The 64,840-nt window shown below is 55.1% G+C and overlaps 2 protein-coding genes across 2 annotated transcripts; one reads left to right on the top strand and one right to left on the bottom strand.

Annotated features, from left to right (window-relative positions):
• Positions 1 to 4,251: 4,251 nt before the first annotated feature.
• Positions 4,252 to 31,603, top strand: MAPKAPK2 (MAPK activated protein kinase 2). The gene is made up of 10 exons (XM_074163130.1): positions 4,252 to 4,512; positions 25,422 to 25,561; positions 27,214 to 27,278; positions 28,042 to 28,121; positions 28,227 to 28,353; positions 28,750 to 28,825; positions 29,023 to 29,147; positions 29,448 to 29,533; positions 29,672 to 29,752; positions 30,034 to 31,603. The coding sequence occupies exons 1-10, from the start codon at positions 4,252 to 4,254 to the stop codon at positions 30,175 to 30,177; spliced, it is 1,185 nt and encodes a 394-aa protein (XP_074019231.1). The 3' UTR covers positions 30,178 to 31,603.
• Positions 31,604 to 49,317: 17,714 nt separating this feature from the next.
• Positions 49,318 to 52,555, bottom strand: IL10 (interleukin 10). The gene is made up of 5 exons (XM_074163133.1): positions 52,397 to 52,555; positions 50,931 to 50,993; positions 50,456 to 50,608; positions 49,711 to 49,776; positions 49,318 to 49,410 (listed from the first exon to the last, which is right to left on the bottom strand). The coding sequence occupies exons 1-5, from the start codon at positions 52,553 to 52,555 to the stop codon at positions 49,318 to 49,320; spliced, it is 534 nt and encodes a 177-aa protein (XP_074019234.1).
• Positions 52,556 to 64,840: the final 12,285 nt, after the last annotated feature.

Below are 64,840 nucleotides of genomic sequence, written 5' to 3'. Positions count from 1 at the left end.
GCTTGGGGGACAGCAGGCTGGCCTGTCCCTGTATCCCACCGTGTCTGTCATCTCCCTCACCGACACAGAGAGCTACACTGCGCTCCCTTTGCATGGGGAAAAACTGGCAATGCTGCACTTCCCGTGCTACCTCCTGTCCTCATCCCAATCCCCCCGTTGCTTTATGAATGACATTAGTAGCTGCAATGGGGATTAACAATATCTTTTCAATTCAATTACCCCTATCCTAAAAGCATGTGGGATTATTTAAAGCTATTATAATTTTTTAAGTGGGATAGCTTTTCACCAGCCTCATGCTTGTACAAATCTACCCGGGGAGAACAGGATGCATACAGCCTTAATGATCATTACCCTAATCTTCACGGTCTAGTTTTCCTGGTAACTCTGCTATAATCAAATAACAATCTAGTTTATCGCTTGCCGGGGAAAGCGCGTTAGCAGATCAGCCACTTGTGTCACGTAGATGTAAAGGCTCAGCCTGCTGCCGGCTGTTGCTTTTTTTTCCCCTAATGGAGGTGGGAATGGAAGGAGGGGAAAATTGCTTCCCCTTTGCATCCGGATGGATTTCCTCGTGGCCGAGGAGGAGAGGTCACTGCTGCTGGGTTTGGTGCTCGTAGAGGGTTTTGGGGCTGTATTTTTTTTTTTTTTTTGGAGCCAGCTCTGATGGGCTGTGGAGAAGAGGTTGCTCCTGTGGTGGTTCTTCCTCTGCATGATGGGTGGGGAGTGGGTGGATGGCAGAGGATCTGGCTGTGCACCACGCTCACATCCCTCTGCCTCCGGAAGATCACAAGGGAGATGGGTGTCTCGGTGCTCCTGGGTCAGATTTTAATCGGTTAATAGAGAACCTGGAAATAGGTGTCCAAAGCTGAGGACCAGCCTGGTTCCAGCCTGTCTGCGGGATTAGGAGAGAGAGTTTTGCTGTGGATATGTCGGCCAGAGGCTGGCTGCTGCCATGTCCAGCCCAGACGGTCCCCAAAGCCTTTGGCAGGTCCTGTGCCATAAATCACCGTGTTGGCCTATTTCCTAGTAGGGCCTGGGGACGTGCCGTGGGAAGGGGTGAGCGGGGCTGGGTGACAGCACGTAGAGACCCCCTCTTCTCCTGTGATGTGGGGAGAGCCCCTGGGGGAGAGCAGCCAGCCCCCAGCCCAGCGGGACGGCTCCCCTTTGGTGGTGGGGGGGACACACGGGTCGGGGGCGTATCTGCGTCGCACTCCGGGACGGGGACCCTAAATCTATCCTGAGGACTCTCGGGGCTCCGTCCAACACCCCACGCGTGTCGCACACTGCTTTCCCCACCCCACCATCGTGCGTGGGGGCTGCGGGAGCCGGACCCCCCCGGGGGGAGCGGGGCGGGCGGCGGCGGCTGCGCGGGGGCCGGGGGCCACCTGGTGGCGACTGGACCGCGGCGACACCGGTGAGTCGAGCTCTGCAACGGGCTGGGTGCCCTCGCAGTCCCCCCCCCCCCCCCCCGCCCGGGCACCCTCCCAGGCTGGAATGCAGGAGGGAAAGGGGTCTCCTGGTGCCCGGCGGGGGCTGGGGGTGTCCTCCTCTGCGCCTGTCGGGAGCTCTCTCCCCGGAGGAGTAAGCCAGGAGGTTTCCGTGGGAAATCTGGGACACGGGGCTCCCAAAGGGTGCCCCCTCGGGAGTGCTGTTTGTCTTTGGAATAGCTGAAGGGTCGGGTTACAAAGCAAATATGAATGAAACTAAAGGAAACCGAGTGGCGAAATGGGTCAATCGTTTTCCTTTGACCAGATTCCTCTGCAAAGGAAAAACTTGAGCTTCGAGGCTCCTTTCCCCAGACGCGCGGAGACGAGCCCGAGTGAGGGGAGGCAAATGCTGGGAAAACCCCACCGAGCTGCTGGCAGTTTTAGAGAGTTTCCCCTTGAACCCCGCAGAGCGGCGGGAGGCCTCATCCTCCTCCCGGCACATCGCGGCATAAGCGTTTGCAGCGAGAAAAGTGGAATAATTCCAGAGACGAGCCCGAGTGAGGGGAGGAAAACACTGGGAAAACCCCACCGAGCTGCCGGCAGCTTTAGAGCATCTTTGATTTGTGATCTGTTGTCACAAGGTACATTGGATCTAACTCTGACCCCTCCCAAAACCCCTTGTTAATTGGGGTAAAGGACACAGGATCAGACTCTGGGAGATGCTGCAAGTCCCAGAATTATTCCGCTTTTCTTGCTGCAAACGCTTACGCCGCGATGTGCCGGGAGGAGGACGAGGCCTCCCGCCGCTCTGCGGGGTTCACAGGGAAACTCGGGACCCGCAGCCAGAGGCACCCACAGCTCGACAAGAGTTTTATTTATAAAGCTGCCAGCGCCGGGTGTAGGTTTACTCACTCTCCCATCTGGTGACTATCGCTGCCACCTCCTGACAGACGCTCCGTCTCCTGCTGCTAATGACGTACTTTGATTAGCTGGATCCGCTGCTTCGCCCAGTTATTGATCACTCACCGGTTAAAAACTGGCTTGTAAAAACATGAGCTGCCTTTTTTTAACAGGTGGAGTGGTTTTATTGCCTTGACTTAAAAAAAAAATCCATCAGGATATTATTGATCACAGATCAGATCTGTGGACCAGATGCCTCCTGCTCCGGTGCAGGCAGCTCTGCCTGCGCGCAGGGACCGGCAGAGGTTATGGCTTGCTCTTCTCTGCCCTGCCCCTCTCAGGCTCTGGATTCTGCTTGGTTTTTTTCTGGCAGCGGCTGCTTGTTGAGGACGTAGTGTGGACCTTGAGTACCGTGGGCCTGGCGTTCCCTCTCCCGAACGCTGCAGTCAGTTTCTTTTGCTGCTGCTTTCCTTTAGTTGCCAACAGAAGAGGGAAGTCCCGCTTCCAGGGCTTGTTCTGTCCTTGTGACACCAGTGAAACTGCTGACATCAGTGCAGATGGAGACGGTGGTTTCTGAGCAGGACCCTCCACCGGCGCATCTCAGAGAGGCTTCCAGAACTCTTTGTGGTTCATGGTGAGACTGGATCCCACGTGTGGCTTGGGGCTGCTTGTCCCATCACAGCCCCATGGACGTGGCTGCTGGATCCGCAGGGCCTGGGAGCGTGTCCTGCCCCTCGCCGCCCCGGTGGCGCACAGGGTGGGCTTGTGTGTGTGGCTGGATGGCACCAGCCTGCCAAAAAGCAGGGCCTGGGCCTCAGGAGATTCCTCCGGCCTCTGCCGTTCGCTCTTGGTATGGCTTTGGGCATGATTCTTCATCTCTCTTCCCCAGGGCAAACCCAGTGCTTTTTGTGGGGGTAAGAGAGGGATGAATGTCAAAAACCACCCGTTCTTTACTTAGAAAACAGGGATTATCAGTGACAAGCGGGCTCTGCCTTTTATGTCTGTAAAAGAAAAGTCTTGATTTCCCGTTGCGCTCCAGTTGGTTGGATTTTGCTGGATGCCAGGCAGGTCAATGGCACATGGCACCTCGGCACGGATCCCTTCCCTCTCGGCCTCCTCGGTGTCTGCGTTGGATTCTGGACCGAACATGGAAACGGGTTCATTGGTTACCGCCGGGATGGCCTGTATTCTTTCTCGGACTGGTTTCTCATCCTTTCCCCTGACGCTCCGCGTGCTCGTGGTGGTGTTTACATCCCTCCTCTTCCCGGGAACTGGTTATGGATGGAGCGGTGGGCGAGCGAGGTGTTTGGGTGCCAGCAGCGACCGACTCCTCGGAGCTGTCTTTTGTCACCGGTCGGGTCGGGGGGGGGGGGAACACACCAGACGTTTCAGCTGGGTGTCACTGGAGGGGGGGGACACACACGATGACACCGGGTACACCAACCACCCGTTGGCACCCCGCGGCGGGTTCCGGGTAGGCGGCGAGTCCCGCATCCCTCCGGGACCCCCAGCGCCGATCCCCCCCCCCCCCAGCATCCGCAGCGCAGGAACCAAACACACACACACACACACACACACCCCCCCGCCCCAAATCCCCGGGGGAAAAGGCGGCGGGGCCGAGCCCGCTGCCCGCCCCGCCCCGTCCCTCCCCCGGCCCCGGGGCCGGCGGCGGCGAGGCGCTGACATCAGAGCCGGGCCGCGCCGCGCCGGGAGGAGGAGGAGCCGGAGCCGCACCGGAGCCATCGCTCTTCCCGGGGCCGGGGCGCACCGGCGGGGGGCGGCGGCGGCGGCCGCGCTGCTTTACCCCCCCGTCCCCCCCCCCCCCCCGTCCCCATTCCCCCCGTCCCGTTCCGTTCCCACCGGGCTCCTCCGGCCACCCAGTCCCGGAGCCCGCCCGCCCGGCGCGGCCCGCCCGCCGCCCGCCATGCTCTCCGGGGCGCCGCCGCCGCCGCCCGCCGGCTTCCCCAGCCCGCCGCCCCCCCAGCCGCCGCCGCCCCCGCCGCCCGCCGCTCCCCCCCTCCACGGGCCGCCGCCGCCGCCGTTCCCGGTGAAGGGCGGCCTGCAGATCCGGAAGAATGCCATCACGGACGACTACAAGGTCACCACGCAAGTGCTGGGGCTGGGCATCAACGGGAAAGTTTTGGAGATCTTCAGTAAGAAGAGCGGGGAGAAGTTCGCTCTCAAGGTGGGAAGAAAAAGGGGGGGGGGGGGGGTTCCCCCCGACGGGGCTGCCCGGGGCCGGGGGGGGGTGGGGAGGGACGGACACACACGGGGAACCGGAGGGGCGGGCGGCTCCGGGCTGCCCCCGCCCCGCCGCGGAAGGGGCAGGAGGAGCGGGCAGCGGCCTGACAGTGATGGAAGATGTCTGCTGTGGGGCCCGAGGGGGGGTCCCCGTGTGGGGGGGGGGGAAGCCGCGCACGGGAAAACGGGCAGCGACAGCGGGAACCGGGAGCGGGGCGTGCGGGGACAATGGAGCCCGGCCGGCCCGCCATGCTTTAATGTATGTTTTTCCCCGTGAGGAGCACCGAGACGTGGCTTTCTAATGGGAAACGAAGCAAAATGACATCTCGGTAGCACACCCTGGGGGTAGGGGGGGGTCCGGAGCGGAGAGGACCCTTGGTCTGGCTGGTGTCACCCTGCGGGGTCCCCATCCCAAACCGTGGGGTCCTCATCGCAAATTTCGGGGGTTCCCCCCTCGTACCACTGTGGGAAAACGCAGGTGGTTGCCCGGGGGTCCCTGCGTGATGCTGGGGCTCTCCTGGCCCCCGCTATACCGAACGGTGTGTTATACCGAGCGGTTGTCGTCCCCTGCTTTGGCCAGGGAATATTTCAGCTTTATTGTGTTTACCTCCTGTCCCTAACTTCTGTTTGAAAGCTCCGTAGGTAAATAGTGGCTGCAAAGGTGTATTTTGGCACGTGCCGGGTGATGCGATGCTTTTCCTTGTTTTCAGCGGAGGTTTTTGAGGGAAGGGGGGAAGCGTGTGTCCCTGCCGCAGGGACTTTGGGAAGTTTGAATGGATTCACGACGTGCCGGGTGACGCGGGTACAGGCAGTCTGCTTGGTGGGAGCGCCGTGTTCCCGAGCATCCATGCAATTTGTGCCCACGCATGAGCTGTTCAAACCCTCGGCATTACCCTGAGAACCGTGAAGGCTAAAAAACCTCCACCTCAATCCATAACCCCCCCCCCCCCCACCTCTTTTGTTTTTAAAGCTGCCCATCTGTTGGTATCTGAGATCCCGAACCTGAATGAATGAGCAAGTGGCTTTGGAGGCACGAGTCGTGCCACGGGGATGCTGGGGTCGGCACGGGACGGTGCTAAACCCCTGTGGTTAAGGAGGTTGGGGTTCAGCCGAGTGATAAAAGTTTGACTTTTCCTTTGGAAACGCAGGCGTTTCTCGTGAGTAGCCCCGTGTTGTACTCCAAGATGACATGTATTGTCATCTCGTTCGGTTGGAAATCAGTGAAATCCTCTTCTGTTTTGACAGACGGGCTCCTCCTCGCTGCTGCAGTTGACTCAAGTATTTAAAGCGCGGATTCCAGCACTTCCCTTTTGCAGCCCCGAAAGGGGAAGGATGGCAGAAGAGACCCGGCTCTGTGGTTCCTTCCTGCCCTGGGACGGTTGGGGCCTGGTGCCGTTAATGCTGCCCGTACCCGGTGGTACCCCCGGGGCTGGTGGTGTTATGCTGCCTGTACCCGGTGGTACCCCCGGGGCTGGTACTGGTATCACTGCCCGTACCCAGTGGTACCCCCGGGGCTGGTGCCCTTAATGCTGCCCGTAGCCGGTGGTACCCCTGGGGCTGGTGCTGGTATCGCTGCCTGTACCCGGTGGTACCCCCAGGGCTGGTGGTGTTATGCTGCCTGTACCCCGGTGGTACCCCCGGGGCTGGTGCTGGTATCGCTGCCTGTACCCGGTGGTACCCCCGGGGCTGGTGGTGTTATGCTGCCTGTACCCGGTGGTACCCCCGGGGCTGGTGCTGGTATCGCTGCCTGTACCCCGATGGTACCCCTGGGACTGGTGCCCTTAATGCTGACAGTACCCGGTGGTACCCCCGGGGCTGGTACCGGTATCGCTGCCCGTACCCAGTGGTACCCCCGGGGCTGGTGCCCTTAATGCTGCCTGTACCCCACAGTGCCACATGTGGGGTCAGGATTTACTGCCAGGAGCCACGTCGGTTCCTTGCCCGTGTTGCAAAGCCCCTCGTGGAGCTTGGGGACCCCGCGCTGCAAGGTGGGAGGGGGGTGCATATCCCCTGCGCGGCTCTGGGAGGGCGAAGAGCGTTCGGCGCTGAATCTCTGGTTTGGAAAAGCGTCGGTCGTCCTCCCTGTCCCTTGCCCCGGCCTCTCCGCACGTCGCTGCCGAGAGGGGAGCGCTCAGCTGAGGGCTTGGACCTCTCTCTGGCTCTCCGTCCAGCGGCACAGCTGCTACTGTCAGCGATTCCTTCCAGCCCCCTAAAAACTGCTACGCTGTGAGTTTGGGCTCTTGGAGGAGCCGGTGTGTACCCGGCTTGTCCCGCCGAGGGTGAGCTACAGGCTCGGGATATTCGGGTGTTGTGTTTGGACTGATCTGCCGAGCCCAGGCTCGGCGGGGGTGACTGCCCCAGACGCGATGGGTGCTGACTTCATCCCCTCCTCCGGGACGCAGCCGGGATAACGTCTCTGTTCGAGACCTGCGGAGAGGTATTTGGATCCGAATTACTCATGGGCTGCATCAGTGTGGAAAGATGACCTAAAGCAGGATCCACAGAAGTGATTGCATCGCGTTGTCATGTTTCAGATGATGCTGAAAAGAATCCTGGTGGCCCGTCGCCAGGAGCCGCAGCTGAAATCTCTCTGTGCTGCCTGCTTCGGCTGTGCAGCAAACCTTTCCATTTGGAACGTTGCTCTTTACATCTACTATTCCAAAACCTTGTATAATAACGCAGTCCTCCACCGGAGGGAAACAGTTGTGTCTCTCCCTGATATTAACGGTGTTTTTCTGCTTCTGCTGTGCTTCTTTTTGGATCAGGAGCACCTATAATGTTGTTAAACCTCCTTCTCCCAAGCAGAGGGATGCTTTTAGGTCAGGGTTTCGCTGAGGGTCACTTTGCTTAAGAGAACTTTTCAGTGCTCTGGGAAAGCGTGAGCTTGGAGACACCGTTCCAGCAGCCGTGAAAATGTTACAGCCAGTTTTCTCCTCCTTCCCATGCAACAGGCCGTGGCAGAGACGCGGCATTAAATAAAACGGTGCTTTGTGTGGGTTAAGGGACGGCAGTTTTATTTGCTGTGTAGTACCTAGGTGAAAACAGGAGATATTCCTTTGCTTGTCTCATAGGTCGTTATTCTTTATTTTGCTGGTTTCCCCCCACTAATTTTATTTTATTTTCCCCACACTGAGCAATACCTGAAGCGTGGCATCCCTGAATTACCCGGTGGGAAGAAGGCCACCGACGGTCCCGGTCACCTGTGACTTGACCCTGTTTGACGCGTGGTGATTTACTGCAGGGTGAGAACCTAAAGCCCTGCGGAGGAGTGATGAAAAGGGACTGAAATGCGAGGCCTGGGTGGTTTCTTCTCCCTTTCTTCCTTGGTGTGATTTATTCGGACACAAAATTAGGCTTGTAATTTCGGCAGAGCCTGCTGTATGTAGGTCAGCGCTGGCCTGGCTTGGCGGTGTTCGCTGTGGTCAGGCTGTTGGCATTAGTGACGCAGGCTGCGACGGTGGGGCTGCCTACCATAAATTCCACTTTTAAGACTAATCTTTAGGCAAGATACTGGGCTGATGGCTGGCTCTCTTAATTCGGTGAGGAAATCTCAGGTAAGCCGGACCAGAGAGCGGGGGGCCAGTAATAGCGGGTGGCGAGTTCTCTGTTGTACGCGTCAATTGATGGAGCTCTTCCTGGAGCAGGTTTCCTTTAAAACAAATTAGCAAACCTCACTCCTAACCCCCAGCTTCAAAGCAGGAAGCCCTCACCTGGATTGGTGAGCTTGGAAGAGCTGGAGGAGCTTCGCAGGGCCACGGGCAGACTGCTTGCAAACTTGCCCCCTCCCTGGCAGCCCTGTTTCGGGAGCATCCTTGGTGCTTCGGGGCGCGTTTGCGAAACACTCTCAGCCTCATCAGGTAATAATCTGTGAGCGATGGTTCTCCTGATGGAGAAGGAGGAAGGAGCCCAGTACTTTTGTGGTTTATTATTCCTGTGAGATGCCTGTCGTGGAAATAGGGCAGGCGTCCCATAGCTGATAACCGGGCAGCTCTGTGGATGAGCCCTGGTGTCGCTGGTGGCCTCGTGCTCTCTCTGCCATCATGCCCTGGGTTCTTCACAGAGACCTTTAGAGGAGCAAAGCACCCTGTTTCCTGTGCCTTCCCGCAGCTTCATTTGAGATCAAATGCTTTGTCCCCCAGAAAATCCAGCTGGAAAAATAACGCCCAAGTGATGGAGTAGATGAAGATCCTGGACGTACCCTCATGGGAAGGAACTCGCTGTGTGTCTGCTGTACTTCTCTCTGGGGGGAATTTTTTTTCTTTACTCTCTACCATGTATTTTATATAACCAGAAACATCTTTGCTGTGGCCGTCTGTGCACGGCTGAAAAGCTGTGGAAAGTGTAGTGATATCACTGGGACTTTTCCAAGGCAGTGGTTTATTATCTCATTGACCAAAAGAGTCTACTGACTTGGGGTCTGAGTTTGTTTAAACAATTTGGGATTTGCTTTAATCTCTTTTGAATACGTGACATGTTCTGAGCTATCCAACCTACGGCTGAGATGGACTGATAACGGCCTGGGAGCAGGGGCTTGGTTTTTGCTTTGACACATGCTCAGGAAGTGGCGGGGTTCTTCCTCTTAATAATAATATAATGGCATCAGCTCTAGGTCTTGCAAAACAGGGTGGGTGCTTCCCACGTTTTCCGAGGTGGGGAACTGAGATGCAGTGATTTACTGAAGGTCTCGCAGCCCGTCAGAAGCGGTTCTGGGCTTAGGAGCGGAGCTGCTTGCTCCGGGATGAATCCTTCCCGGGCAGCCATCCTGCAGGACGAAAATACAGCCGGTGTGTGTGATTCAGTAGCCAGATACAGCCAGGTAAAACGATTAATTTCTCATTGACACTGAGCTCCCGCTGGCCTTCGGCGAGGTTTCTGCCATCTGCCAGTGCCCACGTTGGGAAAGCCTGATGTACAGGACGTGACGGTCTGCGGAGACGCTGGCTCTGCCCGTGGGCAGCCGGCAGGAGAGCGGGGCTCTGTCAGCCCCACGCTGCCTATTCTACGGCATTTAAACCAGCGTATAAATAATTTGAAGCTGTGCAGACCGAGAGCCAGGTCTCCTCACGCGTTGGCTGGATGATGGATAGGCTCAGGTGATGAAAACTCCCAGGAAGTTCCGACCTAGGGAGCCTGAAAGAGCGAGGTGGTGGCTTCTCTCGTGCCAGAAACCTCCAGGATGTGCTCTGGGATCCCACGGGGTGGATGAACTCCTGACGGCTGCTGCGGGGTTCGCAGGGCGGGTACGTGGGAGGCATCCGGAGGAGCAGCCGGGTCGGAAGTGGCCGTTTTGCGGTCCCCGCTCATGGCGAGCAGCGTGGCTCCGGGTTTGGCATCTCCTGAGCCTTCCTGGTGGGCTCACATGCCCCACACCGGGGTGGTCCAAGGGCTTTGCCACAGAGATGCTGTTTTAAAACCCATCCCTTCGCTGGGGTTGCACCCTGGGCCGAGAGCCTGGGTGGAAAGAGCCCTCCTTCACGGAGAAACCCTTTCCCCCTGCTAGCTCCCGACGTAACCGGCTTCCCGACCTGCCGACGGCCCTCGCTCGACGGCAGAAGTCAGGCTCCTCTCCAAGCGCAACTGGCCCCGCGCGTCTGGCCTCAAGTTGCAGCATTCAGGCAGCATGACCTCACCTCCTGGTTTCCAAGAATAACACGCTGCCTCCCTCCTTCCCTCCCCTCCGCTGCGCCGGGGCTGTCTGCCGCGGCCGAGGGTGGCTGCCGCAGCCCCGCACCGGGGGCCCCGCTTTTGCCAGGCACCCCCATGTCTGCCCCGTGCCGTTCAGCTCCTCTCTCTGCTTTGGGCAGGGGTGCAGGCAGCAAAGGTGAGGCAGGAACCAGGAGAAGGGTCTTCAAGGACCAGGAGAAGGGTCTTCAGACCAGGCTGGACGGGGCTTTGAGCAACCTGGTCTGGTGGGAGGTGTCCCTGCCCAGGGCAGGGGGGTTGGATCTCAATGATCTTTAAGGTCCCTTCCAACCTGAACCATTCTATGATTCAGGGACCAGGAGAAGGGTCTTCAGGGACCGGGAGAGGGTCTTCATGACCCGGCTGGGTTTGGAGAAGGAAAGGTGGATCCATGAGGACCAAGGTGATCCCTCCACCAGCTCCAGAGGCTGGCACAGGAACACAGCTTTGCTCTGACTGCTCCCCGAGAAACCCGTTTCGAGCCTGGGCGGTCACGTTGAGCCAACGTTTCAGTGTGGTCCAGAGATGTTGAGCGTCATGGTCACCTCTGGTAGTGACATTGGTGTTGGATTTGAAAAGCCCCATGACCTGTACCCCACTGAAGGTGGCCCCCATCCCCTCTGTAGATGCCCCTCGTCTTTCTTGGCTGCAGGATGCTAAAATCTATTTTTCTTTCAGCTCGGGCTGGCACGAGGACTGCAGCGTGAGTGGCGCCTGGAGGCTCGTTTTAGAGGGGGGTCCTTCTCCACGGCGGGTCCACCCCGGAGGAGGACGGGGAGCAGCACGGGGGGGTTAGAGCAGGGCACGCAAGAGCGAGCCTGAATGCGGGGAGCTGCAACAGCCTTTTAAGCTGTTGTTTCTTTATACCTCAAGGCTGAGTCATTTCAAAGATTTCAGCCTTTTAAGATTTTACCAATTTGAGGTAGGGATTATAGCAACCGGCCGGTTTAATGGTTGCATTAACTCGCTGTTTCCTTCGTGGCCTCGGGAAGGGACTAAACAGCCGTGAGTCCATGAGTGCTGCTACATCCCCCTGACCTGAGAGGACCTGAAACATGAGTTTTGCTGGAGATGCTGTGAGCCACAAAAATGGCATTTGGAAGGTTGTTGGGATGGTACCGGCCGTTGGGAGGAACGGGGTACCAGTGTGGCTCCTCTCTGAGCACTGCTGGGAGCACGTGGAGCTCTGCTGTGGCTCCATCTTCGGCCTGATGCTGCCGGGGAAGATGACAGCATCTTCCCGTGATTTGGGGTGTGACATTGATGCCCTGCTTTTGCTGTGACAAAGCGCATTCTCCCCGCGGAGAGGGCAGGTGAGCACCTTGGCTCGAGCGGTCTGCAGCTGGCACAGCCTTTGCCGTCATATGTAATGAGATTATTTAAGCTGTTGGCGTCAGGGCTGCATGTGATTATGTGCCTTGGCGGTCCAGCGAGCTGTAGCCTAAACTAGAGATAAAGTTCAAAATGCAAGCCCAGATCTGAATGTTCCTGGGGCGCCCAGCCAGGCTGGGACTTTGCAGCTCTGCTCTGCTTAGATATCCTGACCCGGTTGGGGCTGTAGATTTGGGATCAGTGGAGGGATGGACTCGTTTCCTTCGTCATCATAATTAACTTTGCTGCCTCGCTTTGTGTGCCCTCGGCTGCAGGCAGCTCCCTTGGGCCCTCCTCTTCAACGCAACCTCTCCAGCTCTGCTGGCCATGGAAGAAGGGGGTAAATTGGGCTGGGGATCGTTGTTGCCTTACTCCTCTTGTGCTGAAACAGGTTAAATTTCTGCACTGTCCCCGTCCTAGGGGATACAGCACCTCCTGGGTTTCCATGGGACAGACACGGGTGGGAGCATCTTCTGCTGGGTGTTCAGAAGTGCTGTCCTCCCGGCGTCCTCAGGCCCTGGTACCCGGCGCTGAGCTGGGGCAGCCTCCTGAAGGGCTCCCTGGACCTCCTGCCAAATGTGTGTTTTCAGGGAAATGCGGCTGGAACACGAGCTGGGGCTGCTGTGGAAATTTGGCAGCACGTCCCCTCAGGCTGCGATTCCAGTAGCCGCAGTTCGTCCCTTCTCGTGCCCGTAGGTGCCGGAGGGAGCTGGATCCAGGCAATGCGGCTCAGAAGTGGGGATGTGGCATCCTGGGCATCTCGGCTGGGCTGGGGGAGTGAAAGCAGATCCAAACAAACCCAAAAGTATGTATATTATCCTCAGCCTAACTTAAAAAAATAAGTAAATAAAGTAAAAAAGCAGAGGGGAGCCGGTCTGGTAACAGGGATATGTTTTTATTTTCAGTAGAAATGACAGCCTTATTGCGTCTACCAGCTCTGTGTGGAAGAACAATTTTAATGTATTATATTTCCACTTGTTTTAGCAAAAAGGCAGGGACTGTTCCTGCTTGCGGGAGGGAGTCAGCACCCGTCCTCTGCAGAGTGCTGGCTCCTGCAGCTCCTGTAGCCGCTGCTTTCGGACACGGCCGGGCTGCGAGAGCCATCGTCACCTGGAGCAGCCTCCTCCGGCCAGCCCGGTCCCCTCCAGGCTCTGGAGTGTCTCTCTTCTTCCTCTTGAGCCATTTCACAACCTCGCTGCCCATCGCGGATCTCTAAGAAAACCCCAGGCGGCTCTTGCACAAGGGTCTCTGCCGCCGCGGTGCTGGGAAGGGTGGGCTCGCCAGGAAGCTTGAACCCGGGTTATCTCCTGGAAGTCATCGGAGCTGCCAGTCCGGCATTTTTGGGTGGGTACCTCCTGTGCCATGGGCAGAGCAGCACCGGTGTGGGGACAGGGCTGTTTGGGGGATCTTGTAGCCCCTAGTTGGCACCTGCCTGGGCTCCTGGCGAGGACGTTGTCCCCTTTGCTGGCCCAGGAGCTCGGCAGGGGCTTCCCAATGCCTTTGCTTTTAACCTCAAGGCTTTTTTCATTCAAGGAATGACCCTGTTCCCACCGTGAGGGTCTGTGATTTTATGTCGGAGCAGGACTGCTGATGCCTCTCTCCCCTCCCGCCCTCCTTATTCCACTTTGGGGAAGAATCTCCCAGTATCTTCTGTTGTGAGGAAGAGCCACTGATAAAGAGCAGGTCTCTGCCAGGACAGGAGATGCTCCGTGGGTGACGGGATTCAGCAGGGAAGTGCTCCAGGTCCTGCGGGGTTTGGAGGTGTCCTGGTGCTCTTGTTCCCCAGCTCCTGGCTGCCAGAGGAGACGATGAGCCGGGCCTTGAGCGTGTGTCGTTAGAGATGCAAATGCTGGGCTGATGAAGCCTGGGTGAGTAAGATGCCAGGGAGTTCATGAACGGATTAAAATGCGGTATTTACATGCTGCTGAGCAGCAGCTCCGGCGCCTCCTGGGCGGCTGCGGGGCAGGAGGGTTGGGAGCTGGAGCCGGAGCTGCTCCCCGGGAGCTTTGGAGCAGGTCTATGGCTCACACCCTCTGCTGCAGTCTGGAGGGGTCCATCGAAGGTGGTGATGGTCTCCGTGTGCCTCAGCAGGCAGTGCTTTGGGCTGATACTCCTATTTCTGGGTGAGGACCTGCAGGGCAGGGAGGGCTCTGGACCTGCAAGTTTCAGCTAATGAGGGCAAAGAGAGCGTTTTTTGGCTGCTCTCGGTGTAGCTGGTTAACTCGGTTTTGTCAGGCTCTGGCAGTAAGGGCAGCCTGTGTTTGGCAGGACAAGCACCTCTGACTTTTCCCAAAACGTCCCTTTTGTGGTTCTTTCTCCCCAAAGACTGTGCTGAAACAACCAGGTGAATGTCACTGGAAGGAGGGTTCAGCTAGGATGTGGTGGTGATGCCTCGAGGGTTTTAGGGACTTAACTCCTAACCAGCAATGAACATACAGAATCATAGAATCACAGAATGGTTAGAGTTGGAAGGGACCTTAAAGATCATCGAGTTCCAACCCCCTTGCCCTGGGCAGGGACACCTCCCACCAGACCAGGTTGCTCCAAGCCCCCTCCAACCTGGCCTTGAACCCCTCCAGGGATGGGGCAGCCACAGCTTCTCTGGGCAACCTGGGCCAGGCTCTCACCACCCTCACAGCAAAGATTTTTTCTGGTATCCAATCTAAATCTCCCCTCTTCCAATGTAAAACCATAACCCCTTGTCCTGTCACTACACTTCCTGACAAAGTCAGGAGCTTGTAAACATCTGGAGCTTGTACCCACCTCCACTCCAGACCCTCCCAGCAGCCTCGGAAAGAGCCTTGAACTTGACTGTGTGCGAAGCGGGGGGAATGCAGTGGGGGTGATGTTCATACGGGCTGTTGAGGAATTAATTTCTCTCTCTCGCTTAGGAAACGGAGGTTCTGCAGACTCGACGCGTTGCTCCAGGCGTTGCAGGGTTGGTGGCGATGCCAGGGCTGCCACTTGCCAGTGCGCTCGTCCGCTGCAGGGGGGAAGAGGGGGCTGCGGCTGAGCCACACAAAGCCTGGCCTTGTCTGCTCTTTGGCTCCCCCCAGCCCTAAGCCCTTTTCGTGAATAAGTGGAATTGAAAAAAGCTTAAATTCATACAAAGCGGGACCCGGGAGCCCCCGGCCAACCCCGGGGAGAGCAGCTTCCCCTGCCCACCCCCTGCCCCGGGGCTGTCTGTGCTCCCGGGGACCCCGGTTAACGCTGCCCCGGGGTGAGCTGGTGGGTGTAGGGGCTGCCTGACGGTGTGGGGCTGTTGGGTGGGCTTTCTTTTTAAAGCCTGGGAATGCCCAAGATGAACAGCCCAGCCTGCTGGGGAAGCAGCAGTAGCTGCAGGAGTAGGGTTTGGGGTTTTTTTTTGTTAGTTTGTTTAAATCTCCCTGCTTTTATCCTTTTTTTTTTTTTTTTTTTTTTCCCCTTTCCATTCTAATCTAACAGGCAAAGTGTGTCCAAAGCACTTGCTGTCTGTCGCATTTGGTAAGAAATCAAGGATCCTGCTGGTAAACAGTGTCTAGCAGTTGGGTGCTGGGCGTCCATGAGAAGACCAGTGTCTTTCCCAGCACACGTGTGGTTTTGCTGTCTGGTGAAAAGATGCGAGGGCATAAAAACCTCTGCTGTCGGCCCCTTGCTCTGTGCTGGTGTCTGCTGGGCAGGACCTCTGTGGGACCAGCCTCTAGAGACCGGCGTTTCCCTCTTGGCGATGCCCAGGGGGAGAAGGTTTCTCCTCCGAGGGCGTTTTTGGGAGGTGTGTGCACCCTGGCGCTGCGTTCTGCAGGCTTTTTGGCTGAGGTATTTTGAGGTTACGGGGCTGACGGGGACGCTGGTGGCCTGGGCTCCATCCCAACTTCACCAAACCTCCCGGGCTCTGCGACTGCTGCCAACAGATGCCACGGGGGCTCTCGGGGCTGCCTAAAGCCTGGAGGGAGCTAATAATAGCCACCGTGTCCTGCGAGCTTTAATGAGGTGCCAGCAGGATGCAAAGAGGGGCCTTTTTTTAAAATAGAAACACAACTGTGGTGTTTTCCTGCTGGCTGAAAGAGTTTAAGGATGGCTGGTGCAGAGGGAAGAGGGGCTGGTGGAGGAAGGACACTCTGCTCGGCCCCACGGGGTGGCAGGAGGGTCTCGGCCTTTCTTTGCATTGCTTCAAGGTCCAGGATTTCCCCTAAAATACCACCTGCTGCGGTGGGTAGAGTGGAAGCCTAAAGTGCTGGGTCTGGAGTGTTGCTTGGCTTTTAACACGGGTGGGTTTTGTTGCAAAGGGGGTGGTCCCACCAGCTCTTCTGCAGGTCCTGGGGGTGCGCAACAGCCGTGTGATGAGAGGAGGAGGAGGATGATGAGGAGGAGGGCAGTGGTGCAGGGACAGCCTCGTCGGGACAGGGCAGCTGCACCGAGGGACAGCCACGAGCAGCCCTGGCTCTCGGTGAGCAGCTCTGCTGGGGGGGATTTGGGGAAGATGGAGGAGGAGAGAGAGGGTGGTGGGTGATGCTGAACAGCTCTAAATCACCCAGTGGGGTGCAATCCTCCCCTTTCCCTCTGCCCCTTCGTTAGCCTCCCTTCTCATTACGTGCCTTGCTGTGGGTCAGATGCAGCAGCTCTTCTCCCTGCCCTGTGTGTGTCTGCCCCGAGCGTCCCCGGACGAGGGCTCGGAGCATCCGGCTGTGCTGGAGCTGACAGCTCTGGAAGTTCTATATCTCGTGTGGCGTGAGAGGTGGAGGGAGCAGTGCCAGGAGGAGGGTGGTTGGTGGCCGCAGGGCCCCTGCAGACAAAGGCACGTTACGAAATCCCCGTGTGGCTCCTGTCCCGGCCATCCCCTGCACAAAACAAACCCCGCCATCAACAAAAGCGGCAGCCACCCAGCGCGGAGCCGTTTATCTTGCCCAGGGCAGAGCCGCGGTCCCAGCCCCGAGGCTCCGGCTGCCTCCAAATGGCTTTGGACATCGTTCCCGGTGCGGGTGCACTGTGCAGGAAGGTGATGCCAACCCCTCAGACTGGCACCACTCCAGTCCCTGCAGGCTTTCATGCCGTGGGTCTTGGCTGCCGGGGGATGCTCCTCTCTCTGCATCCCTGCAGGAATCACCCGGCGATGGCAGAGCTGCCGCCTGCGAGGCACCGCAGCCGGGCTGTGCAATCCTGGCCTCATCTCAGGGAGGTGTTTGCTGTGCCCTGGTGTTGACAAAGCCCATGACGGGGGTGAAACTCCGCTAAATAAACAGCGGAGGAAAGGACAGAATGATGCAAAACGTGCTGTCGTCACTGGCCTTCGAGGGTGTGTAAGTGAAACCCTCCTCGGGCTTGGCACTGGGGGAGGAAATGCATCCCGAGGCCGTATCACTGCAAGAGTGGTTGGCCTCCGTGCGGCTTGGTGTTTTGGTTTGTTAGGGTTTTTTTTCTTCTTTAAATATATATTTAAAGATTTTTTTTTTTTTTTTTTTTTACACTGCTGTAAGATGTGTGTTGAAAGGCAGCAGCGGGATCGCTGTGCTGGGAGGGGGTGGCAGCCACTCCTCTGTCCCACGGGGGGGGTCCTGCCCATGGGTTGAGCCCCGAGAAACTTCAGTTTTGTGCCGAGGACGAGCCCGGGAGGTGCCGGGAAGTGGCGTGTGTTTGTGGGGCTTCTGGCAGAGCTTCAGGGCTCCTCCACTTGCAGGCGTGGGTCTGGGCGGTCGGAGCCTCTTCCCTAAATCACTCCCAGCTTAAAAGTAAGGAATGGGTGGGCATGTCTTAACAATAAAAGCAGTTCTGGGACGTAGGTGGAGGGAATCCCCCCAGAGCTGTCCCTGGGGTTGGAGGTAATGCTTGGGGTCAGGCAGAGCTGTCCCCAGGATTTGCTGTGAGGCTGATGGAGCAAAGGACCCGAAGAGATGCTTGGAGCGGCTGGTGCTGTGGGTGGGCTGCGTGGCGGGGACTGTGCCCGTCTGTCTGTCCGTCTGTCCAGTGTGTGAGGGAAAGCCCCCGGTGGGCACAGAGGGGTTGGTGGAGATGGCACCGCGGCCATCCCCGTGCCGGCGGAGCCAGGGTGCTGGAGCGGTGATAAAGGGTTTTTTTTTTTATCAAGCTGTGGCTGCGGGAGGGAAATGCAAAGGACAGAGGTCGGCGCTGAGTTAATGGTTTACGTTAGTGTTTGCCCCTGTATTAATCACGCCTGCGAATATCAACCGCTTCCTACCATAAAAGCACATATGTGCACTTTTCCGTTCGGGAGCTTGGCGGCTCCGGTGGGGAATCTGGCGATGGAGGGGTTGGGAGGAGGAGCTGACCCCGGCCAGGGAAGGGGCCGTGCGTGGCGCGGATGTGGCCGCAGCCATGTCTCACGTGAAGACATCCGCCCCTCCCGCCGCTTCCTATTTTCCTTTCGCTTTGTGTTGTGCAGATAAAAGGCCCCGGTGGCGGCTGCAGCGTGTCCTTGGCAGAGGCACGGGGGGAGGCAGTGGTTTGGTTTGCAGACAGGGGTCCCTGAGTGTGCCCCCACCCCAGAAGGACTGCCCCCCTTCCTTTTCCCCGCTCAGAGGTGACATCTCGGATGCCTGTAGGAAGGGATGGGCTGGGTTGGGGTATTTTGGCCATCATCCTTCATCCCCGTTGGATTCACAGGGAGGTCCTGGAGGTCCTGGCCAGGCTGAGTGGCTCCATCACTCCAGCCAGATCTGCTCCCTGGGACATCCTGGGGCATCCTCCTGCGTAGCAGGACACAAGGACCTTGCTAGCCATGGCTAATGCCTGGGCTGATCTTGGCTCCTCCAGCCCCCGTGCCTCCTGGAGAGACGAGCAGCGGGTGAGTCACCAAAACCCCATGCGGCTTCTGATGTACAGGGAGAAGAGAATGATCCCAAAACAAAAACCTGGGACTGGGTGGGCCCCTAATTTTTTCTCAGACACGTGAAGCTGAAACTATTTATTTCTTTCCATTGAAGACCAGCTCCAGCCTTCTGCTGGTGCCGTGAGTCAGCGGAGATGCTTCGTGATGCCGCCTTGTTGCCATTTACCTGCTTTGACTTTTTCCCTGTGAGTTTTGTATCCTCTTCCCACCCGCCTCCTCCCTGTCCCCGATAACCCCACCACACTGGTGGCCCTTCCCTCAGCATCCAGGATGCTGCTCCTCGGTACCCGCTTCGGAGCTTCGTCTCCTTGAAATCCCTCTGCCCAGAATATTTTTGCCGCTGGGCAATGTGTTCTGCAGAGTGGGGCTGGCCGGGGGGCAGCGCCCCAATTGCACTGGGGGGGACACGGGCCCCTGGCAGGTGGCTCTTATTTAAGCCCGGGCCCCTCTTCTGCTTGTCGCCTTTGTGTGCCTGGAGAGGCTTTTGTTGCAGCCTGAAAAGGCTGAATAGCGGCTGCATCTGTCGCGGGGAAGAGCGGGGCGAGGAAATGCTCAGCAGATGCCCTGGGGAGGGGGGGACTGCGGGGCAGGGGGGTCCCGAGCATCCCCCGGTGGGCACGGACCCCCGCGGGAGCTGTGTCCAGGGGCGCTGGCAGCGCACGGGGCACCGAGGGTTGTGCAACCGCTGCGGGCGAGCGAGGCCCCGGTGCGACGGGGCTCCTTGTGAAAGCCCCGTGCAATCGCTGCCCCGTTTCCATCCTCCGCCCTGTTGCAAAACCGCCCGCAGGAGCAGGGACGGGGCTGATATCGGCCTCCCGGAGCGTGCCGGCTGCTGCTGGCAGGGTTTTTGGCTCTCCCCTTGCACAGGCAGCCTCTTCGTGCCAGGGCTGTGGCTGGTCTGGGTGGGAAAGCTTTCCCTGCGCTCGCCGCGATGGCTCCGGGTCTCCCTCCCAGCGTTCCCGTAATTCATACTGGGAGAATGCGGCCGAGCAGCTCCGGCATGTGCATCCGTTCGTGTTTGCTCGGCATGAATTGCGGCTCGCTCCCCGTTCGTAGCTCTGTCTGAATCTGAGTAATTCTCTCTCGCTGGGACGCTTTTTCCAACCTCTCCATCTTCCCCCGGGCAAGTGAACGTGGAGGATGGCCTCTTGTTCACGGAGGTGGGTGATGAAGCCGCTAATGCACGGAGCCGGCCACGCTCGTGTCCTGCCCGAATGGTCAAAGCCTCAGCATCCACCCGGGCACCGATGGCACCAGCCACCGTCCCTCCAGAAGACTGGTGCCTGGTACTGTCCTGCCATGCAAACCATGAGGTTTGGATGAAGCCATCTCCATCAGGGAGCAGTAGCCACCCTTCTAAATAGCTAGCCCAACGTGGCAGGCTCAGGCACACTGCGGGCAGGACACTGTGGGACACGTGCTGCTCCTCCTCCTCCTCCTCTCTGGCTTTCCCTGGGCAAAACAAACAAGAGGATGAGGCTTTTTCCTGCTTTGTTGGGGCTTAAAGCTCTTCACCCAGGGACTCTGTGGCTCGGTGTGGGTGGGTAGAGCAGAACTGATCGTAGGAAAGTCCCCTCGCCTCTGCCTGGGCGCTGCTGGTGGTGGTGGATGCCGGCAGCGGGGATGGGGTTAATGTAAAAGTTTATGCAAGAGCCACGATGATGTGGGGGAGGTTTCCTGAGCGCGGCACCTTTTGCCCTTACTGCATTACGATTGAACCATCCCTGCGTTTGGTAACATAATTCCTCTTACGGCCTTTGGGACTCATGATTTCTCTTCCGTAGTTAATAAACAGTAAAAGCGGAACGGAGCTTTGCTGCTTCCGTGCCCTTCTGCTGCTCCCTCCCTCTGAACCATCTCCGGCAGAGGCTGGGGCAGCTTTGGGGCCGCGGGGCGATTACTTTCGGGCTCCCCAAATGTGTTGGCATTAAAGGCAGGGTTAAAAAATAACCCACGTGGGAGATGCTCAGCTGAATCCGGGTCCCCCAGCGCTGTGGCTCGTCGGGTGGGCGCGGGGGGGGCGATGGGGTTTGCCTTCCCAGCGCTGCGAGGTGGGAGCAGCATGTGCAAAGCATCCAGCGCCCACTCAACAAACGTGTTAAGCAGCTGAGGCCAGTCGGCGACCAGTTCTCAGGGAAAGATTAGAAAAGGCAAGTCTTTGAAGAGAAACCCTTTTGCTTTATTAGGAAAAAAATGCTCCTTGCCCTGTGGTAGCCCATTTGGGGGAACCCAGAGCCCATGTGAGCAGCCTGGGCAGGGGAACCTCTGCTCTGCTCCCCCGCTGGTAACTCGGGAGGGTGACAGCCCGCCTTTCCTTACTGTAGGTTTATTTTTATTGCAACTTAAGAACGGTTTATTTTCGCCCCTGTGGTGGAGGCAGCTCCTCGGGGCGGTGTGGGGCACGGGCACATGGGTCCTGTTGCAGGAGGTGGTTCGGAGGGGCTGGTCACCGCACAGGCGAGGCACGCAGCGTGTGCTGCTGGGCTGGGAACCGAGGGGAAGCGGGTGTGATCAAAATAACACACGGGAAATAAAAATACCCTGCCTGCAAGAGCAGCTGGAGCGCCCGAGGTGAGCGTGGAGCCGCAGCAAAGACGGGCAGCTGTGGAAAATGAGCAGCTCGGCATGCCGGTGTGTGCCTGAGCCTCAGTTTTCATGGAAATTGCCCCGTGAAAGGTGAGTTTTTCGCTTCCAAGCTCTTCAACGGGGATATTTTGCCAGTCTGAGCGAGCACAGCGGGTTCGCGCTGTTCGGGGCCGCGGTGGCACCCACGGCGCGGAGCAGCGGGACAGGGTGGTTTGGGACCTGCTGCCATGCCAGCGGAGGAGGGAGCTTCCTGGGCGAACCCACCGTGATTCATGGCACATCATCCCCGGAGGAGGCGGCGAGACTGAATCAGTGGTGCCTGAGGACACGTGTGGGCGAGGGAACGTGAGCGGCTCCAGCCCCCTTGTTTTCTCCGGCGTCTTCCTTCCTTCCCTGCGCCTACCCGCCTTCGCTGTGCTTGGCGTGAGATGATGGGGGGGAAATTCATCTCGATGTGCTGCCGAGCCAACAGGACAGAGCCACCAGCTCTTTCACTTGAGCCGAAGCTCGTTCTCCATGACTATGGGGGGGTGTTAGGAGCCCGCTTGGTTTTTCAGCCCCATTTCTGTGCCACGAGGGCAGTTTCCCTCCATTTGGGTTTGTTGGATGTTGGTGTCTGTCCTGCAGACACCCTGATGGGCTGGCTTGTTTTCAGGAGCCGTTTCCAGGGTTTGTCCTTCCAAGGTGGTGAAAATCCTGGAGCTTCTGCAGGAACCCAGAAGGAGCCTTTGCTCCAGGGGGTCCTGAGCATGCAGGGACAGGAGCTGCACCGTCTGCTGATGGGGCCGGGTTTGGAGCCCTCGGCTGGAGGGGTTTAGCGGAGCTAATGAGTGCGTTTAGCTTTGCTCATAACTGATTTCTCCCGCAGCGTGTACAGGCTGCCGGGGGAGCTGGGCTGAGCCAAGGCGCAGGATGGCAGCAAACGCCGTCTGCCAAAGTCTCAGCGGTGTCAAGCTGCTGCGAGGAGAGCTGGGACACGGCTGGAAGCTGAGCTTCCTCCCTGATCGTGATGAGGACGGAGTGGCCCTTTCCTGGCTCTCCCACCTTCCCTGCGGGCAGGAGCCCTGGTGGGACACGGAGACGGGTCGGCGCAGAGCTCTGGGGTGACACAGCTCTCTGGGCTGTCCTCTGTCCCATGCGGTGTTGAAGGGACACCTGGACACAGAGACACACTCTGACGATAAGAGGTTTAGAGACCGGTGCTCTCTGCGCAGCTAAACATCTAAAGCACCTACTCCCCGTAAAGGCAAACGCACGGGACTCCTCTGTGTGTGACATCCAGTTTTGCTCCAAGAGGGTGGCAGAGTCCCCTCGGCAGCACTGTCCTTGTCCCAGGGACGCTTGTGTAACCCGGGGATCTGGTTACTGCCCGCTGCGGTGCCCGGGCTGCTGGGCTCAGCTTCTGCCGGGCGCTGGAGCCCCCTGCTCCGGCGAGAGCCCTACGGGGAGCGACGCTTCCCATCTGAAATACCGAGGAGTTTGATCTCCAAGAAAGTCCTTCCTGTTCCTTGGAAGGGAAACAGGAGGTAACAGAGGTGGAAAAGCTGAACCGAGAGCAGCGGCGGGGGTTTCCAGCGGGTTGTCCTTCTGCTGCCATCTCCCCTCTGCCAAGGGTTAGCTCTGGTTGCGCTCTGCATCGCTGCACTTGCAAAATCTCCTGCTTCTGGATCTGCTCTGGAGCCGGTGGGAGGGGGCAGCGTCCCCAGGCTGGTACCCTCAGCCGGGTGGGATGGGGGCAGTTCACCCTTGCTGAACCATGGGAAAACAGGAGGTTCTTTTTCCGTCCCCTCGTTGCAAGCCAAGAAATACAAATCTTGCTGCAGCCGTTGGCTACCCCGGATACTGGAGCTAAATTAGGGACGGGGAAAGTGTCACCGCACACCCCCAAATTCCATGTGGAGCTCCCGTGACCGGAGCAATGCCTGTGGTTTCACTGCTGACTGCGGCCGAGGGGTGGGGGAGGGAGAGGGAGCTGTTGGCTCCCACCTAAAGAGGAGAAACTGGTGGAAGCGCTGCCTTCTCCCACCTGGACTGGGACCAAAAGTTGCTTTCCCACCCCTATGCCGTGCTCGGCACATCCCGGGGTGCAGGGAGCTTTGTGCTGAGGGGGGGATGGAGGTTGTGTGGGTGCAGCGGGTGATGTGGGTGGCTTCTGCCATGGTTTGGGCATCGCCACGTCCCTCCTGCATCCCCCTGCAGCGGTAATGGCCTTCCCCACGCAACCTCATTGCATCTGGCCCCATCGCGCCGCTGTCACCTGCCACCGGGACCATTTCCTCAATAGAACAAATCATTCTCTTAATGAGGCTTAATCTGCTCCTCTCCATCGCCTCTCCAGCCCGTGGGGGAGCGGGGGGCTGGTGCTGCGGCTGAATTGCAGCCGGGGGTTTTGAGAGCGTGGGGGCAGCTGTTTGCTCCTGGTGGGGGCTCGAGTACAAAAGCCAACGTCAGGGCTGTGCTGGTACAGGTAATGGGGGCTGCTGCCTCCTCCTTCATTAGAAATACAATTAAGCTCCTTTAGAAGCGCTCCGAGCGACCTCTAAAAATTGGATATGTATTTCTGTACATCTCCTGTTTGTCTTGTGCAGAATGATGTTAACCGTCTGCTTCCTGCTGTTCAATTTTCCCAGGGCGTAATTACAAACTGTTTTGTTGTTGGTTTTTGTGTTGTTTTTTTTTTTTTTTTTTTTCTTTTTCTCTTCAGCTTCCTGGCTCCCCACGCCGGGCTGCTGGCAGCCCACCCACAAATAGCCGAGCTTTTCTCCAGGCCCCCTCCCTGCCTGCGCGGCTGCCGGGGTGGCTGGCGCTGCGCTCGCTTATGGCTTCGAATTCAGCAGGATCTGGTTTTTAGAGTAATTAAGTGATGGAGGAGGGAGGAGGGGCTGCCCAGCCTCCTGCCCTGCCTTCCTTTTGCCTCGAGGTTGTCGGTGGAAATGATGTTGTGCAAAGGATGGCTTGGCCATTTTGGTCTTCACTGAGCTTCCCCATGGTTTGATGCCAGAAGACACCCCACGTGCCGTCCACCGGCGTGGGTTTCCTGAGCCTTGGGAAGCAGGAGAGCCGAGGAGGTGGGAGAGGTGCGACCAGACCCCACGTAGCGGGGTTAGGGGTGGGTGGCTGAAGAGCACGTCCCGTTTGTCCCTTTCCCTGTGGCAAAGGGAACCACGTGCTGTTGCGGGCAGGAATGTGAATTGCCGTTACCCTGCGAGCGCCGTCAGCGAGCGTTTCACTTATAAACAGGCACTGTGCATCTTCTGGGGCTGCAGCAAGTGTTACCCCGTGTTCCTGTGAAATTTCCCCTGTGGCAGAGGGATCCTTACCGTGCACTGGGTACCATTTTGGGTCCTGCCAGGTCAGGGAAGCATCCCAGGGTTGATGCTCGACCAGCTTGGGAGCTCGAGCAGGAGAGGGCAGAGGGGCAAGAGGTACGTTTCTGTGTCCATCCTGGTAAAATGACCAAATCTTCTCTCTCCTGCCGATGCACCCGGGAGGTGGGATGCTTTTCCCTGTGCCGCTCACAGAGGTGCAGACCTGCTCCGGGGCGTTTTGCCGAGCCCGGCTCCAGGAGCTGCTGGAGACAGGAAGGAAAATGAACTATGCTCAAGATAGACACGTTTGTTGATCTATATTTAGGAGTATAATAATTAAGGCTGGTTGTTTATCCTGACAAACATGGTAATTAATAGTCTGTGGCAGACGAGCAAATCCTTCCTGCACCTGGGAGCTGAGAGTTGTCTCTGGGAAGGGCAGGAGCCCCATTAAAGAGCTGCTGCTTGTGAGAAAAGCTGCTATTTAGGGAACATCTGGCTGTTTGCTTTGTCCCCTTCCCAGGCACGTGTGACTGGGTGCCGGTGGCCTCCAAAGCCATGGTGAAGGTGCTTTTGTGTCCAGGCTGTGCGTGAGGGGACAGAGCAGGAGGGTCCTGCCAGTCCCATGGAGCAGAAAGCTGATGGGTGGGCAGCGCTGCCAGGGGGCTGCGAAGGGGAGAGCGAGGATGCTGGAGGGCACCCAGGGGTGCAGTGGTGTGGGTACCACTGCAGAAGCTTCTTCATAAATGCAGTAGGATGTCTCGCTGGCTGGTGGCACAGGCTGGCTGGGCAGGGGGGAGGCATCTCAGAGGGTGGGGAGGTGGCAGGCAGCCGGGACAAGCTTTTACCAGCCTTGGAAGGGAGGGCAAGAAGATTATGAGGATTGGTGGGTTCACGCTCTTCCCACTAGATGGGGATGGAGGCATTGCACAGAGCATGCAGGAGCTCGCCTGGAAGCCACCCGCAGAGAGCACCCACACATGGCCTTCGCCCTGTGTCTCCTCTGGGTGGGTGATGTGCCAGCAGCCCAGCTCTCCTGGGGTGGGGAGCTTGGGACTGACGGGAGTCTCGCTTCTCCCACAGATGCTGCAGGACTGTCCGAAGGCCCGCCGGGAAGTGGAGCTGCACTGGAGGGCATCGCAGTGCGCGCACATCGTCCGCATCATGGATGTCTACGAGAACCTCTACCAGGGGAGGAAGTGTCTGCTCATCGTCATGGAGTGGTGAGTCCCCGGTGGTGCCGCTGCGGGTGGGCTCTCCCCACCAGAGCACCCGCAGCCCTGCGGGGTGATACCAAAAGTGGTGGGGGCGAGCACCTTCCTGCACCCCTGCCGTGGGTGCTGGGGACCCCCGGGAGATGCTGTGGCGGGGGAGCCGTAGGGATGCGGGCCCTGGCAGAGGTGCTGCACCGCTGGCGTTGGAGGGACGGCGGGAGCCGCGCCGGCTCTGAGTCATTCTGAAAACTCCCTCGGCTGTCGGGAGGCTTCAGGCCCGTGGTTCTCGCTGCAGATCGATCATAACCAAACTGGCTTTGGCCATTGACAGTCGGGGTAGTCAGCGGTTCCTGGCACCCCGGCAGCCCGCGGTGGGCTCTGCTGGGCAGCGCGCAGCCACGCCGAGCTGTTGCATCCATCAGCGCCGCGGCAGCTCTTGCAGCAGCAGTCGAGTGGCTCTGGTTCGGGGTAGATGTTTGATATAACCTGGGGAGGAGGGAGGAATGAAGGGGAAAGTATTGAAACCACATCCCAACCGCAGCTGTGATTTGATGCAGCTTCCTTGCCAAAACCTCTCCTCTGGCAAGCCGGTAGGTTGCCCGGGGGGGCAGCGGGTGAGAGCAGCGCCGGGGCAGGCAGCACGGCCGTCGCCCGAGCGGCTTTTGTGTGGGCAGAGGCTTCTGAGAACCAACATCAGGACGCTGGGCAGCCGGGAATGGGAAAGGGTTTGTGAGGCGCATCTGCTCGTGTGGGAAGAAGGCAGTAGCTGAATGGAAACGGGTTCTCGGGGCAGCGGAAGGTCCCTGCAGCGTGTCCCTGCCAGAGCTCCCCGCTCTCTGAGGGATGCTCTGGGGCTAACGCCGGTCACGGAGCAGCGTTTGACTTCCAGCGTGAGCACGGTGTGTGTCTCCTCATGCGCTCCGTGCCGCGGTTGTCCCCGGCAGCTGTGCTCTATCTGTATTGCAGATGTCCAGCGAATGTCAAGGGCGCTGGCAGGAGATGCTATCTGCGCTGGGAAAGCCAGCAGCCCTTTCTGCTCAGGTTAGATAAGGCAGGGACAGGAAGCACTGTTATCCCTGTTCTCGTGGAGAATTACCCCAGATCTCACCCCTGATCTCTCTTGGAGCCGAGTTTTCCCTTAGGGTACCTGGGGAGGGAACCACGCCAAGGTTCCCGTGGTCCTTCTCCAGCATCTTCTCTGAGCGCCCGCCCTGCTGCAGCGGGGTTCAATCTCTGCCTCCCCCATCCCGGCGGTGAGCCCCTGCCGCCCCCGCGGTCTTTGCTCAGCACTTCTGCGCGGGGTTCACACGCCGGCGAGGCGGTTTGGCTCGCGAACGAAACGAGGCCAAGCGTGCCGGGAGAGCGCACTCGCTCGCCACGTTCGCTGTCTTTACTGTAAATGTGTTTCTGTTGGGCTGGTGGGGAGACCACGTCCGCTTGCGCCCCGGCATCTCCACCACCAGCACGAAGCCTCTGCCCTGCTCATTTCTGGAAGGGGGAGGCTCTGAAACGCCCCGTGCCCAGAAGCACCGACCCGAGGGCTCGGATGGGGAGGGGGTTTGTTTCGTGCAGCTCCTGGCTCAGCGCTGGAGGTTTCGGTCCTGCTCGTGCTGGTGTGAAATTGGTGCCGCAGCATCTAACGCCGCCGGCTTCTCTTCCAGCTTGGACGGCGGGGAGCTCTTCAGCCGGATTCAAGACAGGGGAGACCAGGCCTTCACAGAACGGGGTATGGAGCCCGTGGGGGCCTGTGATTTCGTCTTTGGACCACTTCGTGCTGTTTCTAGGAGTGGTTCCGCTCCAGCTCATTCCCTTAATCCCTGTGTTGAATCCCCAGCAGGGTTTTGCTCTTGGGGAATGAGGAGTGTGGGTGCAAGTGGCCCTGCTTTTCAATGCTCACTTGAGAGCAGGGTTAAGGGATGTTTTCTCAGCTGCCCCCATGCCCTGACATCCCACTGCAGCAAAAGCAGGAGCTTCAGTCGCTTTCAGAACCACCCGCCCCCCTCCACAGCATGGAGACCAGGTCCTGTGGTTCTCATGAATCTCGTCCCCTCTGCTCCTGGAGCCAGGAAAAGTGTCCACACACAACCCAAACCCCAAGCCTGTCGCTGCCACATCCCACAGGGGACAGCTTTCCCAGCTGGTTTCCCTGCAGATTTGGGGTCCCTAGTGATGCCAGACGTGGGCTCAGCCCCCCTCACCCCAGAGCGAGCTGCTCCTTGGGGCTTGTGCGGTCGGGTGTTGGGGTCAGCGGCTGGAGCCTGCCCCATCCCTCCTCCTGGGAGTTCCTCTCCCGTTTGCTGTAGGCTCCCAACCTGGGGGTGGGTGATGGGGCTGGAGGGTGGCTCCTGCTTGGAAAGGGGGGCTTCGGATAGGGAAAACCCCTTTGGTCTGAGCCGTGCTTCTTGGCTCCTGATCTGTGGGGTAGCCCAGGGAGCGGTGCTTGTTTTAACTTGCTTATAAAGGCTCTGATGGTTTTTTTGCTGCTTCAGAGGCTTCAGAGATAATGAAGAGCATCGGGGAAGCCATCCAGTACCTGCACTCGATCAACATCGCGCACCGGGACGTGAAGGTACCGCGCTGCACCCCTGCCTGGCCGTGCTGAGCCCCTTGTGGCCCATGGTGATGCTGTGGCTGCTCCAGCTCTTCTGCTCACTTCTTCCTTGTGTTTTCACAGCCCGAAAACCTCCTCTACACCTCCAAAAGACCCAATGCTGTGCTAAAACTCACGGACTTTGGCTTTGCTAAAGAAACCACCACACACAACTCCTTGGCCACTCCGTGCTACACACCGTACTATGTGGGTAAGTGGCCGGGGGGAGGTCTGAGCCTGCGGGTTTGCAGGGCTGGGGGGGTCAGACGGTGCCACACGCAGCCCATCACCTCTGCATCCAGCCCTTTGCCTCCATCGCAGCGCGGCGTTGGGGGCAGCTCCTGTCTGGAATGCTTGGGTCTGGGGGGCTGCTTTGGGTTAAAGAGTGACATGTACGGGGAAAAAAACCCACCAAACTGTACTGAAAACAGCCACCCTGCACCACTCCTGCCCCCACTGCCGGCGTGGCTGTGCCGGAGCCTGTCCCACAGCGCTGCCGAGAGGGCACGGAGCCACAGGTGGCTCTTTGGTGGCTCCGTGGGACGGTCGGATCCCTCTCGCCTGGTGCTGCCTCTTTGACTCAGGACTTTGTTTCTCTCCTTACCAGCCCCGGAGGTGCTGGGCCCTGAGAAGTACGACAAGTCCTGCGACATGTGGTCCCTCGGCGTCATCATGTACATTCTGTAAGTCCGACGGGTCCCTCTCCATCCCGCTCGGGTTGGAAAGGGGGGGATGCAGCATCTGAGCTCGTCTGTGTGCTGGTGGGGCTGAGCCTTTCCAGCTGCACCGCTCCTGCTCCTGGCACTGCCCTGTGCCCCGTGGGCACTGCCGGGGGGGCTTTCGGGGCAACACATTAAATCTCTGCTCCCTCTCGGCACAGGCTGTGTGGGTACCCCCCCTTCTACTCCAACCACGGCCTGGCCATCTCGCCCGGCATGAAGAAGCGAATCCGAATGGGCCAGTATGAGTTTCCCAATCCCGAATGGTCTGAAGTATCGGAGGAAGGTAAACACGGTCCCCGTGACAGCTTGTCCCCGGGCTGAGGTCTCCTTCTAGGTCCAGCCCCGTGTCCAGCAGTGCCACGAAGGCTGGGGGGTGAACTCTGGGCATGTCGTGGGTCACCTCTTAGTGATACAGCAGCTTCGTCTCTGCTCGAGGGGCCGAAGGGTTTGACCAGGGTGAGGTCTGTGGCACGGAGGGGACGGGAGGCACGAGCCGGTGTTTTGGGGCAGCTGGCTTGGGTTGGAGCATGGGGACAGCCACCCCGGGATCTGCTAACGCCTGGCCCTGCGCAAACCCTTCCAGTGAAGCAGCTGATCCGTAACCTGCTGAAGACGGATCCCACCCAGCGCATGACGATAACGGAGTTCATGAACCACCCCTGGATCATGGTGAGTGCAGGGTTGGGGATGGGGCAGGAATGGGGATGGGATGGGGATGGGGCAGGGACGGGGGCGGGATGGGGCAGGGACGGGGACGGGATGGGAAGCCTGTGGCTCTTGGCTGATGCTCCTCGGCTCTCTCGGCAGCAATCCATGCAGGTGCCTCAGACCCCGCTGCACACCAGCCGTGTGCTGAAAGAGGAGAAGGATCTGTGGGAGGACGTGAAGGTAAAACCTCTCTCCATTGCCACCTGTAACACCCCGTACCCCGGGTCACCTCTGGGGACTGGCCACTTCTGCATCCTTGGGCTAATTCGGGCTCAGTGCGAGCCTGTTGGTTCCCAGGGAGATCTGTGCTCAGGATGGGGCTGGGAAAATTGGCAGTGGGACCCTCAGTCCCTGCTGCAACTTATTCCCACGGGGGTTTGGAGGGGGACCCCTGCCCTGAGGATCCCTGGGGGCTGCTGTATCTGTAGGGGCTTTGCTGATGGCGCTGCCTGTTGCCGCAGGAGGAGATGACGAGTGCGCTGGCCACCATGCGAGTGGACTACGAACAAATCAAGATCAAGAAAATCGAAGACTCCTCGAACCCTTTGCTGATGAAGAGGCGGAAGAAAGCAAACCCCACCGAGCCTACCGCGCTCCCCCACTGAGGGTGCCCCGCGAGCACCCGCCCTTGAGAAAGCAATAACTATATATATATATTTTTTAAGAAAAAAAAAGACAAAAAGAGACAGACTGTTATATCAAGCGCATGGAATTCGACATTTATACCAGACTAGTTATTTTTAGCTACTCACCCGTGTTTCTGACCCTTCCGGAGCAGGCGGTAAGATCCCCCCCATCAGATCCACACGCTGCGGCTGGGGGTTTTGTCCTGTAGGTGAACGCCGCCAATAATTGGATTTTTTTTTTTTTTCTTTTGTGAACCAGTTTTGATTTTTATGGTTATTTTTTTTTCCTTCTTTCCAAAGACATGGAAATTCCTGTGGTGACCTTTTTAGGGTATATAACGTATAAATATTTTTTAAAAACTACTGTAGAGCTGAAACCCAGACAGCGTGTTCCCTGCGTGGATGCTGGTTAGAGACGGGCTTCGGGGTTGGGAGTGGGTCTGGGGGGGATGGGGAAGGAGAGCTGCCTTCTCCCCACTCTTGCTGTGCGTGGGGGGGGTGTCCTGGTGGACACTGGGCTTCTTCCTTGCCTTGGAAAACTGCTGTTTTAAAGCACGGTAGCCAAAAAAAGCACCGCCCTCCCCAAACCCTCCCTGACCTGGAAGCCTTGATTCTCCCTGCGAGCACCGTCTGTCTCGCTGTCTGTCTGTCTGTGCGTGGGGTGTGTGTCGTGTCTGTGGGCACGGAGCCACTCGTGGCTCCCCCCCCTCCTCCCCCACCGTGGCCACCGCAGTCTGTACCTGTGCCTGGAATCCAGTTCTGACCTCAGGGGTGGGAGTGGGGGCCCGAGGGGGGTGAGCAGGAGGCCGGTGCCCCCTCATTTCCCCCCCGACTCTGCAGGGATGTGGGGAAAAGATGCTTCCCTGCCACCTCCACCCGCTCCCGCAGCCCCCAGCTCTGGGGGAGATGCTGTCCCAGGGGTCCCTGGGGAAAAGCGGGTGGCATGGGGAGGGGGTGGAGGTGGCATGGGGCCATAGCTTAAGCTGGGACAGCAGCACTGCCCCCTCCCTGGCTGGGGCTGGGGGTCGTGCTGCCCCCCCGGCGTGGCTTCTGCTAAGGGGGCTGCTCCTGCTGCCAGCTCCCGGGGGGGCTGGGAGCGATCCCTGGCTCCCAGGAGCAGGATGGCTGCTCTGAAGTCTTTAGTCCATGAATTATTATTATTATTATTATTTGTCACAATGTTTCACTGTGTTAAATGTGTTTGAATGGGGAAAAAAAAAATTTTTTAAGGCAATGTTTAGTTTTTAGGTGATCTTTTAGACACTGTATGGAATTTTAATTTGTTTTAAAGTCCGATTTTTATCCCTTTTTTTTTTTTCTTTTTTTTTAATTTTTTGTCTGTTGGCTTATACTAATCTTCCTGGTCTGCTCTTCAGTCCTTTGGATTAAAGACACTTAATGCGTCACCCCGTCTCTCTTCCTTGCTTGCGTGGCTGCGAAGAAACACCCCGGTGCTGTGGACTGGGCAATGTCTCTCCCGCTGCCTTGAAATTGCTCTTTTTTCCACCGAAGAGGCTGAGCTCCCCCGGTTTATTCTCTGGGGATGCAGGATTTCTGTCCTTGCAGAATCCCTTTGCTTGGGGACAGTTGCTTGAGATCCTGTGGCCAGGTCTGTCCTGGCTGCTGCAAAAATAGGATTTCCTCCCAGTCTGGGGCGTTGGGGACATGGGACACGGGATGTGGGACGCGTGGCCGTGGCCATGGGCGCTGCGCCCGGGTGCCGGCAGGGGGAACTGCGCATCCGGCATCACGGCCCGGCTGCGGGCGCTGGGACACGCGTGGCCCTGGGGACCGGGGCTGCCACCAGCCCCCGCTGTCACCTCCACGCTATCACCCTGGGGTGTGCTGGGGTTTGTGGCTGTGGGGGCCGCTGAGCCCCTGCCAGGGCCACAGCGTCCGTGGGAGAGGAGGAAAGGGTGAGATCCCCAGATGCCTCCCTCCTCCTCCTCCTCTGGGGGGGAAGAAGCCGTGGAGGGGCTGCCAGGGTGGGCAGCGCAGGGATGTGGAGGTACAGCAGCGCTTGGATGAGTCCTGTTGGGTCGCCTGACTCCAAACCATAATTTTTCTGCTTCCCACACGTGGGGCTGTTCCCTGGGGGACTCGGGGCTGGGCTCTCAGCCCTGGGCTGGGGACCCCTGAGCATCCCGCGGGGGATTTTTCAGCCCCCGAGATGAGCCGGGCAGGGGGGAGCACAGGCTCGCTGCCCTCGAGCTGCGCCAAACCACAGAGCAGGAAGGCTCCGAGCGCGCGATGCAAAGGGCTTTATCTGATTATTTGTTTCATTATTTCACATTTGGAGCCGGGGTTACTTTTCCTTTCGCTCCGACCGATGGAGTGGTGTTTTCTGAACGAGCCGTGCGCTGCCGCTGCCGAAATCTCTGCGGGGACTCGGGGCTGCGCGACATCCCTGGGGCCGAGCCGCTGGTGGTTCTGCCCCAGCACGTCCTGGGATGGGGTGGTAAGTGCTGGGGATGGGGGTGTGGGCATCGGGGGGGGGTGGGGGGCGGGGATTTCCCAGCCTTTCCTCCTCTGGAAAGGGTGGTGGTGCCTCTGGGCCTTCTGGGAGCTATTGAGATGTGGGGTGGGACGTGCACCCCGTAATGCACATTGGCTGTGCCCGGGCTGTGGTGCAGGTGATGGAGGTTTTGGACCAGGTGGAGCTGGAGGGGGATGCCCTGATGCTCCCCCCAGTTACTGGGGGCGTCTGTGCTCAAACCGCATCTTCAGCCCTGGCTCTCATGCTGCCTCTTAATGGGATGGATGGGATGCAGTAGGCTTTGCTCTCCCCACCTGCAGGAGCATCCAGAGGTATTTTCAATCTGCATTTGGGCGGAATTCAGCCTGAATCTGCTCCAAAGCTCACACTCCCGTGCCATGGGGTTTGGGGAGCTGCACCAGACCCCAGGGCTGTGTCGTATGGGAACCCCACTGCGAACAGCAGAGCAGGGCTGGTCCCGGAGGCTTCCCCATCATCTCCCCAGTTGTGAGCAGCTCATCGAAGACGTCACTCCGAGCGTTTCTTGGCCTGGGAGGACCCTGCGTTGGCCCAGGTAAGACCTGCTCGCCCTGCCAGGCTGCCCAGGAGCCCCGGGTCCACCCAGCCCAGCCTGCGATAGCCACTTCGGACAGACAGACCTTTTCTGTAGGTCCTGTTACATTTTCCTTCATGTCTTTAAGTGTCTCTTCACTGAAATGAGCCTTGTGACCTCTCTCTGCTGCTGTTAAAATGTGTCCCTCCAGCTTATGTAGGGCAGATTTGGGGTACAGGGACAGGAACTGGTGTGCCGGTGGTGGTGGGGAGGGGACAGCATCAGCCCCCAAAGGACCTGGAGCTTTGGCTCATCCAGCAGCCGTGGGTCCAGGGCAGTATGTGTCTCTGCTCCCTTCTTGCAAGTCTTCTGGCCCTGGGAGCTCCGAGTTTCTCCATGTGCCTCAACTCCTGGTGACCTGGAAGCGCTAGGTTTGCCAGGGGTTTGCTGTTTCTTGCTCAACTGGTTTAGTTTTTCTATGTTTTGGGTCTTTTTTCAGTTTGTGGTTGGTTGGTTTTTTTTTTCCCCTCCCTCTTGCACAGGGGTCTGGCTGAGCCCAGGCCGGGTGCTGCCGGGAGGGATGCAGGCAGGAGCAGCAGCCCTGGAGGGAGAAGGTTCCCGGTGGGGGCTCTGTGGGTCCCACGTGGCGGCTCCCGGCAGCGAGCTAAAACTGCCGGCACCCATTGTGGTTTGGAGATGCTCTGACTTTTAAAAGTTTTTGTCTTTTCACCAAGTTAGCAAAACTCTTCCCCCTCGTGCAGCGGCGTTTGCACAAAGCGTGCCGTCAGAGGCTGAAAGTGGAACTGGGAGCTGCCGGGGTCCCGGCCTGAGCTGCCACCACCTGACACAAACTTGCTCCTCTGCATGTAGAAATGCTTAAACTAGCACTTTCTTTACACGCTGGTCTCTGGCAAACGCCTTGATGGTCTGTCTGCCGGGAGGAAGCACTCGAGCTGTCTCAGAAAAGCCTGGTAGGCTGCATCTCTTTGGCTTCTTCTAATGCATTTGCAAATCCTGAGGTTGGGAGGTCCCTGCACAGGTTTAGATGATGTCCCTCGTGAAAAGCTGGGGGTAGTGTGAGCTTGCCCCATGTAATCAGTGGGACATGGGGTGCACCGGTGGCCCCACCCCTGTGGGACTCCCCTCCCGAGCATCCCATATTGCCACTGTCCCTCGAGGTTTTCATGCTGTGACCTCTGTGGTGGCCCTCAGTCACCTGCAGGTAGGACAAGCCCCACGGTGGGTTTCCTCGCTGAGCAGCCCCATCCCGTTCAGGCAGTGCCACGTCCAGCTCTGTGGCTGATGGGCCCCGGACCTGTGTCCTCTGGATGCTCCTGCATCCTCGCCATCCAATGGGAAGGGGAAGAAATCAGGCTGGAGTTGTGTCATGTTTTTCTCACATGACACGAGTTGTGTCATGTTTTTCTCCAGTTAATCGAGGCTGGACTGTCGAGATGTTACCTCCCGTCACCCCTGTGCGGGTAACGGGGTCAGGAGGGGCTGGAGCTGGGGGGGTCTGTGAGCTGTGCTGGCACAGCACCCTGAAACCAAAGTCCCATCTTTGCCTCAACTCCAAGGCCATCCCTCTGGAAGGAGGGTGCAGGGTGGCACGTTGCTGCTTCTGCTTAAGAAGGTGTTTTCACGCTGGGGGGTGAGCGGTGAGTGGGAGTGGAGCAGGGAAGGCTCAGGAACCTTCATCCCATTCCTGGCAGGTACGTGGGCTGCTCCGAGAGGTGCCGCTGCAGGATGCTGCTGTTCCAGCGGGCAGGAAGGAACGAACTCAAATCCCACTGAGGCACTGGGAGATGGGAGCTGGAGATGGACCAGGAGCTGCGGCGACCTTCTCCGATGCCCCTTGCAACAGCCAAGCGGGGAGGAGTCGCTTCTTCAGCTGCCAAGTTCCAAAACAGTGAGTTAATACCCAAAACCCTAACAGTAAATCACACCCGTTTGCATGATGCTGTTGGCTGTGGCGAAGCGGAAACGTGGACTGTACAAACACGCGCGGCGCTGAGAGGTGTGAAGCACAAGTGGATTTTTCCGGGGGCTCAGCCCACAGCCGCCGTGAGCTCTGACAGGCTTTGTGCAGGTTCAACGTTTTGGAAAAAAAAGCAAGATTTTTATAAACAAACGTAATCCTAGTAATAAAACCCCAACCTTTTCTCGGGGGGGGGAGTTGGTGGCGGGGGGCTGAGGTTCAGGTTTCCTTTACTACCGAGAGCCTGTTCTGGAAATCACGGTGCTGACTGACACAAATCTCAACTCCGGTGGGAAGATTTGCGGCTTGAAACGTTTTCTGTCTGGGTTTGGGGAGGGAAGAGCAGAGCGGAGGGGGCACCGACACCCCCCTGGCTCCCCACACCACCCACCCCGGGAGGGGGATTGATCCCAGGGCTGCACGAACCCCCCCATTTTGGCGTTGGCATTGAAGCCGGTAGCGGAGAGAGCGCATCTCTGGGGGGGGTCGCAGCATCCTGAGCTTTCCCGCGTGTCCCTGCTCCCGGCTCTGGGGTGGGAATGGTGTCACTCCCCTCCACCCACCGCTTCTCCCTCCCACCCCAGCAGAAATCTCTCTGGGGGGGGGCCAGGCGCTCGCCGCAGCACGGCAGACTCTTTCTTTCTGTCACCGCTTTCAGAGCGTCTGTCGAGGTGGATAGAAACAGAGGTCTGTTTTCTGTGAAGCTGTTGATACTAAAAGGAATAGCTGGGTCAGTGTGGGCGTTGGGTGAGAACAGAGACTTACTCATGCAGGGCGGTATTTTGTTGCTTCAGGTTTGAAAGCAAAATTTTTAGACAGATTTGTTCGCAAAGCGCTGTAAATAAATAGGCTGAAGAAGAGAGGAGAGAGGGCAAGGGCGAGCTGGGGGAACGCTCGGTGCCATTTGCTCACCGGTGTCAGGTGAGGATGAAAAAAGCAGCGTGGAGGAATCCAGCTTTGTCTTGGGGAGACAAGACTGATGCTATGTGTCATGCTGGGGAAAAGCACTCAAAGAGGAGCCAGGATATAAAATTTTTGAATAAGGCACTGATCTGGGACATGTGGGAGATGGTGGCCACGTCTCTTTGGAAGCTCTGCCAGCTGTGGTGGGAGTGGAGGATGGAAACCTTAGGGCTACAAAGATGATGAGGGGCCTGGAGCATCTCTCTTATGAGGAGAAGCTGAAGGACTTGGGTCTTTTTAGTCTAGGGAAGAGAAGACTGAGGGGGGATCTGATCAACGCCTATAAATACTTAAAGGGTGGGTGTCAAGAGGATGGAGCTGGTCTTTTTTCAGTGATGCCCAGTGACAGGACAAGAGGGGACGGGCACAAACTTGAACATAAGAAGTTCCATCTCAACATGAGGAGGAACTTCTTTCCTGGGAGGGTGGCAGAGCCCTGGAAGAGGCTGCCCAGAGAGGTGGTGGAGTCTCCATCTCTGGAGACATTCAAACCCCGCCTGGACACGTTCCTGTAGGACCTGTTCTGGGTGGACCTGCTCTGGCAGGGGGGTTGGACTAGATGATCTCCAGAGGTCCCTTCCAACCCCATGTGATTCTGTGTGGGGCACAGGCAGCAGGGGATGCTCTGGGCAGGGCTGGGGCAGGTGTAGCGAGTTTGGATTTGTGAGCACCCAATTCATACGGGTGAATGTGCCCCCCACAGCTCCCCCCATACCCACGATACGGGTATCCCAGGCTCTCGAGTGCTTTGTTGCAGGGTTAGGTCCTCACACAGGCTGTATCTGAGCCTTCTGATACGGGTGGATCCCATGTTACTTTATGAACCAGCTAAGTGCTGCCATTGTTGTCGTTTCACAGCAATATTTCCAGTTTCCTCAGCCCCATTTAGCAGATGGAGTTTTGCAGCCCCATCTCCAAGGCTTCGGAGCTGCTGGGGGGGCAGAGAGGGTGCATCACACGGGGAAACACAGGTAAGGGGCTCTGCCTCCCCTGGGCTTTATCGCATCTGGCCTTCCTCCCCCAGGGAATCTGTGGTTTGCGTCTGCGGCCACATGAGCTTCCCTGGGGAGGGAGGATGCTGCAGCCCCATCTCCCTGCTGGTTGGTGCTGTGAATCTGAGCAGCTCTGCCAGCCTGTGTGCCGGGGGAGACCGGCGCCTTGAATAAGGCTTTCTTCTTTCCCCATTTTTCACAGTGGAGATGCTCTGAAGCAACAAGTGACTTGGAAAAGAGGAGGAAGTTGTCCGGAGCTGAATTTGTGAAGGTCTCAATTTCCTCCTCGGTAGCTCCAGCTGGTAAATAACAACACTGCAGTCTCTGTACACCTGTATTGAAGTCACCCAGTTCCTCCTGACCTTTGCTTGACTTGAAAGAAGACGTAGATGGCTGATTTCAACTGGAAGCTGAAGATGAGCCACCGAGAGAAGCGGTGATGAGATAAGCATGTGAGAAGTCTCTCTTGCTAACTCTCTTTCCAGCCTAACTGGAAACCAGGAGTGATGGTGCAGACAGCAAAATCCCACACCCACCGTCTGGAGCCTGGTGACGACTGTCAGTGCTTTTGGGTGACGATGACAAAGAGAGGCTGCTGTGGTGGGCCAGTGCCTTGGCAGCGTGGGCACGTGTGCTTCCCCCCAGCCCAGCACAAGGGACAAACCAGCTCAGCTTCCACCAACGTGTGCCTCAGTGTCCCTCCTTTGGGCACAGCAGGCTCCTCGGCCATCGCTCTTACTCCCTCGCAGAACCAGGACCCACAGCTGGACACCCCTTCCGTGTCTGCACTTACAGTCCTCCTCCAAAGACTGCTCTCCCATCTCCCTGCGCTTGTCTTCAGCTTGGAGAAACGTCCCAGAGAGACTGCAAAGGGCATCCGTGTACTTAGAAGGCTATGTTTCGTAGCTCTAGACAGAGTAGACGCCTGGGCCTGAGCAAAATGACAAAAGCAGCACGCAGCTTCCTTCCTTGAGAGTTTCCACCATCCAGGACTTGCCTCTGAACTTCATTTAATCATTCAGGACCATTGTCCTCTTGCACATTTGGGTAGTGATTGAAGTCCATGATGCCTTTTTGCTTGTTAAACATTGTGCTGTTGTGGGACCTCTGGCTTTGCCCTCACTCCTGTGATGCTGGCACTGGGCTGGCTTCGTTTTAGCCACATGGTAGGAAGCCTCCTGCCATGGCTTGGACCCAGGCTGGAGAGCCTTTGGGCAGGTTCCTCTCCACACCTCGTATCCAGAGCGCGCTGAGGCCTCCAGAGCTGGTTGGGAGGGCTGACCTTCGTCTCTGGGGAGCCCCAGTGTAGCTGATGCTCTCCCTTTTCCCCGTACCACAAGTCTGGGTGCTCTGAATGAGCCACAGCCCTCCTGTCTGACCAGTGGTACCTTCACAAGTGCAAATTAAGGCTCCCAGGTATCCAACTGCATCCCATGCTGCTGAAAGGATGCGATTTGTGCTAATGGTGGTGTTTGTTTTGGAGCTGAAGCTGCAGAATTCAACTTTAATTTAGATCTAGTGTAACCTTTTAGCATCCTCATCCACCACGTAATCCATGTACGTGTGTGCTATGATGCTGCCACCCAATGCGTCACACAAAATCAAGGGACTGTACGTGTGACCTGCTGACTCTGAAGGAATATGTGAAAGATTCACCGCAACATTTTTAATTTTTACTCGTTAGTAGGAAAATAAACCCTCTCTCCTCACCTCACCTTCTTATTTTTAGTAGCAAACTTCCTGCTGAGGAAAAAAATTTAATATTTTTCACTATCTAGGGGATTGATTTTGATCAAAAGTCTGGCTCTGCTCCAGGTAGATCATCAGTGTTTGCTGCTGCCGGAGAGATGAATCACAAAGATTGCTGTTTCCTTGTCTGTTGATGTGAGAAGTAGCTGCTGCTCTTGCAGGGGCAGAGGCAAGGCCAGGAGAGTGGCAGTCCTGCATCTCCTCCTCCTCCTCCTCCAGTGGTGGTTTTCTGCCTTCCCACAGCGTTGGTCAACCCTGGACAGCCCCAGGAGGACAAACTGTCCTCGGGGCCCGGGTGGATGCACGGGACAGGAAGGCACGTTGTGCAACTGAGACTAGAGTTGTGCTGAGCATCGTTGCTAGTTTGCTGGTTTTCTACTGACAAGGATTATCATAGAATGATAGAATTGTCTGGGTTGGAAGGAGAGGAGATGTGTTTCCATGCACGGGCCATCAGCACTCGCGAGCCTTTTCTAAATCTTCTGTTGGCCAAGTCTTCTGTTGGCCAAGTAGGCTTTGCCTTAGGTTGTGTTTCTGTCCTGGGTCAGGTTGTGCCCCAGGTACAGCTGATGCTAAGCTGTACAGTTTAGAAAAGCAAAAGCTCTCTGTGAGAAATCAGCTGGTGGTTGTATTTTTCTGAGAATTGGGATCAGGCACATCGGAGGGTTGTCAGGATTTCCTGCTGTGGAGCTGGGATGAAGTGAGCTGCTACAGCTGAACTGCTCAATGCTCAAAAATGCCAGGTTAGTAAAGGACCTGCCAGCATCAGGCTTGCTTGAACCCAGGGTTAGAGGGACTCTGCTGGGGTATTGCTTGAGCTGACTCTGAAATGACAATTTAAACCCAGCTGTACAAGTAAGGTACCAAGGTAAAAAGAAAAAGTGCTTTTCACTAATAGTAAGGTTCTCTCCAGAAATTGTCCTATTAGGTTAGAACAGACCCAAAGAAATCCAGCTCTAGACTTTTGCAGCGCCTTTTCCAAGCAGGAAAGCCAAAGCTGTTCCTTGCTGCTCTGAAAATCAGAGCAGCTCTGGCTGACCCAGCGGTGGGAAGCTGCGAGCAGGTTGTGGAGAGGGTGTGCAAGATGTGCCCATCGCGGCAGCTGGGGTCAGCGTTGCAACAGAGTCAGGAAATGAAGTTTCAGCTCAGGAAAAAAGAAATATGGCCAGAAAAGGAACCTCGTAGTCCAGCTCCATTGTTTGGAGCAAAGAAGACGGTTTTGTTGCTTCAGGGTGTGATGAAATGGTGGAGAGACCCTGCCAAGAGGCAAAAGGCAGCAGATCAGAGAAGGCAGAGGTGGAAAATGAGAACTGCGTGGCTTAAACTGCTGAATTGCTATCCCTATCCAACTGAGGATTGCTACCTGTTGTGGGCTAGAAACTCCAGCTCCTCTTCCATCAGAAAGCCTAGGGAAGAGCTCTGATTTAAGCATCTGAAGAGCTGGCATGGATGGGAACAAATTCAACAAATTCCCTTCCTTCCTCTGCATCAGCCTGGAGAAGAGAAGGCTCCTTCAGTACCTGAAGGGGCTACAGGAGAGGTGGGAAGGGACTCTGGATCAGGGAATGTAGTGATAGGATGAGGGGGAATTGTTTTAAATTGAAAGAGGGGAGATTTAGATTAGATACAAGAAAGAAATCCTTTGCTGTGAGGGTGGTGAGAGCCTGGCCCAGGTTGCCCAGAGAAGCTGTGGCTGCCCCATCCCTGGAGGGGTTCAAGGCCAGGTTGGAGGGGGCTTGGAGCAACCTGGTCTGGTGGGAGGTGTCCCTGCCCAGGGCAGGGGGGTTGGAACTCGATGGTCATCAAGGTCCCTTCCAACTCTAACCTTTCTGTGATCATCATCTCATAGCCCCAAGAGTGAGTTAGCGCATCTGTACCGTGCTCTTTCACAAATTAATAAATTGTCAGTTGGGATAGGACCCGAAATCATCACAGGGTTTGTGCATCTCTGTGGCATCACGTTCTCGCTCTGCTGCTGCTTGTGACCCCCCCCCCCACACACACCCCGGGGCCGAGTTTCAATATCAGGAGCTGAAGTTTCAATATCAGAGCCACGGGACGTATCAGGATAGAGCGATTCGGCGCGAAGGGGAAAGCAAGCGACCGCCGTTCCTGTTCGGCGGCTGCTCCTCCAGCCTGCCCCGGGGCTCGGCGTTGCTGAGGGGAACCAGCCCTTACTCATTGCGAAACCTCTCGCATGCGGAGGAGCCGGAGGCAGGAGGTGCTGGGCTCCCGGGCGGGTGGTGGGGCGCGCCGGGGGCTCGGCTGGCGGCAGAGCCCGGCACTCACCGCATGGGAACGGAGCTTCGCTGAAACCAGGCTCCTTTCTGAGAACCAGCCCCTTCGCTCCCAAGCATCTCCGCAGCCCCACACAACCCCCGTTCCCCAGCCGGCGGTGTGACCGGGGGAATTGCTTGGCTGTGCTTATCCCATAGCCCGTTTTATCACTTAGTTTTTTTTCACTTTCTGCCCTTAACAGTGTCTGCGGCTGCAGCAGAGATGGTGCAAGGCTTCCTCCGGGTTTGTGTGCCGGGGCCGAATCCCTTCGCCCCACCGGGATGCCCATCTCCACCGGCCACGTGTGTTACCCGGGGGAGTCTGCGATGGGGAGCGTGGGGTGCAGCCGTGGGGCTGCTGGGCTCTGGTTTCCCATCACTGCCCTGGTGCCACACCTGGAGAGGGAGCTCCTGAAGCTCTGCACTGGGATGCTGGACCCTTACTGGTAAACAGCAACACTGGTGAAGTAGGGTGGAAATGGCCTTACTGCGGATCGGTGTGCTTGTTGGTTGTTAAGGGCTTTTTTGGGGGGGCTGTGCGTGTTATCCTACACTTCTTTCTATTTGGCTTGTGTCTTCCCACGCTGTTGGAGAGTAGATGAGTTTGTGACGGGAACCTGCAGAGCTAAAAAAAGGGCTAGGACGAACTCTGCTGCACAGTGTTAGTGCAGAGAAGAAACATGGATATTGGGGCAGCTGATGAAATCCTTCCTCCCGAATAATCTGCCCTCAGACTTTATAGCCTTCAGAAAACTGCAGGTTGAGCTTTGGCAGGGGACAAAGTGACAGTTGAACGGTTGTTTGTCTTCCTAGAGAGGCGAGGTCTGCCCCTCTACAGCCTATGGCTGTGTGGGGTTCCCACCCTGCGGTGCTCGGGACTCTGTCCCCAGCGAGGGGTTCGGGCAGGACCTGTGTCCTGCGTGGGAGGTGTCCCTGCCAATGGGAAGGGGTTGGAACAAGATAATCTTTAAGGTCCCTTCCAACCCAAACCGTTCTATGATTCTATGACCAACGCTGCCAGCGCGCACTGAGCAACTGTCCATGCTTCTTGAAAGGAAGAGCCCCCGCTCAGCAGCGGTCCTCACGTGCGGTCCCTCTGGGAGCCCCACTTGCCCACCCACATGATGCTGAGACCGAAAATGCTCCTGGCGATGCCGGGAGCGGGGCAGCCCCTGTGCCAGACCCCAGGCTGTGGGGCAGAACACGCGTGCCCCCTGCACCCCTCTCGCTATGAGACAGCCGGAGCTGCCGGGAAAGCCAGGGCACAGATGAATAGGTGTCAGGCTTAGATTTCACTTGTTGAAATACTGAAAGCGGAGCCCCACGGAGAGGGGTGGGATGTGCCGGGTCCCCGGGCTCGAAGGGATGCTCGGGGCTGGTGTCCTGCCCTCCGGCTGTGCCCCAGTGGGTCCACAGGATGCTGGCCCCAGGAGATGGAGATGAGACATTCCCAGAACAGGGCCCCCGAGCACCGAAAGCGTGGCTGCGACAAGCGGCATCACGTTCCAGGCTTTAGTAATCCCGTGCCCTCCCGCAGCTGGTATTAGTCAGGCTCTTGCCACCCTGGCAGGGCTGAGATAAGGAAGTGGCAGCCTGCAGAGCCGTGCCGTGCCTGCTTCCCCCCGCTCCCCTCGGGTACTGCCGGGGCACACTGCCCTGCTTTCGCTGCTCCACCTGACCTCTTTCATGACAAAAGCCCCAATTTCAGTCACGTGCTGCTAAAATCTAGGGCACAGTCAGGCATGAGCCGCGCGGGGCTGCGTGGTACGGCAAGTTAAAATTAAATAACAAGCGTTAACTATAACCACAACCGAAATCAGGAAAGTTCTGAAAGCTGATGCCATTTAAAAGTAGTTAAAACAGAGTTTTCTTGTTTTGATTTTGCCCATTTAGTGCTTAAGGTCTCTTGTATTTCTCAAAGCTGGGTCCCTGGTCTTCATGGCACCCTGGGAGGCTGAGGGGTCCCGGAGAAGGTGCTCGTCTTCCTCGTGGCAAGAGACAAGTTTTTTTCCTGTTACAGGAAAGAGGCCAGTGGGGTTTTTCTCCTCACACACAGCCCACGAGAGGAGATGCCTGTGTCTGCTCTGCTGCGTTCGGAGACGCTTCCACCAGCTCATCTGCCCTCCCCATCCCTGTGGGCCAACAGGAGATGACTAAGACGTTTAATTGCTTTCTTGACAGCAAGTACATACTGTCCAGCCCAAGGGTGCCTATGGCTTTCAGGAAAGTTTCTAAAGAGAGACAGGGAAAAGCAGAAGAAACTGCTCCTTCAGGCAGCAGATGCTCTCGTGTGTTGCCGCTCTTGGCGTGTTCCTCATTTGAAGTGAAACTCGCTTATGTACCGGGGAGCAGCTGATGCTCTTCTGGAGTCCTCAGGCACCTTGTCCACGTGCGTGTGTGCTTGGGCACAAGTTGCTGCAATTAAACTGAAGCACTTGTGAAAACCACTAACTCTTTCCCTGTGCCAACCCTGGGTGCACTCTCTTTTCTCTGGCTGGGTCTTGCATCCTTCTTGTGAGCTGGGATTCTCTCCGGTGGGAGGAAAAAAATGTGGAAGCACCTTGCAAAATCCATGTCGCTGGCAGTGGGGATGATCACCAATGCGCCTGCTCCAGCGCTCGCGGGCAGTGATTCATCTGCTGCGGCTCAGCCGGTTTCACCATGAAAACCCCTCTGGTGTGGTTAGGCAAGCCCGGACTTCGCCGGCCGCAGTGGGTTGTCACCATCCTGTGCCACAGAGCCCACTCGGGGCTCACTGCCCTGCAGTGGGCTATTAGAAACGTGTGGCTTCAACTGCAGACGGAGCTTGAGTGAGCACCAAGTGGACTTTCTAAAGGGGAAAATGAAAATCCGGCAGTTGGTTCTTGGCGTTACTGCCTGAAGGCAGCAGCACCAGCGGCACTGACCGATGGGGTGTGCTGGGAGGCAGAAATGGGATTTTTATGCATTATGATGGGCTGGATTGGCCATGCCATTCTTGGCAGGTTTGTTTCTGGCCTGGTGGTGATGCTCTGCTCTCCAAGAGCACTGCAACCGCCCCTCAGGAACTGAAGGTCTGATAATCCTCCTCCTCTGTATTTAGACAAAATCTCCAATTCTTTTCCTCTAGGGTTTAATACTTAAACTTATTTGTTCAGCAGGAGCGGCCGGGGCTGGGTGAGTGATTCAGGCTCCCGGTACCGGGGCTGCTGATCAGGCAGTGGGCTGAGCTCTCAGGAAGGAGATACCCAGCAAGGAAACAGTTTGCTTCTGTGGGATAAAAAAAAAAAACAGAAAACCACCATATCTGATCTATGTGACAGTCGTGTGCTGTTACTGTAAGACCCAGACTGACACTGAGATTGGCAGGAACTTCATCAGCACTAAGCGATGGGGGATAACACACCGCGCCGGGGCACGCAACCTCCCATTGCAGCAGCTTTTGGGGTTGCAGGAGAAGCAGAAGGTTGCACGCAGAAGAGCTGTGCAGGGGAGCACTGTCCTGTTTCGCAGAGGGGGTGGTCTCCCTGGGGTCTCATCCTGTATCTCGCCCGGCCGTGGTGGGATGCAGCACAGCAGAGGAAGGGCTGAGCCCCAGCCCAGCGCTCCGGCCCTCAGCTCGGCTCATCTCACCCACCGCTGCTTCAGCCGGGCTTTGACAGCGTGCACAGAGCTCACACGAAATCAGGCTGCTGGAGTAAAAGGTAGAACCATAGAATCATGGAATGGCTTGGGTTGGAAGGGACCATCCAGTGCCACCCCCTGCCCTGGGCAGGGACACCTCCCACCAGACCAGGTTGCTCCAAGCCCCCTCCAACCTGGCCTTGAACCCCTCCAGGGATGGGGCAGCCACAGCTTCTCTGGGCAACCTGGGCCAGGCTCTCACCACCCTCACAGCAAAGAAGTTCTTCCCCACATCTCATCTCCATCTCCCCTCTGTCAGTGTCAAGCCCTTCCCCCTCCTCCTATAGCTCCCCTCCCTCATCAAGAGTCCCTCCCCAGCTTTCCTGGAGCCCTTTTAGGGACTGGAAGGGGCTCTAAGGTCTCCCCGGAGCCTTCTCTTCTCCAGGCTGAACCCCCCCAACTCTCTCAACCTGTCCTCACAGCAGAGGGCTGTGCTTTCCAGCCCTTGGAACATCTCTGTGGCCTCCTCTGGCCCCGCTCCAACAGGTCGGTATCCTTGTTGTTGCCCAGATGTTTTGGTGTTGTTTTTTTCCCCCCAAATGCTGGTGGTCTTGGCACGTGTTAGTTGACGTGGGGACCCAAAGGGGGTCTGCAGAGCTGCTGCTCGCACCCAACACGTGCGGTGGGTGTCAGGTCAGGGCACAGCCTGGTGAGATGCTGGGAGCTGGGGGATGCTGGTGCTGTGATTTGGTTTTGAGGTACGTGTCCGTGTGTCATGAGTCACATGGATGACTTGTAACGGTGCCTTCAGTCTCTCTGCTCTGCAGGCTGCCCTTTGGAGGTTTTTTTTTCCTTTCTTTTTTTTTTTTTTTTAAGCAGTGTGTCCTGGCAGGACAGGGCTGTTGTGGACAGGGCTGACCTGGCCGTGGGAAAAAGGCTGCTTGAGGACATGGCCAGAAAAGAATCACGGTGATTGCTCCTCTACTGGAAATGTCATTTCTCCATGGTAGATGCTGCCTTTGGTTGCCCAGATGGCTTCTGCTGGGATTTCCCTTCCTATAACTTCTTGGAGATGATATGTGCGTTTAGTCAGAGGTACGTCTGCGTGCTTTTGCCCACCAGGTCTGTGTCACGATGCAAACATCCCTGTGTTTTTGGTGACAAATGGCACAGACTTCTTTGCGCGTAACTTGCGTGGTGATCTAGCACTGAATGTCCCCTGGATCTTGTTTCTCTCTCCCTCCAGCAAACCCATGCCCCTGGCTGGAGCCCTGCAGCACCGTTCCCCAGTCCCTCCAGTTTCCCAACCCAGTTTCAGAGGAGTGGAGCTGCATCTCCCCTCCTGTGCCAGCTCCTTTCCCGTGCTGATGAGCCGGCAGCCGTCCCATCCCCATGGCTGACTTGCTCTGCCTATATTTTCATTGGAATCAAGTGAATCCTGTCGCGTCAGGTAACTGGAAACCTTTGTTCTCTGTACAGCAAGAGGCATCCCATCTGCTTCCTTCCTGTGGTTACTTTAACCAGAGTGACTGAGCTTTACTGAAAAACTCACCACAGCTGAGCTGACGCTGCCCTTTTCTCCCTGCAGGGCAGAGCCCAGGCACCAGTTTCACTCACGAAGGTCCTTGGGCTCCTGCCTCGAGCTGTTTCCTTCCTCCCCATGGAAGAAAAGTTATAGAAAAAGGATGAAAATACACGCCGAGGTGTCGGGGAGCCTGCAGACCAGACCTGCCTGGGGTGAAGCTTCCAGCAGTGCTTAGTGCGGGTTTAACTGGGAACACAGAGTCTCATGGGCAGATTCATCAGTTCCAGTGACCAACACCAGGCTGAAGCCTGGGCAGAAACAGACTTAGTAACTGTTGTACTAACTGAGAATATTTTTGTTTCTTATGCAGTGAGGAAAGAAACCTCAGGTGCCAATAAACACCCAGAGTCTGCTGGACTCGCCAGCACAGGGCTCAGAGCGGTGAAAACGAAAGAGGCTCGAAAGCGAAACAGAAAGGTGGCCAGGAGATACCTGCCAGTGGCCACCCGGCGCCAGCTGGAGTTTGGAAATGGTTGCGCTGGTTGAATTCTGGGTTTATTTGTAAGGGAGCTGTAGATTCCCATGTGCCTCCCCGCTCAGTTTTGTTTGGGATTCAGCTGCCCTGTGCCTGGATCCACATACACGGATACGTAATCCCCAGCCTGGGAAAAAGCAAGCGGTTCTGTTGTTAATTTGTGTTAGTCTATTTTTTAGCTGGTATCTGCTATCTGATCTAGGATCAAGGGCTCATCCTGACTGAGAGAAAACGTGAAGTTAACAACGTCTCAGTCGATAAACAGAGGCAGCAGCGCTGTCTGCTGCGAGACAGGGGAAGGGAGGGCAGGGATGCTAAAGATGGGCTGATTATCGATGCCATTTGGGCACGTAACCATTATTTAACTGTAAATTCTGCTCTGAAAAGGGCAATGGCTGAAACACTTGCTAGAGTTAGAGGCTGGAGTCACCCATGGAGTACCTTGGGGCCAGTGTTTGTCTCTCCACTGGAAGAAACCCCTGGCGGGTATTTTGCTCCGACAGATTTTGTCAGAAATTTGCTTTTAAATGGGAGGACCTCAGGTCTTCTCACTTCCCTCGTCACTAATGCACAGAAGGCGTCCTCGGTGCTGCTCCTCGCCTGGATCCGTGCCCGCTGGGCTCTTCCCCAGCAGGGTGACGCTGGGCACGGTGACACTGGGCACAGCATCTACGCGCTGCTGCTGAGTTACAGCCCTGTTAACAACTTGCAAGAACAGAACAGAGGCTTTATTCATTAAAAGGTCTTTATTAGCAAAAATAAAAGATTTCCTTTCATACAGATAAACACGTGAAAGTTCACACAGTGCCAGAAGCCATGGCCAAGGTCACCCCCCGCCAGCACAACCCCCCCCGGAACGGAGCCGTGGATGCTCTTGGCAAAGGTCTGGGACCGTCCTTGCGTCTCCTACAGCACTGAAGTCAAGGCGTTTGGTGGAAAAAACAAGTACGGAGTTGGCTCAACGGGAGCTTAACGTGTCCTGGTAAGAAGCTTAAATTAAGTTTTACAGCCTTTGGCTCCCGCTCTGCCCTTGAGCTGATGCCACCCCATTGCTTCCAGCAGAAGGAGCGACCCACAGAGCCGCATTCCTGCTCGGGGCTGCCCTTGGGCTGGGATCACCAGTTCCCGTGGGGACAGACTGCCAGCGGGAATGCCCTTCTGTCACCATACATGTCCAAATAGAATAAATCAAGTATAAATAGCCTCTCTTCAGTGGTAACTTACAAAGCAAAGAGCAAACTGACAGTGTTTCATCGTATCTGTGCCCTGATGCTCCTAAATATTAGGAGCAAATGCCTCTGGGTCACGGCATTTTCCTCTGGCTCAGCATCCCGTGGTGCCCACGGGGGCTCGCAGGAGGCTGGGCAGGGAGAAGGGACCCCCAAAATCAGCTGCTCTCAGGGGCACTCTGTGCCTCCCCCCCGCGCGCGCAGGATTAGAAATAACACAACCCCGAATATTGTCAGTGCTGCGTGCAGCTTTATGAATTTGAATGCAAATTACCCAAGCCACCTTAAAATGGTGGTTAATTAAATATCCTCTAACTTATAAAAGAAAAAAAAAACCAAACAAAAAACCAAAACCACAACAAAACAGCGAGTAAAACCCAATCAAAGACTGGAAAATAGTAAGAATAACTTTTGAAAGTGCAGAGTGGCCGACCCAGCAGCTCTGGGAGCCAGCTGTTAGCAACGGTTGAGTCAAGTTCTATTAGAACCAAACATTTCACTCCTACTACTATTTCTTTTTCTTTCGTCTGGACTAATCTATAGGCGAGAGGTGGGCTTAACTGATCCATTGCCGTGGCATGATCGCGTGTTCATAGGAGTCACAGCTCCTCCTCCTCCTCCTCCACATTGCTCTCCATGTGCAGGAGAAAAAAAATACCGTGTTACATTTATGATTATTTTGCTCAGTGCAAGGCTATGGAATAATTTTGAATATTTCAGTGCCTAATTCCGACTGCAGAACCAGAGACAGTGACATGGTTATGCATAAAAACATCGGATTGCCTAAATCAATAGAGGGATAGAACAGGAGGAGGGCGTTCATTTGCTTAAAATTAAACTTTGCTGAGCTCCGAGCTGGAATTGCTCCTGATCAGGCGACCATGCCCAGTGGAATTGCACTCGGGATAAGCTCTGCTAGCTCTCTGCTCCCCAGAGGAACTCTGCTCTGGGTGTTTTGAAGCTATGAATAAAATAACACTATCATCATAAACAGTTTTAAAATACTGAACAATAAATAGTATTTTACAAGCTCATCACGCTTTCCTTCAAAACATATTGTAAACATAAACACTGAGGTATTAAAATTAATAAATATTAAATTCAATTGTTAAAAAAATAAGTTCTAAATACAATACTAAACTCGAAGTTCTTGACTTGAACCCTAAGATAACTTAATCTCTCGTGATTTCTGAAAAAAACAGCAGGATTTTGTGTGAAAGATGTAGACCCGTGGGCGTTTTCACTTCTTTCTCTTCATCATCAAGTACTCTTCGATGTAGTTGATGAAGATGTCAAACTCCCCCATGGCCTTGTAGATTCCGTTCTCGTTCATCTGCAGGTGAGAACCAAGTCTGTTTAAGCCTGAACGTGGTGGTTGTGGATGATGTACAATCTCTAGACATATTCTCCTTCCACCGACAACTCCAGCTTCTCTGCCCAACCCCTCCGGGGAACCCACCGGCTGCTCCTCTGAGCATCGCTCTCTGGATTTCCCTGCCTTAGCTGTTTATATAATTAAAGACTTTTTTGGATTCTATTCTCTCTCCTAAGTTGAAGCCAGCAGTAAAATCCACCACCCGGGGACAGCAGGTTCCTCCCAACCTCAGCGCAGCCACGCGAGCGGGGACCTCACCTTATCGAATGTCTCCTTGATGTGCTTTATGGTTTTGCTCCTCTTCTCGCATGTGAAGAATCTGTGCTGCAAGGGGACAAAGAGCAATGGCTTCAACCACACGGGTTTCCTTCCCTGGGGTGTGTGGCGGCGGCTCTCCCCCCCTCCCTGCCGCCCCACCGATCTCTGCCTTTCCTTCCCCACGGCGACCGTGGGGCTCCCTGGAGCAGTGACGGTAGATGATTTGCATCGTACACCGATGAAAGGAGTGTGGCAGGACCCGAGGACAGACCCCGAGCCCTTTCCCAGCCCCCTGCCCCTCACTGCTGGGTTTGTCCCGGCTGATGCAGCCCACGGCAGGCGATGGGGTCACGGCCACACCAGGCATGGTTTTAGGAAGTATCATCACTGCTTCATCACCCAGGTAAGGGATGGACGCCCCCCCCCCCAGCTCTCCTCTTATCTCCTCAGCCAGAACCTGTTGGGAAGGGCTGTGAATAAGTGGAATTTAGCCTCTGAATCATCAGTTTTTAACGGATGAAAGCCTGGAGAGCCGGGGCTAGGAGAAACACCATCCTTATGGGGTCTGCCCGCCCGGAGCCCTGCTCCTCCACACCATCCCAACACCTGTGCTCCTGCTCCTGGGGGGACCCAGCGCCTGCTCCCCACCCTACTGCTGTTCTGGGACTGGCCCTGTGTCACTGCAGCAGTGATTTCATCCCCCCTCCCTGTGATCCTGAGCCCCGTGATGCTGAGCCCCACTCACACAGCGCTTCATCGTCGCCTTCAGGCTCAGCAGCAGGTTGCCCAGGTCGTCCATGCTCTGCTGGTGGTGTGTGCTGGTCCTCCGGGCGCTGGGCAGAACCTCCTCGGTGTAGAACCGCATCATCTCTGACACCGACTGGCAGCCGAAGGTCCCCTGGGGCGAGAGGAGGTAACCGCGTTGGGGACGGCCGCCAGCACCGGCATGCGTGGGTTTTTTTAAAAATCCAGATCGCGGTGGTGGTCAGAGCGCTCGCAGCATGTTAGCATCGCGTGCTGCGGCTGCGGGGGGGGGCGGGGGGGAGACACCAGGCGTCAGCCCAGCCGCAGACACACGTGTTGCCGCTCGGCTGGAGAACCGTCCTTGTGTGACATTAGGAAATGCCCCTATTTACAATCTGCTTCCTCTCTTATAAAACCCTGACCGAAGGATGAAGAAGGATAAAGGGACTTAGATGGGAATTATAAAAAATTCTTACCTTAAATTCATCCAGCAGTTCGGAGCTGAGCAACTGGATGCTGAGTTCATCATCTTTGGATTGCTGTAGAAGGATACAACAGAAGCATGAGCTTCGCTTAGGTAGTCAATGTTGGTTTTTTTTTTTCCCTTTGCCCTACCAAAGGATTGTTTTCATTCTTTGCATTTATGGTCTCCCTAAATCGAAGGCAAAGAGCACCCGGCACCCCCCCCGTGCGCGTAACACAGTGACACCCGAGGCAGGCATCACCCAGCCTTTGGTCCGTAATCTTGCAGTGCAGGTGAAAACAGCAAGATAACGAAATCACAAACTTCAGTACCGCCGGTGTCGTTAATGTGAAACTCCTCCCGCTGGCGCGGCTGCAGAGGGTGGGGATGCAAGAGCTGTCTCAAACTGCACGCTCCCCGCGGAGGCGTCGAAGTTACAGCAGCCCCCAGGAGAGAGGTACCCCCCCGCCAGGCTGCCCGGGGGGGGGGGGCTGATCCCCCGGGGTTTGATATCTCTGAGTCTCCAGTCACTGGGGGAAAGGGGATCTGGATCTGCAGAGGGTGTTTGTTCTCGTGGTGCCTCAGTGGCACCGTCAGCTCTGGAAGACCCCCAGAGCGGCAGCAGGGTGGGCTGGCACCACCCAGAGCATCACCCCGGGCACCAAGGTACTGCAGAGCTTTCCTAAGAGGTTGGAAATATCCCTTCCCAGTGCTAACTGGGAGATGTACAGCAGGCTTTGAATCTGAAGTCTTGCCTGTGTTCATTTGGTAATAAATAGGAGCCATGACGTTAGCTTGAGATTCAATCTGGAGAACTGTCTTGTTTTGTTGCTAAAACACCCTGAGATCAATTAAAACAGTAACACAGATGGGAGCAGCCACCCCTATCAGTGCTGATGTGACGACAGATGCTCTGAGCATCTTGTGCTGCTTCCCCAGCAGCCCCGCTGCCCCGCTTTGCCGCGATGCAAAGCAGTGACCTTTATCAGGCACCGCAGCAAGTGCTGGTTACCGTAGCCTTTCTCCAGTCGTAAAACACCATGTTCAGGCTTTTGTGGTTCTTTCAAAGAAAAAGGTCTATAGCAAAAGATTTCCCTTTTCATCTAGCATCGACTTCAGCGAGGCTGGACCTCGGTGCCCCGAAGAAGAGACTATTTCCTTCCTATTAATTCAGCGCATAATTCGCTTTGCAGCGCTTCGGGGGAGCTCTGCCTAGGAAGGTTGGCAAAGATTCATTATGAAATCTCTTGAGTTCGTTGTAACTAAAACTAGGAAGAAAACCCCTGTGCGCTGGCTCTCAGCGAGCAGTGAAACTGAACTTCTCTTGCTCGCCCCCGTCAGCCCATAGCACCGTACGCGACCAAATCCTCTCTGCCGGGAGGAAGCTCTTCTCCCTCATCCAAATCACTGAACTTTGCAAAGGCAGCAGAAGGAGAAGGAGGAGAGGCTATAGCGGGGAAGGAGAGGGGTTATACTTACAAAATAATCCTTAATTTCCCCAAACTTGCTCCTCAGCTCCTTGAGCCTGGCGGGCAGGAGCTGGGAGAAGTGGAGGCAGGCGGGCTCGATGGGCGAGCAGCGGGCGAGCAGGGCGCCGGTGGCCAGCAGCAGCAGGAGCAGGGCTGGGCAGGTTTGCATCCTGTGGGAAAGGAGATGCTTTCCCCTCGGTCCAGCTCAATTTCACAGAAGGGTAAAAAAGCCAATCTGCAGCCTTCACCTTGATGGAGCCCCTAATTTATACTCTCAAAACATCACTCAATTTCCTCTCCCCATTTCCTGGCGAGCAATATTGGGGTTTTAAGTCATTCATTAAAACCAAATGTCACTTGGGTTTCCCGTCAACTTCGGTTTCCTGTTCTCTTGACCCCCCTCCTCTCCTCACACCCCATCAAATCTTTTATGCTTAGACTCTGCAATTTTTTTTTTTTTTCATTGCTTGCTTCTTGTAAATTTAAATGTGGCTGAGGAGGAAAGCTTCAGATACAATGCGAAGAAGAAAAGGTGCTGTGTTAGGTTTACTTCTGCATTCTCACAGTTACTTTTTATTTTTAGCTGAACGGCCTATTGTTAGGGGAAAAAAAGTGTTTCTATTTTTAAGCCTCCATATCAAACCTGCACTCAGGATCCCCAGCACCATGCCCAACTCGGCAGCATTGCTTTTAATGAAACTGCACAAATACACTGTCACCTCCTTTGGCATTCTAATGCTATACCATAAATGCATGTAATAATCTTAATTTTTTTTTTTTTTTTTTTTTCTGTTAATGCATATGTCTGATGAAATTGATGTCAATTTTAATTTTCCCTGCTTTCAGCAAGCTCAAAGGCTGTCCTCCCAAGCCTCGGCTGGTGTCGTGCCGGGCCCGGATGCAGTGATGCTCCATCCCTGTGGGCAGCGGCATGGGTGCCTGCCTGCTCGCCCGCAGCAGAGGGGTTGTGCCACGGGAGCTGCTGTTCTGACATCGGTGTGTGGTATTGAACTGCATAAGCAGACCGTGAATATTCTTTTTTTCTGGCTCTTTAATCCTGTTTCATTTCCTAGAAATGAAGACGAGCCCCGTCTGAGCAACCCAGAGGTGGCTCTGCGAACGGGGTGTGCTGTGTTCACTGAGACTTATTGTCCCAGCTCTGATAAAATTACCATTTTAGAGCTGAAGATAATTCCTCTGACGTCTCCCTTGTTTTCCGCTTTCCTTTCTTTCATGTTCTCTTTCTATATATATTAGCGCACACACCCCTGCTTCCTTGTGATAAAGATTTCACTGGGGAATTTGGAATCTGTTATCCAAGAAAGAGAAAGTGGGGCTGAGTTTGGCCTTTCTGAAATCAGAGGGTTTTCTTGGAAAGCTCCAATGTTATTTTGAAATAGTCCGGTCTTCCCAATACATTGCTTTGGACAAATCACTTCAAGTCTCATTTCCTTCATTGCACTGATCTTTTAAGTTTAATTTGCAAGCTTCTGTGAAGGAATTTGTTGCAAAAAAAAAAAGCTGGAAAAAATGCAAAGTATTCTTTGTTACTGTATATTTAGATTTTTTTAAGATATTATTTTTAGGAGCAAAAGAGTGGAATGTTTGATGTACGTATGTATGAGTAAGACTAAAGGGGATGAAACATTAGTGACAAGAGTTTGAGATGGACACAATATGGGATTTTGTTTTCTGATTTGTTTTCCTTTTGTTGGTGGTGTTGCCTCTCCCGAGGTTAGCTGAGGAAGCCTGCTCCCACTGAATCACTGCAGGCACACTAGTTTATTTGAATCACAGCGTGTGTCACGTATTTGGTGACCCATTTTTCTTCCCCTGCTGGAACGCAGCCGTGTGGTTTCTCCCCTTGACAGCCAGTAGAAGCCATGAGAAAGGAGAAGAGCGAGCAGCAGCAGATCATAGAATCATAGAATGGTTAGAGTTGGAAGGGACCTTAAAGGTGGCTCAGACAAAATCGAGTAGTTTTAAACTCAACCCTTTTCCACCTTTCTCCGCTTTCCCCCTTAGGTTCCCACCCTGGGTGATTTTTTTTTTTTTATGCTTATTTTGGATGAACTCGAATCTGCCACGGGTCAATAAAGCTTCGCTGCCAAGACCTGGACGGCTGCTTAAGTTTCATCGGGGCATCGGAACCGATGTGGTAAGGCTGGTGGGTGGGATGCTGTGCCCCGGAGCGGGTCCGTGGGCAGCCTGACCCTGGAGCGAAGCCCAGAGCTCATCCCGCTCCCTCAGGTAGAGGATGCAGCCCGGGGCACTTCGCTGCAAATCAGGTGCCCTGCTGTGGGACGGGGGTGTCCCTTTCAGCCTCAGCTGGTATTTTTTTGTGGGATGTGAAGCAGAGGGGCTCTGGGCACCCGGGAATCTCCTCCACCGTCAGCGGCACGGCACCGGGAGCCATCCTTCCTCCCCGCGGGGCAGCTGAGCGCTCCTTTCCAAACTTCTCTGATTTTGAGCAATCTGCGGGTCCCCATGAAGTCACTGCAGCTTGACACCCGCAGCGGGCAGAGCGGGTTCTCGCTCTTGTGCAATTCCCTCCTCCCTGTTTTGGAACCCGGCTTGTATTTTTATTTGGTATGAGCGTAAGCCAGATGTGTCCATTCCACAAAGGAAACTGTGGCCTGCGCACGGATGCCACCCCGCTGTGTTTACCTGTATTTCCTTCGCCGTGTCAGAGATCTTGACGGTGCAGTTTCGCTCTGACTCACTCCTGCTTACTGCCGTGGAAAGGCATTGACTCTGCAGTACTACGAAGCGGTTGCATGAATGAATAAAGCACCTTTTCCTAAAGAGTGTCCGGGGGATGTGGGTGTATTTCTAAACCTTTAGGAAACAGCTTTCACGTTTGCCAAGAAGATCATTTCAGGAAGGGAAGTGTGTTACTCAAAAGCCATCCTTGCACTTTTACCCCACCTCCCACAAACTTCTAAGATCTGCACGTTCACAAGAAGTACTCGGCAGGACGGCAGAATTGCGTTTCTGTAGTAAAACAGTGGCTTTTAGGCAAACACTCTTCCCCCCGAGCTTGGTGACCAGAGAGGTTCATCCTGGCCACGGATCTGGGTGACCTGCGCTGGGTGACCCTGCACAGGCAGGGCTTGGGCTGGGTGGTCTCCAGAGGTCTCTGGAGTGGGGTGGCATTCATGCTTCTTGTATGTATGTACATAGCTTTTCTTATGTTGGCAAGCTTTTACATGGGCAAGTTTTTGCATTTTTTTGCCTTCTTGGTCTCTGTCGTTACTTTCAGACAAAGGACCGTTGTGTATTTTATGCACTATCTATTCCGGATACAGCTTGGAGGATCCCCTAGATTTCCAGGCTATCATAATGGTGTGCTTCTTTCTTTCCTTTTTAAAAAATCCCCATTTCCCATCCCTTCAGGTTCAGAAGATCTGCTGCCAGTGACGCTCTGGGGGAAGAAGAGACCTGGTGGCCCTTTATTCACACTGTGTGAAGAGCAGTTTTGAGGCAATGGCATTTGCCCTCTCAGCAGCCCCATCGCCGATGACTAACAGTTCCTGATGGGCGAAGCATAAAAAGTGGACTGCTTTTTTTTTTTTTTCAAGAATTTTTTTTGCTGGCAAGGCATGACGTCGGATTTTTTCACTTCTGGAAACCCGCTTTCTAGCACCCTTGTCAGACTTTGCAATGTGATTCATATCAACCTCAACAGGTAAATCCCAAATGACTCTTTGGAAATTTAACCCATGTCATTGTTTTGTCTTGTAATATCTAAGTGTCCAGAAATAGGTTACTAATCGTGAATAAAAGACGTTATTGTGACCCCTAATGTGACCTCTAATATGACAGAGAGAGCGAGCCTTACATAAGAAGTTCTTAGCAGGTCCAGAATTTCCATTTGATCTAAATCAAGCTGGCATCATCGCCCAAAGGCATCAAATAATGGAGACTTCCTCCCGTCTGTAGATTGAGTGTTTTGGTGATTAGACTAACGGAGAAATATTTCCACTTTTTTAATTGCACACATAAAACTCCCAATATTTGGAAGTCTGCTGTGGCCTATAGGGCTGACAGAGAATAACACCCTCATTTACTACCCTGCCCTGGGCTTGCAGGGTGCTCTCTGCCAACCCAGGAGACTGAGCTGTGCTTTTTTCCCCAAGTTGCTCGTACTTTGCCATTTCAAGCCACTCCACACAGGGTGTGCGGAGTCGGGGTGAGGTTGGTGCTGCAGCAATACCCTCTTGTCACTGGGTCTTCCAAGGAGCCCATTGACGTGGCGTCAGGCCCTCTGCCAGATGAACGATGCTGCCCTCCTCCATGCGAGGCTGTTTCCTGCTCCACAGGGGAGCAGTTACAAACAGAGGTGTTATTTCAGAAGAAAAGAGAAGAGGAGAAAAACAATAAGTTGTTGGCAGGGATTTTCCAATGGTCACAGCGATGTCTGTTTCTGTCCTTATAGAAACCGATGAGGTCTCGGCCCTGGGCTGTGTCCTCCAAGTGAGCAGGATGGACGAGGCTTCCTTAGACGAGTTCGTTTGCAGGAAAGTTACGGAGGTAAAAGTATGCAAAAAACCCTGAATATAAGGTCCCTTTTGACTTACCCAAATATCTCTTGCACTGCCTTTCTTTTTCTTTTTGAGCATCCTGCAGACACAATTTTGAGCAACTCCTGCCTTGAACAGGTCATTTCACAAGTGCTGTTTTCGTGAGTTTCTTTTTTCTAGTTTTGGTATTACTGGGGTGCGTGGATCTTCTGGAGAACACTGTTTGTGTCATGATTTAGCACCAACACTCTCGCCAATAATACAAATACAAACTATTTATAGTTATGAATGGTCATAAGACAGAAACTAGTTATCATGGTTTGAGAAATCAGATAATGCAAACCAGCTGCTTAGAAGCGTAACGTGGCCATCGGGGTGAATTACGGTGGCAACTTCACTCACTTTCCACAGCAGCACCAGGCCCTCGGCCTGAAGCCAACCGTCGGGCTGGCTCACTCACGCCGTGGAGTTTTGGGGTGTTTTTTTCTGCACGGTGCTAGAGCAGGGGGTTGAGAAATCCCGGGTTTTTTTGTCTTTTCCACCTCCCCAACATGCAGATAAGCACGTGCGGCGGCCGGGGGGTTGTCCCCGCTGCGGCCAGGGGTGCTGCAGCATCCCCGCTGCTGCCGGGGGATTTCCCGTGCGCCCCCGCCGCGGCTTGCGGCTCAGAAATCATTGGTGTGATAACGCCTGGCCCCCCCCGGGACCCCCCTTCTAGCCCCTCTGTACGGGTTGAACCCCGGCTCTGAGCCAGAGCGTTACTCAACCAGAAAAGAAGGGATGATGGTCGTGCGAGGCTGCAACCCAAACCTGCCGTTTCGGGGGCAAATGGAAGAGGTTTCACAATGCAGATTCCCAGAATAATCAGCCCAGAGGCTGCTGCTGACACTGCTGCCCTTTCAGAGAAAAATGCAATGAAATAGAATTGCTAGAAGTTTTGTTTTGTTTTGTTTTTCTATTGAATTTGTTTATTTCAAGTTGAGGAGTTTCTCATTAACAGCCTCAGCACAGGCTGCGTGTCCAGCTGTGCCAGGGGTAGGGAGAGGTAGAATAATCTTAGCTTGACCTCACCTATGTAAGCAGAGAATTTTGGATTAAAAAAACGATCCATCAGATGTGCTTTTTAGAGCTTTCAGAGGGTTTTAAATATTTTGCGTATAATTTCTTACCTCCGTGTGTTCAGATCCCCTTCTCTTTTCTCTCTTTTTTGTTTTGTTTTGGCTTTTTTTTTTTTGGTTTTTTTTTGTTTGGTTGGTTGTTGGGTTTTTTTTGTTTTTTTTACAGAGAGAGCAGGTAATACAACCTGGCTGTTCCTCCAGCGAGGTATCTTAATTACAGAGATGCAACAAAAAGTGTGAACTTGCATTATGAAAGGGGTAGAGTTCAGCAATTGAAAAGCTATCTGTGAAATCTCATTGCTCCCAGGGGTACGACCCGCTCCCCTCCGGGGAACCGGGGTGTCTGCTCCGCTTCTGCTCAGGGTTGGTCTCGCTTGGGCTTCTTATGCAATTTGCCTGGGATTTACCTTTTCATGGAAGTCCGAGGAAGGTTTACTTCAGTAACGGGAACAGGCACTGAAGTCCCTTTTTGGTTATTGCTCTCCATGTAGGTTTTGAGGGCTGTGACTAGGAAGTGGAAGATGAATCTGAATGGTGGAAAACCCCTCTCACTGAAAATGGTATTTAAAAAAAAAAAAGAAGAAAAAAAAAAAAAAAAAAGAAGCAGAAAAAAGATCTGAAGCGAACTTCCTCTGTCAGCTGCCTCCTGCTGTTGGGAAGGGAGAGACGGGCAGTTCATCGCCGCTCCTCGGAAGAGCCTGACAGCCCGTTTGCTGAAAATATAAAGTCGAATGTAAGAGCCACAATCCTTGCAGTGCCCATGGCTTATATTTATGGCTAAAAGGGGTTTTGCTGGTCACGTTGTGCAGCGGGGACATGCAAGCCATTGAGTCTTCAGGTTTCCGCCGAGCTGAGGGGACACTTTGGGTAGCAGAGGGCTGGGGGGTGATGCCCAGGATGGGTGATGTCCCGTGGCCAAGCTGGGGCTCCCCGTGTGTGCCGGGGTCGGGCAGAGCCCTACGGGGAGGGTGACAACAGGATAAACCTCTGGGAAAATTAACCTTTCCTCATAGCATGGTTTTCCAAGAACTTATACCTAGAAGCAAGCAGTGGCTGGGATGGCAACCTGCTCTAGTGGAGGTGTCTCTGCCCATGGCAGGCAGGTCGGAACTCGATGATCTTTAGGGTCCCTTCCAACTCTAACCATTCTGTGATTCTATGGATGGTGAAGGAGGGGGCTCTTCCAGCACTGAGGATGGTGCAAGGCTCAGGGTGGGACAAACCCTTTGGTGCTTTGGGGACGTGCAGGTCTCAGTATGGGTCTTACGAATGGGGTTTGTGTCCTCAGGGGCTGGTGCAGCCCCAGGAACACAGCTCCTGCTCATCCTGGGGCCGAAACCTCATCCATGGGAAGTCCAGAGCTGTGCAGGGACTGGTGCAGTGTGTGTTCTCAGTGGCGATGGCTCTGCCTACACACCTTCTGGAGAGCACCTTCAACTGAATGGGAGGCAGGGCTCTCCCCTTCCATCTCCTCAAGCCGCCCTGCACGGCTCAAAGGAGAAATCATCCTGATCAGTCCAGGGATGATCGCGCTCTTACCCTGCAGGTACAGCTCAGGGGGGGGCGGCTTTTACCTCCTAAACCCTCCTCTGGTGCCCTGATGGTTTTGCTCCCCCAGGACATTTTCTTGGGATGCTGTTTGCCGTGCCTGAGCTCTGTGTTGCTTCTCATTAGCAGAGCCGTAGCATCCCTGGTTAGCCCACCTTTCTGCCTGAACCAGGGGAATGGCTGTGCAGCTCCAGTGCACGACTGCCAGCCTGGATTAAATCATTTATACAAGCAGGAGGTGGGAAAACAGCACAGGAGACTTTCCAATGTGGGCTCGACCACTTGTCCGTGCTGCCAGGGCAATAGGTGCCGATTTGCCTGCGTTTTCTCATTTCCACAGGACCTGTGTTAGCAAATAAGGTCGGAAGCAGGGAAGCCGAGTGGCTGGCACTTGCCAGCCGGAGCTCTTTTTGCTGTCCTTACCCCCGTCTCCCCCTGCCCTCGAGCTGGGGCAGGAGCAGAGCTGCCGTCCCTGCCTGGGCTCACATGCAGCCAGCGCCAACGAAACCAGCCTTGGCCCCTCACGGTTGTGAAATTGAGACTGATTCAAGTCCCGAGTTAATATGCACTAAAGGCAATATTAGCCCAGCCAAAACCGAAACCCGTGTTTAAGAGCTGGGTTATGTACAGAATCTACAGCTAATTTACTGAAACATAAGTTTCAGTTTTGGTGAAAGCTAAATCTATGAGTGCTCTGACTGCCTATTGGAGTGATTCATTTGCTCCCCAGATAATTCAAAAATTGAGCTGATAGCAGCGAGCACTCAGTTTCTCCTCTATTAGGCATCATTTATTGCCTGCACCATCAGCACATTTCACCCTCCCGGGCAAACCCAGGCGTTGGATGGGGCAGCTCGGTCGCCTGCTCAAATCCCAGGCCAAGCCTCGTGTTCTAAAAAATGCCCTGTGTGACTTTTGCTATCACATGAGTTTTTAGTTCTTCCGAAAATAAGGACGGCAGGAACACAAGAGCTGGCTGATGGCTACATGCATTTCAGCAAACCATGGTCTGGCATCTGCTGGCGGCAGTGGCAGCGTGTGATGGGTGTTTCTCTTCTCTCCTGAGCATCACTGTGATTATTTGAAAAGCCAGGCCTTTCAATGCTCCACCTGAAGCTTTGGAGGAAGTGGGGGCAGTTTGATATTTCAGCAAGAAACAGCCCCACTGCCTCGCAGGGACCTTGCTCGCTGTGCCTCATGCACGTTAAAGTCTTTGGTCTGCTCTTGCTTACCTGGGGGTGCAGATTATTATCCCTGATAACTCTGCACACATGCTATTGATCTATTATATCTGATTATTATGTAGATAGGATGAGGGTAATGGCTTTAAACTGAAAGAGAGGAGGTTGAGATTAGATATTAGGAAGAAATTCTTTGCTGTGAGGGTGGTGAGAGCCTGGCCCAGGTTGCCCAGAGAAGCTGTGGCTGCCCCATCCCTGGAGGGGTTCAAGGCCAGGTTGGAGGGGGCTTGGAGCAACCTGGTCTGGTGGGAGGTGTCCCTGCCCAGGGCAGGGGGTGGCACTGGGGGGGCTTTAAGGTCCCTTCCAACCCAAACCCTTCTATGGTTCTCTGATTAATTTCCATTTTAAATCTCTATGTGCTGCAGACAGATAACCGATGCCATTTTCTGTGACTGTTTATTTGAATTTTCAATGTAAAGAATTTCAGCTTTGGTTTTCTTAACATTAATGAGCCTTTTCCAAAAAAAGAGCCCATTGCTGGGGAACAGCACCCCAAAACTGCCTGCACGTGCTCTTCTGTGAGCTGTGGGAACATCCATGGACTTCAGCTGGGGATCCCCAGGCTCACTATGGAAAATCCTATCCTTGGAATGAGCTATTTTCTTCAATTTTTGGCTAATTTTATTTTTGTCTCCTCTTTGATTCTCTGTTTTATGTCTGTTTTAGACTGCCCACTCTCCAAGGTACAAACCTGCTCTGTCAACAGCATAACCCAGTCTCCACGGGAGCCCCCCAGGACTGCGGGATCAAGGGAAGCACCAGGATGGCTGGTAACGTAAATTATCGTTGTAGAATTGCAAGAGAGAAAAATAAAAGGTTAAAATTAGAAGGAAGCGCAGTAAACAACTGTAAATTCTGCGGGGAACGTGCATGGGGGCTTCTTGTGGGTTTTGAAAGTGGAAGTTTGATTTGCTTAGAGCGTTTTTTCATATTCACTGATCACACCTCTCTCCCTCAGAAAGACCTTTCAAGAAAGTTTCGTTTCTCTGTGAAATATTGGTCCTGCCAGCAGCACGCAGCCTCGCTGGCCAGCAAAGAGGCTCCTCGGGCAGCTCCACATCTTGCCTGCGCTTCAGCATTTTTGATACATTGGCATTACGTTTGCTTAGAGAAGCCCGATTGCTAATATGTCAGATGCCCACATCAAAAAGCTTCTGAAACCTCCTGGAAACTGAAAAAGCCTCGTTCATTAAGCCTGTGTTTCATCTCGTTGGGAGATTTGAGTCTTTGAAATACATGCACCTTTGGAGAGTGGTGCAAAGCTCACCATGGGCATTGGGCTTTACATGGTTCTCTCCTGAGCGCTTTGGCCCATCTTCAATGCAAGGCAGCGCTTTTCAGGTGATTATACCTCAATTTTTGCTGAAATACCCACCTGCAGGTGGGGAGGGGGGGTGGAAGAAAAAAATAAACCATTGAAATTCATACTCTATGTGGGAAATCTTGTTGAAATGATCCCAGAAGAGTGACCCATACCCAAGCAGTGGGCTGCTCAACCTTTGGGATAACTCCTGAGCTGTTGCAGTTTTGGGGTGAAGATTTCCCAAGGGCAATTTGATTCTCCAGCCAGTTCCTGAATTTAGCAGGAATGCACTGAACTCCCTTGGGCTGGTCCCTACCATCACGCACAGCTCCTGCACTTGCCGGATTTTGAGGACAGCATCAATTTGGCTGGATTCATCAGAGGAACCCCCCAGCACAGAAGTGGCTGCCGAAACCCGAGTGCTGGACAGTTGAAGAAAACCTTGCAGGAGCTGCTCCTTAGCTGTGTTATTAAACTGTAAAGACCAGAAATATGCATTTCCCTTTGGGGAAGATGCCATTTGTGATAACCAAAATATGAGTTCACATTTTATCAAAGCAGGGGAAGCAAGTATCTAACCTTCAACACCCCCAGCTCTGGTGACTAAATTAATGGTTTTCTGCAGAACAGATATGTCGATGTATGAGATCCTCCACCACGCTTTTCCCCTTCCACAAAGGTGAATCTTAGAGGGGGAAAGAAAAAAAAAAAAAAAAAAGCACTCTCTTTTACATTTTTCTTTACCCTCTTTGGGTGAAATCCTGGCTTGGTGGCAGCACTGCCATTGGTGAGTCACACAGATGAGTGTCACATCTGCTCCGTGAAGGTGGTGACGGAGGCAGTGTCATTTTCTGTGACGTGCAGCCCTGCACAGCCGGGAGCTGACGATGACCTGGCCAGGTTGAGCCTGAGGCCATCCACAAGCAATGGGGTAATGCTCCCAGGGGAGGTGACACTGTCCCCTTTCTGATGGGACACCTGGAGACATCCTGGGCTGGGCAGCAGTAGCAGGAAATGACAGAAGCAGCCCCGGAGGGGACAGTCATGGGTGATGCCCTAAATGAGGGTGATTCGGACATTGTCTCGGGGTCAGGGACACTCTTCCAGGCTCTCCCGAAGTCCCTCAGCCCCTCAGCGCTGAGAAAGGAGCTGCTCTACCCACAAGGCGAGGTCCTAAAGCTGCTGAGAGCCCTGTGCACTACGAGCCACTTGGGAAGAGACCCTGGAAAGCAGCTTGAATTTTGCTCCCGTGGCTTTGGACATTTCTTGAGCTTGGCTGAATAAAAGTTGCATTTCCTTAAGATAAGCCGTGCTTAGCCTGTTGCTCCCTAAAAGGCAGTACTCAGTGTTTGACTTTCAGAATTATTCAAGTGGTTATGGTTAGAAACGTGACCGAGAAGAGGGCACACAATGTACCACACCTATCAGCCAATAACTCCTTGCAGAGTTTTTTTCTGAGTCATTTGATGAGTTTACCGAGAAAAACAATTTTTTTACTTTTGTCAGCAGCATTGCAGGGCTGGGGCCCTGCTCATTAACTGTCCCCTGGTTTCTGTTGATAATGAACTGCACTAATTAGGAGGTAGAAGAGCAGGAGGTTTTCGGAGGCTGGAAGAGGGCGCTGGCAGCCGCGGAGCACATTTCCGTTGCGAAGGGCAAAGCGCGTCGGTGCAGAAGCTGATGGAAAGAGTGATGACGGGGTGGTGACACCCATCGGGGTGCTGGTGCGGATCCCTGGGCTTCAAGGGGACCGGGCCAGATCAGCACTTGTTCAAAGGAGAGTTGAAATGGTCTTTGGATCAGAGGGCCAGGTGGTTGCCTGACAATTAAACCTCTGATTTTTAAGGTGCTGAGAACTACTCGGAGCTGCAGCAAAGCAGCACTGCTGCAGTCCATCTTCCCATTAGCACCCAGTTAAGATTAGGATACGGCTGTCTGGCAATTTACACCACTGCAGGTGTGTAAGAAGTCACTCCAGTGCATAAAAACCACATGGAAACACGTTCTTCTGCCCATGGAAACTGAATTACATTCCTTTGGCAGGGGTTTTGGTGAGCTACGGTATTACCAGGAGAGATGTAATATCCTACAAGTGTTTTTGTTTCAAGTAGATGAGTTGGTTTTTGCAGATCATTTTCCTGATGGATGTCAGGTTCCTGAGTTCAGACATCGTTGTTGGACTGTATTATTAAGTCTCAATTTTTCTTTTATTAAAATTACTGGAGGCATGTCTGTCATTCACATTGTCTAGGTCTGGGGATCTGTGTGCAAACCATTATCGGCCTCATATCTGAAATGCTGGTGTACCTAAAGCTGCTGTGAAATATGAGTAATGACAAAGAATGGCAAACCAAGAATGGTCTGTAAAGTATTATCAGATCTTCTTTATATCATGAAACTACATTGAAAAACACTATTGAAACTGGTACCTTATCACTCTGAAATGCTTTACTGGAAACCCAGTGTTAACATGTGCCTGTGGTCAGTTCTTGACTGTATGGCTCCTCCAGATCCGAACAGCTTGGTTATTTTTTTTTTTTTTTTTTAGGATAAAACAAAAAATTTTGGCTATTTGAAATGAATAAAGTTGGGTCAGCAGTGGCTCACACCGAGCGGGACTGCAGTAACTCAGGGCACAGCTCTCCAGCCCCAGTATGGAGCTGCTGCTGAGTTTCCCCGACGTAACCGGCCACCGGTGAGTAGGTGTCTCGTCTCCGGTCG

This window comes from Numenius arquata, chromosome 24 (genome assembly GCF_964106895.1).
Source record: "Numenius arquata chromosome 24, bNumArq3.hap1.1, whole genome shotgun sequence".
Lineage (NCBI taxonomy): Eukaryota > Metazoa > Chordata > Aves > Charadriiformes > Scolopacidae > Numenius > Numenius arquata.
The sequence above is the reverse complement of the archived record's forward strand: the minus strand, read 5'-3'. Positions and strand labels throughout refer to the sequence as shown.

Bases quoted from the DNA above. Each gene is read 5' to 3' on its own strand.
- MAPKAPK2 (XM_074163130.1), top strand. From the start codon at position 4,252: ATGCTCTCCGGGGCGCCGCCGCCGCCGCCCGCCGGCTTCCCCAGCCCG. The intron at 27,279-28,041 runs GTATGGAGCCCG...TTGCTGCTTCAG, and splicing joins CCAGGCCTTCACAGAACGGG to AGGCTTCAGAGATAATGAAG. The intron at 29,753-30,033 runs GTAAAACCTCTC...CTGTTGCCGCAG, and splicing joins ATCTGTGGGAGGACGTGAAG to GAGGAGATGACGAGTGCGCT.
- IL10 (XM_074163133.1), bottom strand. From the start codon at position 52,555: ATGCAAACCTGCCCAGCCCTGCTCCTGCTGCTGCTGGCCACCGGCGCC. The intron at 50,609-50,930 runs GTAAGAATTTTT...CTCTCGCCCCAG, and splicing joins AACTGCTGGATGAATTTAAG to GGGACCTTCGGCTGCCAGTC. The intron at 49,777-50,455 runs GTGAGTGGGGCT...GTCCCCTTGCAG, and splicing joins AGGCGACGATGAAGCGCTGT to CACAGATTCTTCACATGCGA.